The 71,242-nt window shown below is 41.4% G+C and overlaps 1 protein-coding gene across 1 annotated transcript; it reads left to right on the top strand.

Annotated features, from left to right (window-relative positions):
• Nucleotides 1-10,758: 10,758 nt before the first annotated feature.
• On the top strand, nucleotides 10,759-57,984 carry LOC126204114 (odorant receptor 43a-like). The gene is made up of 5 exons (XM_049938529.1): nucleotides 10,759-11,543; nucleotides 19,066-19,165; nucleotides 39,060-39,197; nucleotides 55,899-56,054; nucleotides 57,928-57,984. Exons 1-5 carry the CDS (start codon nucleotides 10,759-10,761, stop codon nucleotides 57,982-57,984), a joined length of 1,236 nt encoding a protein of 411 aa, XP_049794486.1.
• Nucleotides 57,985-71,242: the final 13,258 nt, after the last annotated feature.

Raw genomic sequence — 71,242 nt, 5'->3', positions numbered from 1 at the left:
GGAACCACGGAACCGCTACGGTCGCAAGTTCGAATCCTGCCTCGGGCATGGATGTGTGTGATGTCCTTAGGTTAGTTAGGTTTAAGTAGTTCTAAGTTGAAGGGGACTGATGACCTCAGATGTTAAGTCACATAGTTATCAGAGCCAGTTTTTAACATGGACACACATTTAAACATCTCTTTTAAATCAACTTCCCGTGTATTATGTACAGCGCGTGGTATAACTGAAAGCCCTTTATTATTTAGAGCCTGCATTTTTCTGTAACTTCATACATGTCTTAAGGCATTACTGCGTGATACCTTTATTATTACACGCAGCACAGAAACGTAAAGACTGTTAGTACTAATTGCAATCATCAGTAAACCTACGTTGGATGTTCGTCTTAAGGAAGAATCTTGTCTGGGGGGGAGAGGGTGAGGTTCAGAGTGGTCGTAGTGTTGAGCGTTGTTCATTTGACACAACAGTGCAATGTATGCGTAAAATGATTTCACATCCTGTAAAAACAGAGAAATTTGAGACAATGACACATAAAATAACGGTTTACAAGTAAGTATACTTCCACATTTTCTGATTTATTTCACGTTCAGCATATTGTGTTGTAATCGTGATGATCGCTTTCAATAGGTCCCGAGATTCTACACATTCTCCACTTTCTCTGGTCTCTTTTTATCTCGATTAAAGCTTAACATGTACTCTATTTAAATTGCATGTGTTACCTAAGCCTCAACCCTCTTTGTGCAGTTTTCACAGAGGATTATGGACGCCATAAATGATAAATGGGTCTTCTAGAAATTACTGATGTCTATTGTCAACAAGATACTCATACTAAACAGTCCTAGAGAATAAACTGAAGTATACCGTTTCCGCTGCAGTATGTAGAATTATCACACAGGAATTTTGGCCTTACCGGCCGCTGTGGCCAAGTAGTTCTAGGCGCTTCAGTCTGGAACCGCGCGACCGCTACGGTCGCAGGTTCGAATCCTGTCTCGGGCATGGATGTGTGTGATGTCCTTAGGTTAGCTAGGTTTAAGTAGTTCTAAGTTCTAGGGGACTGATGACCTCAGATGTTAAGTCCCATAGTGCTCAGAGCCATTTGAACCATTTTTGGCCGTATCGAGCACACAGTGTATCTGATATACGTGCAGCTATTAGTCATTTACGCAAATAGTGTTTATTTTTACTGTGAATAACTATCCACAATTTTGAAATGCATAGCCAAATCCTTAAGCGCATGACCAGTTTTCTTTGCCATAAACAGTTATCGTTTACGTGGTTTACCTTTATGATTTTTCGTCCAAGTAATGCGGCACGCCTCAGATAGTAAATAAATTCTATTCAAAAGCGTAATTAATATTGAGTAGAACATGAGAGGGAGCTGGCAGCTGAGAAAGGAGTCCTGTGTCTGTGCAATGGGCAAGCAGTAGAGGAAAGCAAAGAAAAATTTGGAAAACTAATTAAAGTTCTGTAACGAACTTTCCCTTAGTCTTCTGGCCCAGGAAACAGCAGTAGGTTTGTGGCCTCGCCATGTAGCCTCCTCCACAGATGCTGTCCTTGGCATCTTCTTCCGTTGCTCCAGGTATCTGCCGGCCGAAGTGGCCATGCGGTTAAAGGCGCTGCAGTCTGGAACCGCAAGACCGCTACGGTCGCAGGTTCGAATCCTGCCTCGGGCATGGATGTTTGTGATGTCCCTAGGTTAGTTAGGTTTAACTAGTTCTAAGTTCTAGGGGACTAATGACCTCAGCAGTTGAGTCCCATAGTGCTCAGAGCCATTTGAAATCCAGGTATCTGAGGAAGTTCGTCCAACTTGTCTTTCCATCTTATTTTCAGTCTGCCTAAATTTGCCTTCACCCTTCGGGTTTCTTCGCAACACTCCTCTCAGTCTTAACCCCTCCTCACTTCTATAGACGGGCCCGGCAAATCTCAGCCTCCTTGACTTGCCTTACGCAACGTCATCTAGTTCATTTCGCGTCTCTCTGAGCTCGCTGTTTTTTCTTCCTCTCCATTCTCCTCCATCAAAAATTGGTCCAAATATCTTCAACAGGATTTTATTGTCGAAAACCTTCATCTTCCTCCCTGAATACGTCTCCATTCTCCACGTTGCTGCCCTCGTAGTAATACTGGTCTGATTATAGTTTCATTCATGCTTACTTTGGATCCCCTTGATAAACTTTCGGATGAAAGAAATATGTTGGGTGAATATAATGTTCTGGATGTCGCTTTCTCTCTCGATATATTTTTTGTTCCTCATCATTTCTAAAAATGGTTCAAATGGCTCTGAGTACTATGGAACTCAACATCTGTGGTCATCAGTCCCCTAGAACTTAGAACTACTTAAACCTAACTAACCTAAGGACATCACACACATCCATGCCAGAGGCAGGGTTCGAACCTGCGACCGTAGCGGTCACGCGGTTCCAGACTGACGCGCCTAGAACCGCACGGTCACACCAGCCGGCTCATCATTACCTAAATCCTGCTTCCTCCTCTTTCTGAAATAACTCTCTTGCCATTAGTTTTAGGGCATCTAGATGTTCATCGAATAATGCTTCATCATTTGCAGAGGCCAGTAGATTCATTTTTATTTCTGGGCTAATTCCCTATTCCGCTTCAGTTGTTGCATCTAGTGCTTCCTATATTGCTCCACTGAAAAAGAGTGGTGATGTTTCATCTCCTTGCCTGACTCTTGTTTTTAGGTCAAAAGCCATGGTATAATCACTATCGATTTTGTCTATCCTTTTTGGGCCATCAAGAGCAGATTCTACCAGCTCTGTAATCTTCTTTAGGTTTTCCAAACATCCATATTTACTACTAGAGATTTCACTGTCTATGCTGTTGTAGGCTATATTAAAATCAACAAATACTATTGCCACTGTGTTATTGTATTTCCAATATTTCGATATGGCTTCTTTTATTACAAACATCTGATCCGTGATGGTTCGGTTCTTCATAAACCCCGTTTAATTCTTGCCTATTATCTTTTTTAAATATGATTCCTCTCTTCTATGGATAACCTTGGAAAATTTATAGACCGTGACAATTAATGCGATGCCTCTATAATTTCTGCATTCTTCTTTATCGCTCTTTTTGTGGATTGGTGCTATGACCGCTTCTTTCAGTACAGATGGCATTCTTTGTTAATTCTAAATGTTGGTCACGATTTTGTGTACTTGTTTCGCAACTTTATCGCCCTTCTTAAGTATTTTATCTGTTCCTCCAACTCTCCCTGGAGAGAGTTCAGTAAGAACAAACAAACCGGATTATTGTTTCCCAAGGACACTGCAGCTCTTTCACAACTGTCAGAAAACTTGGTAGCTCAACTTAACGGAATGGATAACTACTTGAAAAGAGTTCGTGAAGTTAACATAAAAAAAGGTAAAATAAGTGTGATGAAGTGCAGCCCTGAGCCTGTTAGATTAGGAAACGAAATATAGATGAGTTTAGCAATTTGGGTAACAAACTAAATGATGTTGGTCGGAGTGGAGGTTATGAAATGACTAAAGGCAATACCAAGGAAAATGTTTCTGGAAAACATCGAAAGTAAATTTAAATGTCAAGGAACCTCTTCTGAAGGTGTTTGCCTGGAATTTAGTTTTAAAAGAAAGTGAAGCATGAATGACGAACAGTTGAGACAAGAAGACAATAATAGATTTTGAAATGTGGTTCAGAAAAAGAATGCTGATGAATTGATGGGCAGACCAAATAACCAACGAGGATGTACTAACAGTGTGAATAATAAATTTATGGCACAGCTTGACAAAAAAAGAGGATTCCGTTTATAGGACACTTCCTCATGAATTAAGGAATACGCAATGCTGTAATGGATGAATTTGATGGGAGAAAAAATTGTAGACGTAGTACAAGGCTTGACTATTATAATCTTGTACATGTGTGTGTAGGTTGTCGTAGTTATTCAGCGATGAATAACCTGGCCTAGGACATAGTACCGATGAGAACTGCTCCAGACCACCCTTCATGGTGAAGACCACGAAAACATCAGTACCATAGACTTGTGATAACTGCATATATTTCTTTAAATGTACATGCTCCCGTCTCTATAGCTAGTGCGCCATTCCCACAAACTACCTTAAAGGACAACACTTTCCCCAAAGGTTAATGTTAAAGTAACGCAAAGCATAATACATTTAAAAAAAGATAATGGCACCCTTCAGGTTACTGTACTCCTGGACAACACTTTCCCCAAAGGTTAATGTCAAAGTAACACAAAACATAATAGATAAAAAAAAAAGATAATGGTACCCTTCAGGTTACTGTGCTCCTGGACGTACCGCTATTAAATAATAGCAGATTTTTTTAAGTTTATTTACTGTTAATACAGATATATGTCTACTATCTCAAGTAACAGCAGACTCTAAACATTTATTAATTAACAGCGAATATTATTTTCTCTATATCAAACATAATTCTGTACACATAATTACGGTCAGCAAAATACTCATTTTCTACATAATTCCATAGTAGCTGATCGTATTTAAAGATTAGAGCTGCATTACATTTCTACTACAGTTTATAGTCTCCTGCATTAACTTAAAGTGTCAGGTATCCGGAAGGCCTAGAGCAATGTAAACATCCCAATACTTCTCAGTCCATTTCCTCCTCTTTCCTTTCTCAGTCCATCTCATCCTCTCCCATCTCTATCTATTGTCTCCTCTTCCCTCTCTCTCTGTCCATCACCTCCCCCACTCAATCTCCAACTCCACATCCCCCTGTCTCTGTCCATATCCTCTTTCCCCCTCTCTGTCTGTACTTCTCCTCCTCCTCCTCCTCCTCCTCCTCCCTCTTCTCTCTCTATGCTCTCTCCTCCACTGCAAAAGGAGTTTTCTGTTTCTTATCTCGATAGAAAGTTTGCCTGAAAATGATCTGGTTGTACACGAGGAGCTTTTTATCCACATACAAAATTTGATCACAAGTATCCGGACACCCCCAAAGACATACGCTTTTCATATTAGGTGAATTGTGCTTCCACTTGCTGCCAGCTACTCCATATGAGCGACCTCAGTAGTCATTACACATCGTGAGAGAGCAGAATGGGGCGCTCCGCAGAACTCACGGACTTCGAACGTGGCCAGTTGATGGGTTTCACTTGTGTCATACATCAGTACGCGAGATTTCCACACTCCTAAACATTCCTAGCCCCACTGGTTCCGATGTGATAGTGAAGTGGAAGTATGAAGGGACAGGTACAGCAGAAAAGCGTACCGGCGGACCTTGTCTGTTGATTGACAATGACCGCGGACAGTTGAAGAGGGTCGTAAAGTGTAATAGGCAGACGTCTATCCGCACCATCACACAGGAATTACAATCTGAATCAGGATCCACTGAAAATACTATGACAGTCAGGCTGGAGGCGTGAAAACTTAGATTTCATGGTCGAGCGGGTGCTCATAAGCCACTCATCAAGCCGGTAAATGCCAAACGATGCCTCGCTTGCTGTAAGGAGGATAAAGGTTGGACGATTGAAAAGTGGAAAAACATTGTGTGGAGTGACGAGTCACGGTAGAGAATATGGCGGTCTGATGGCAGGGTGTGGGTATGGCGAATGCCCATTGAACGTCATCTGCCAACGTGTGTAATGCCAACAGTAAAATTCGGAGTCGGTGGTGTTACGGTATGGTCGTGTTTTTCATAGAGGGGCTTGTCCCCCTTGTTGTTGTGCGTGGTACTATCACGGCACAGGCCTACAATGATGTATTAAGTACCCTCTTGCTTCCCATTGTTAAAGAGCAATTCGGGGATCGTGACTGCAGCTTTCAACACGATCGAGCATCTGTTCATAATGCACGGCCTGTTGCAAAGTTGTTACAGGAGAATAACATCCCTGTGATGGACTTGCCTGCCCTGAGTCCTCGCCTAAATTCTACAGGACGTCTTTGGGATGTTTTAGAACCCCGACTTCGTGCCGGGCCTCACTGACCGACATCCGTATCTTTCCCCAGCGCAACACTCCGTGAAGAATGGGCTGCCATTCCCCAAGAAACCTTCCAGCACCGGACTAAACGTATGCCTGCGAGATGGAAGCTGTGATCAAGGCTATTTGTGGATTTCAGCAGTAACGATGGAGGGCGCAACGAACTTGTATGTCATTTTCAACCAAGTGTCCGGATACTTTTGATCACATACGTTATTTACCCATGTGCCCACACGTCATATACATTTGATATATTTCTCAAATATTTTAACTCGTTCCACCTATACCTCTTGCGAATCTCTTAGCAACTTCGTTTCAACGTAGCTCATTGTGTATACATCATGTCTCATGAATCTATGTAACGTACAACGATAAAATTTTACATAGACATTCAGTGGCTTATGTGTATGTTCTATGCCGAATATGTTGCTAATACAGTTGTTAGTAAAGAAGTAATAAATTAAAAGGTCATGCCTGATGTGGCAGTTTTACTGCAAGTATAGCGAGAATGTAGTAAGCAATAAACTTCATTACTTTCATCTTTGTCTGCCGTATCAGCGAGAAAAGTCTCGTAAATATTTTAAATTACTTGAAAACTTGATTGTAAGTCACGAAGAGTGCTCATTCTAAAATATTGCCCGTCCCCGCCAGCTGAGAGGTCAGAGCGATAGAATGTCAAACTTAAGGGCCCGGGTTCGATTCCCGGCTGGGTAGGAGATTTTCTCCGATCAAGGACTGGGTGTTGTGGTGTCGTCATCATCATCATTTCATCCCCATCGACGGGCAAGTCGCCGAAGTAGCGTCAAATCGAAAGACTTGCACTCGGCGAACGGTCTACCCGACGAGAGGCCCTAGTCACACGACATTTACATTTATTCTAAAATACTGGATTAATATAGTCTGGCTATTTCCTCCACGTGCCAAACGCTTCTCTTCTCACCTCACTCATCTGAGAGGTAGGTGCGTCTTATTTACCCCCCCCCCCCCCCAAACGCCCACCCTCCATTCCCCCTTCTTTCCAGACGGTAAGTGATAAGTGTACCAAGTTTGGCTGAAATCTATCCTGTAGTTGAGGCGGAGATGTGGACCATATACACACGCTTAAATCTGAACAGCGTATTATTCACACAGGGGGATATGTCAGATAATAATAAAAAAAATTAACAAACATTTGATCAATGGGTGGCGCTGGAAGAGTCAGCGTATGCACACAAACAGACGTGCGACACACAGCTGTTCAAGAATTCACCTTAGAGACGCAGGATCGTGCCCTGATGGTTACATGAAAGGTGACTGTGCTCACGTACCCCTGGAGAAGTTCCGGACACTCAGAGCTATGAAAAAGATATTTTACTAAAGACTTAGAATCAAAACATCGACAAACATGCGGGTGTTTTTCATTTACCTCTCTGCTACACGTAGAATTGTTATTAATCTCATTAGATGCACCTGCAGACGCCATGAGATTATAAATAAACGGCCTTCACTGATTCCATGTCCCCAGTCATACAATAATACGGCCTCTCTCTTTTCTCGATTTTTGTTACATTTCTCTGAGACTTTCTGCGTGGTATTACTATTATTTAATACGCAGTCTCACAGGTCGTATCAGACAGAGACTTTCTCTCTTTCTCACCACATTTCGGTGACTGTCTTCACTGACAGACATACGTAATCTTCGAGTCTCACTTAAAAATTTATCCAGTCGATCATACAGCTTCGTTTATTGAACTTTTAGAAGCACTCGTAGAAAAATGTACAAATGCACAAATGTGTGTGATATCTTATGGGACCTAACTGCTAAGGTCATCAGTCCCTAAGCGTACACACTAATTAACCTAAATTATCCTAAGGACAAACACACACATCCATGCCCGAGGGAAGACTCGAACCTCCGCCGGGACCAGCCGCACAATCTATGACTGCAGCGTCTTAGACCGCTCGGCTAATCCTGCGCGGCTCACTCGTAGAAAAAACTGCCATTCAGTATCCTGCAACATACTGTTTCTTAATTCGTTGGCGTTTTTCCTTACATCGGCCACATTATTACCCTTATCGTATAGGTTGTGAGCGTTGTCAATCTGTGAAACGATTTTATTTATATATACTTTTTAGTTATAAATAATTCGTGTGTGTGTGTGTGTGTGTGAGAGAGAGAGAGAGAGAGAGAGAGAGAGAGAGAGAGAGAGAGAGAGAGTGAGGGGAAATGTCGTATACGTTACAGAGGAGAAGGGACTTGCGCGTTGTGGTCTTAACACAGACGCGCACACACACACACACACACACACACACACACACACACACACACACAAGAGCCCATGCTCTCACACATGAATTATATATGATTTAAAATATAAGTAAAAGAATTATTTCACCCGTAGGCAGCGCTTACAATCTACATGAAAAATAGACAAACATAAAGAATGTAATACTGTGCTGAGTGAGAACACACAAAACTACAGTTCTATTTCCAGATTTGAGTTATAGTGTAAGTAATACTCATCCAACGTAAGAGAAAATCAAACAGGAAGAAAACAGCAAATAATTGTTTTTTTTCTTTATTTATTTTCAACATCGTACATTACAGTATCTGTAATATTAAATGTATGTATTATATGTGTGTTTGTGGTGTCTAGTGTAATATTTGGGTTTTATGATGTTGAGAGAAGGAAGAGGGTGAAACCTGGCGCCGACTCATAGCTTACTCCTCGCGAACAGGACCAAGGGGGCAGTCAAGCTCAACGCCCCCTTCTCACGGACAGATCTCTATCAACAGTGTAATATGCCCTCAGATTAATCTGCCAGTAAGTTTGATATCAGTGCAAACTCCACTGCAGAGTGAAATTTTCATGCTGGAAACATCCCCCAGGTTTGGGCAAAGCCATATAACCGCAATATCCTTTCTTCCAGAATTGCTAGTTCTGAAAGTTTCGCATGAGAGCTTGTGTGAAGTCTGGAAGCCAGGAGATGAGGTACTGGCGGAAGTAAAGCTGTGTGGAAGTTTCAGATTACATGCCCAGAAAAACTGAGTAAATCGCTCGTAATATTAAAATTTCAGAATGGAGAAATATATCCAGCTGAATCTCAAGAGGTCAGGGAAGAGAATTAAAGTGGTATCTCAACAAACGAATGCCGTGAAGCGAGATAAACGTACTCCTACATCATTACTAATCTTATTCCTGTGCTCCATTCTTATTTGCATCTCCACCATTATGACTAATTTTCATGGTTATCATAATAAATGCTAAAATTTCTGATAGGATCCCTTATCTTAGCAAGACATAGTATATCAAATGTGTCCCAGGTGTTGCATGGGGAGCTGTCACGAGAACATAAGTAGTGTTGAGATTTTTATGGGTCATAAACGAAATAAATTTATTGTAGGGAGTGATATATGACGTTAAAGCACAGACTACTATTTTGCAATAGAAAAGTGATGTCGCTCAAATTAATGGTCCTCTTCCAACGAACCGATCGGCAAGAAAGTTGTAATGTGTTTCGTATGATGAGACACATGAGATATACGATTTAACCCAGGACACTGCCGATTAATCTGGTGATCTTTAATTCCTCAGTATCGTCTGTATTCCTTTTCCATATTCTCTCGATGAAACTTTCAATCGCCGGCCGTAGTGGCCGTGCGGTTCTAGGCGCTACAGTCTGGAGCCGGGCGACAGCTACGGTCGCAAGGGTCGCATCCTGCTTCGGGCATGGATGTGCGTGATGTCCTTAGGTTAGTTAGGTTTAATTAGTTCTAAGTTCTAGGCGACTGATGACCTCAGTAGTTAAGTTGCATAGTGCTCAGAGCCATTTGAACCATTCGAAACTTTCAATCCCCTCACGAATGCGAACAGCATGTTGTAGCGCTCTCGGTTTCACAACCGCAACACAGTGTTAAGTCAACTTTCCAATTAGCTGAAGATTTTTTGGCTACTTAATCGAATGTTAAGGATCGTTGGTTACACCCCTTTCTTGGATAATGTTGGGAAATTTATCTGAATGGTTCCAGGGTGTTTCGACTTCAGCTGTTCATTATGCTGATTCCACATGTAGGAACGCACACAAAATTCGCCCCTGCGCTGTTTCGAATGCTACAGAAGAAGTAGTTCAGGAAAAATAACAAAATTTCCTAAATAGAAAGCAAAATTACAAACTATACGTATAGTTTCTACAATATTTCCGAGAATTTTAGTGTGACAGACGATCATTTTGAAGTAGTTAGCTAATTTTTTTGATGAAACGGAGATTTCGAGACAACATGCATACGAGAAACTATTATGTATCACACGCACTGCTGAAATACTTTTTACTTCAAAATAAACGCACGAATCAAGAAAGACGACTTACAGCTTACTTCCAGATATCTTTTGCTAAATGCACAGGAATATGCATTATGCAGAAGAGCATATTTTAAAATATTATATTATTTAACTCCGGCTTCGATTAGCGTGTTCAGCGCAGTAATTTGGTAGTAAGGGCATTCGATTATTAATTGCGATTGACAAGTTACCTTAATCTATCTTGTATTGCTGACTTGCGAGTGAATTAATATATGAGTATCTACTAAGAAAGGCGACTGCAAAATGCAATAGCACTTCATTGTTAATTGAGTATGTATCTCGACCCCTCATATTTCGCCGTTTTTTATATATAGGTTACGCAGTAACCGATTGGCTCATGATAGTAGCAGGAATTATCGCTTGTGCAACATTCTTCGTCGGCCAGATCGCAGGGAATCTGCCAGATTGCAGAGAGAGTACTGGTATAGTGTCTCCCTGACATCCGACATCGCCAGTGGTCAAATCAGCGGTAAAGGGTGTAGGTACCTGGAGATGGCCTTCTCCTGGTCAACTAGTGGCCATTCCGTCCTCAAGCTGAACATCCGTCAACTGTGTCTGTTCGGGATGTGGCCACTGTGTGATTCACCGCTGTATAACTTCTACAGCGCCCTCGTATTGACGCTGGGCTTTTGGAACTGCATGGAAGGCGCTCTGGCCATCGGCTACAGCGGAGCTGATCTTGAAGAAACGACGTTGGTCTTGGCCAACTCGTTCACGACCTGCAGCGGACTCGTCAAGGGCATACTGTTTTTGTGGGACAGGCCACAATATTACGCCATGGCGCAGCGTCTGAACGCGCTGGTGTGGGCACAGAGTGAGGCCTGCAGCACGGACACCACCCTGGCAAACATCTTCCAGAATTCGCGCAGACGTGCTGCCCGCATTTCGCTGGCCATGTTCCTGTTCCTCTTTCTCCAGGCAGTCGTGTGGTTCCCAATGCCGTTGATCGCACACCCGGGCGAACGTCGCCTTCCGCTCGTCCAGCACTACTGGGCCGGCAACAATACCTACTACGCGCTGTCGTACATCGTGCAGTGTTGCTCAGCAAACTACCTGGCCAACGTGAGCTTCGGCATGGACTGTCTTCTAGTAACTATAATGATTTTGGTGGCCGCGCAGCTAAAGGTCCTCACTATCCGTGTAGCAGCCCTGAGAATGGAACAGGCCGACACGGAACTGGGAGTCAAACAGCGTTTGGAGGGTCCACCTGCTGTGTATCAGGACAAGCTGTACAAAGATTTGTGCCTCTGTATTGAAAACCATCAGCAAATTCTTCGGTACGTAATATATCATTGTATGGGCATTTAATAGACGAAATGTGGACAACTTACACTAAGAAGCGACAAGCAGTGAGGAATAACTTTTTTTAAGACTCCACAACGCTCGACTGGATCATCTGTTTCCTAAACCTATCATTCATTCTATTGTACAAATGTTCTCCTTGATATTTTCACATACTGTCCTAAGTTTTCAATCTCTTCATGTCCATTTTCCCATTATCCTCCATATTGGTGCTTCGCCGCCCCTTTCCCCGACCCCGCCTTGTGATTTTCCCAGTAGCGAGCACAAAACTTCTGTGCGTTCTAGGAGACGTCATGCTGAACATGGTGAACTGTATTCTTACGATAAAGGTTACGAAATAATTGTGTTCCTTGTGTTCATTACTGTACCCCGTAATGAAGACAAACTTTATGGGATGTGGGACTTGAACAGAGAAATTCAAATATTTTTCAGCTCTACTTACGATATTGCTACTACGTTTACTACACGTTGTAATATTCGAAAGGATTTTCGTAAGTGCAGCTGGTAATTCTTCCTTAAAGGGCAGCTAGTTCTGGCATGATTATGACAAGTACTACGATACTCAAGTACAAGTACTTCACCTGAAAGCTTTTGCGACTTTGATTTGTAAGAATGTTGCGAATATGGACAACAGTCGGCTGTGTAGTAGAACGACGAATGAAAGTTTGTGCCGGACCGCGACTCGAACGCGGATTTGCCGCTTATCGAGAGCAGTCGCGTTACCGTTAGACAATCCATGAACGCTTCACGGCCAACTCGAACTTCCATGCGTCATGAAACCTACACTCGTACATCCAATATGTATATTGCTGTATAGGGGAGACACTTTAATTGAATGTCGCTTGCCGGCGTCGGTGGGTAAATACGATACCGCAGTGCATGTTTTCAGCAGTAGGACGCGATGTATCTGGGATTTTTTCCATAAATTGAACTAAAGCTCAATACTTCTTCACTTCAGTGCTAATCGAAAACAGCTGCTGCTCCTTTTTTCCCCTCTTCTTCTTCTTAGGTATGTTAGTGTGATCATTGTGTTCAGCCAAATACGTAGTTCCTACAAAATCCTATTCTTTGATGTTCATGTGATTTGCATAATTAATAAACTTTGAAAACGGGTGGTCGATTGTCATTTATGTACGTAACCGTGGTGTCCGATCATTCAAATTGTTGCCTTGTTTTGGGAACAAAGGACCGCAGGTTTTGAGACTTTACCGGAGAGTCATTATCTATCGCGTATTCCACGGTCGGTGTGCCTCCATCCCGATACCCTGGTGGGAAAACGCTTTACTGAGGGCGACCTCAGTTCGTTACACTTTGCACACCTTAGTTCTGGTAACTTAAGGTACCAATAGCATCTGCGTTTCTAGACATGCTTACGAGACAGCTGGCGCAATACAGCGTAATAAATACTGGTACTGATAGCATCTAGGCCACTAGGGATAAAGCTATTATCACACAAATAGTATTCAGAAAAAATTCAAATCAAGCCCCTGGCATAAAGTCATATGTTTTCCCTGTTTTATCTGAAGTACAAGAGCTGAACGGCAGAATACCTCCTTTAAAATAATTACGTCAGACCTCGTCGGTAATGATAAGTTAAATCCTAATGGTCCTCATTTCAGTAACATAGAGAAGATAGTATCGACGCATTTATTAAAGACTATGTTATTTGTCCATAGATTGTTTTGGGTTAATTTCTAAATTTAAATGTGAAAAGGAAGGAAGTTTAGTCAACATATAACTAATAGCTGTGTACATGTAATTACACGCCAACATATTACCTCTACGCTATATGGTGTCGATACAGTGATTTTCTTCCGCGATATAACATAGCAACACAGGAACAGCAACTAACAGCCGTTGCAACACTATTTAGTTTTCCCATTAAAGTACCTAAAACTCTGTAAAATACTAACGATAGTTATCGCGATCGAAATGAGAAGATTACAAACTACAGGTCTCTTCACCGTGTTTGCTGTAGTACTAAAGCATAAACTGACACAGGGTACCTTTCTTTCTTTTGAAGTCGTCAGTCTTCTGACAGTTTTGATGCAGCTAGCCAAGGTTTCATCTCCTCTCTTAAATTTTTCATCTCAGAGTAACAATTTGCAAGTTACGCGTTCAATTATTTCCTGCTTGAATTCCAACTCTCACTCTTCCTCTACAATTTGTAACCTCTACAGCACCCTGTAATACAATGAAAATCATTACCTGGCCTGTTAACGAATTTTTCCTCTTCCAGCCAGTGTTTTCCATGTATTAGTTTTCCTTGACTATTCTGTGGAGAACCTACTCATTTCTTAACTTACAAAACCAACCAATTTTCAACATTCTTCTGTAGCCTTGCATTTCAGTTGCTTCGAATCTCTCCTGTTCCGGTTTTCCCATAGCCCACGTTTCACTACCATACATCGCTGTGCTCCAAACGTACATTCTCAGAAATTTCTTTCTCAAATTAAGACCTATGTTTGTTGGACTTCTCTTGTCCACGAATACTTTTTTTGAGCGCTAGTCTGCTTTCTATGTCACTTGATTCGTCCGTCCGAGGCTATTTTTCTGCCTAGGTACCAGAATTCCATAAATTCATCCACTTCGTGATAACCAATATTGATATTAAGTTTCTCGCTCCTCTCATTCCCTCTACTTCTCATTACTCCCGGTTTCCTTCGATTTACTGTCAGGCTTCTGACAGCTCTGATGCGGGTAGCCACGGATTCCTCTCCTCTGGTGCCTTTACCTTTCCTGAAGTCAAACTGATCATCTAACATATCCTCATCTTTCTTTTCCATTCTTATGCATATTATTCTCGTCAGTAAGTTGCATGCATGAGCAGTATAGCTGATTGCGTGGTAATTGTCGCACTTGTCGGCTCTTATAATCGTCGGCATTGTTTTCCCGGAATGTTTTCCCGAAAGTCTGATTGCATGCCGCCAGTCCATACATTCTACACACCAACGTGAATAGTCGTTTTGTTGCCACTTTCTCCGATGATTTTAGAAATACCTATATTGTGTTATCCATCCCTTGTGGCCTATTTGATCTTGACTGGCTCAAAGTGCTTTTCAATTCAGGCTATAGTCCTGCATCCCCTATCTCTTCCGTATCGACTCCTGTTTATTCTTCTGCCGCTAGACAAGCCCCCTCTTTACCCCCCCCCCCCCCACCCCCACCCAAATAGAGGTCATCAATGTATTCTTTCCACCTATCTGCTCTCTCCTCTGCACTTAACATTGGAATTCACGTTGCACTCTTTATATTACCAGCCTTGCCTTTAATTTCACAGTAGATTTTTTTGAGTCTTCGATATGCTGAATCAGTTATTTCGACAAATCATGTAATTTTCTATTTCTTCATTTTCTTCATGCAGCAATTTCGCCTTAGCTTCCCTGCACTGCCTATTTATTTCATTCGTCAGCGCATTGTATTTCTGTATTCCTTAATTTATCTGAACATTCTTGTACTTCCTTCTTTCATCGATCAACTGAAGTAGTTCTTTTGTTACCCAGGGTTTCTTTGCAGTTAGCTTCTTTGTACCTATATTTTTCTTCCAAATTCAGTGACTGTCTTTCCTAGAGATCATCATTCCTCTTCTACTATAATGCCTCCTGAGCTATTCCTTATTTCTGTATCTATACCTTTAGAGAATTTCATGTGTATCTCGTTGTTCCTTGGTACTTCTGTATCTATACTTCAGGCCACACTTCATCCCTACTAAATAGAGATCTGCACTATTTATTTCATTCCTAAGTGACCTGTATAACGTATTGCAGCATTACCTTGGTAATTTTTGTACTTCCTTCTTTCGTTCGATTAACTGGAGCGTTTATTCTGTTACCCATCGTTTCTTCACAAATTACTTACCTTACATTTGACCGTCCATATTCTATCATTGCCGTTTTTAGAGTTATCCATTCCTCTTCAACTGAACTGCGTACTGCGATATTCATTGTCACAGTGACTATTGCTTCAAGTGCATCCCCTCGTTCCTTAGTATTTCCGTATACCACTTCTATGGACACTGATTATTCCTGAGTAGTCTCTTAAACTCAGCTTTCTCTTCATCATTACCTAATTGTGATCCGGGTCTGTATCTACTCCTGCTCCTGCAGCTATCAATCCAATGCATGATTTCTAAATCTCTGCCTGACCATGTTTTATCTGACTGGAATATTCCCGCACCTCCCAGACCTTTCAAGTATACCTCCTCCTCTTGTGATACTTGAACAAATTATTCGCTATTAGTATGGGAAGTATATAGGTGGAGCACAGACGATGAAGAATCATTTCAGGAATGACACGGGCCAGAAAAGAGGATATCCACTGACGTAAGCGACTTGGCAAAAGGAATATTGTTGTGAACTGGCACGTAAAAACGTGTCACCTAGTCAGATGCATGGCTTTTCTTCTTACACCAAGTTGATTGCTGTGTCCGGAGACGCCCTCATCCGACCGAACAACTGGTATCAATGTAAGCCTCACCACATACACAGGCAGTTGGGGACAGAGTGCATTCCCCTAAGCCTTCATGGTAACTGTGGCAGCAGTAGCAAAGACCATGACAGCGTTGAACTACTTAAACAATGGCATCTTCCTCGAGAATAACTCTCTGTGTCCCAGAGTCACAACCGTGCTACACTGATTGAATGTGTATAGCGACGAACACATGTTGATGGCTTGGCAACAGAATTCGCCTCATGCGAAACTGATGAAATACATCAGGGATGCTATCAGGTACCACCTGCAAACCGATAAACCACCGACCCACAATTTAACGGAATTTCTTCACCTATGAGTTGAAAACTGGTGCCACACACCTCAAGAAAGCTATCAAGAGCTTGCTGAACCAATGACACACAGAATCGCTGCTGTAATGATTTCAAGAGGTAAACCAAGCCGCTGTTAAGAAATGATTGTACATTTTGGCACATTAGTGTATGTAAATACGGTTGACAGAAGGAAAATGTGACCTAACATCAAATGCATATGCATTGGCATACCACAAAGGTAGCTATTGCTTGAGAAACTCACACTTGCCCAAACGTGAAACTTAAACATATGAATTAAACAGTACTCTAGGCAGAATATGCCATTCACATTCCAAGAAGCTAAACTTCATTTTTGCGTTGCTTGTGGTCATCAAAACGAAAAAGTGTCCTCCTCCCCCTCCCACACCATACACAGGAAATGCTTATGACATGAATTTATAGGTTAAACAGCACTTGTGAATGGTCGACCTCTGTACCACAACTGATGTTACACACAATGGATCCCCAATTTAAATATTTCACCTAGCTTATTGAGATGCACATTCTTCACTCAGCATAAAGAAGGTGACAATCTCTCTTTGATCTGGACATTTTCCAGAAGTTTTATACATCAGAGTTATTTGGGTAACTTTGAGCATGCTATGGCCATTACATTTTTACAACATTCAAAGCTTGATGCATTTGATGATCCTGAAACTTCAGGAAATTCTTTTCACTTTCTCTTCGCATCTCATCTACAACAGAACTATATATGCTAAACATACATCACTATGTTAAAGCAAAACTTGAAACATCTTACTCCACTTTTCGGTATGTTATAGCAAAAATTGTAAAAAATTACCACATACTTCGAAATGTTACAGAACATTTGTAATAGATTACTCTGCATAACAGCAGTATCACACAAAACTGTAACAGATGCTTCCTGTTACAGCAAAATTGTAATAAATTACCACATGCTTAGCTATGTGATGGGAAAATTGCTCCCACACATCACCATGGTTAGACTAACATATATGTGTCAGACTAAGGAAGTTTATACTTCGTTTGGCAAGCTGCGACTTCTTCCACGAGACAAAATTCTTAGAGTCCTGATGCCACATACACAGTCAGTACCCTACCCATGATGTTAAAGCAATGACCACCATTACTGTGACATCATCATGACATCTCAGACATGTCATTGACCAAGACCATATGCTGTCACAATCCAAGATGACGAGTATTATGACATCACACTGGCATTCACTTCAATGGTTGCTAATATACTGCACTATTATTGGCTGTTTCGTTTCCATGACTGGTGCAATGACCATCAAAATAGCAGGAAGGTCTGTGCTTAGAGAGTTCACATCTATGTTAGAGGTGCCAGTTTTGATGGAAATGTGTGTGTGTAAATAACATTGTGACAGCTCACAAGAATCATGTTTTTCACAAAAAGTTTGGACACGGAAATACTTAATTTGTCAGCTGCGTCTTACACCAAGTGTGGTACAGACATGAAACTGTGGACATACCCAAGTGTTGCTTAATCTTTAAGTTCATAACATAATCATTTTGGTTGGGCGCTTTTGTGTGTGTGTGTGTGTGTGTGTGTGTGTGTGAGAGAGAGAGAGAGAGAGAGAGAGAGAGAGAGAGAGAGAGAGAGAGAGAGAGAGAAAGAGAGAGTGAGTGAGTGAATGAGTGAATGAGTGAGTAAGAGAGAGAGAGAGAACGCTGCCGACAAAGCTTATTTATTTTAGATGGGGAAAGAATCGAAGTTACATTTTTGATCAACACCTTTGAACAAAGACCACAAAATTTTGTTGTTACAAATACTTTTCAACATGGCCAAGAAGACATCTTTGTGACTATCTGTTTCATATTAATGGCTGGTACAGTAGTAAGATGTTACTAATTCTTTCATTTTTAAGAAACACGTGTGGTGTATTGTTTTTTGAGTCACAGCTAAAGGAGGCATGGATTGCAACATCAGCGGTAGGGCAATGATCTGGTCACGTGATGTCACAAATGTAAACAAAATACTTTGGTAAATTGGTACTTATATTACTTACATATCATGTAAACGGACACAGTCAACACAATTTTAATCATACCAGCTAACAAAGGAACCCAGTTCAGTGGCGTTAGTACCGTTGCTGTGATGTGATTAAACTGCAGACAATGTGATCAAGTTCTCCTGATATCCTGAATAAAGTCACTGAGAAACACCGTTCAAAGAGGATGATCCTTCTGTAGCAGTAAGGCAGATTAGTATTCTACCTCTAGAGACATAGTCACTTTACTCTGACCCATGTGAGAAGCGATCAGGACAAAACTTCGTCATAAAGCACTGTCCATCAGGCACTGCACCGCAGACGACTGATTACAAACTTAGAATCTCCCTGTAACTACTAATACATCTAAATGAGAGCAAAAGAAGCAGTATACTTTCAGATGAACAGTCCTGAAACTAACCTTAAATTATTTATGGAAATAATGTGGGACTTAAATCAGGATGACAAGAAAATGGTTTCATATGAATTCCTTAGCACGCTGTCTACTGCGATATCACTACGCTACTTCACATTGTGAAATTTAAAATCAGCAACTCCATCATTGAAAGACTCAGCCTGAAATCTCAGAAGGTCTCTTCCCCTAGAACATAATTCTTGCACAAGGAACGGTTTGCTTAGCGTAATTGATTCATTGAAATGTGTGTGTTTTTCTCAAACAATATTTTTTTCTATTCCAGGTTCGTCAAAGACCTGCAACGTGTAATGAATACCATTGCAATGACCCAGTTCATCTTCAGTGTCCTCGTTGCGTGTGTGGCCCTATTTCAGGCAACATACGTAAGAACATTTATTGTGTTAGAATATTAACAATCTTATCAGGTATGTGGTTCTGTATACATACTCGGTTGTATAACAAATCCTGTGATACAGAGTTTCTTAATGGACGATATCAGGGAACTTATAAATGAACTTTTGTAAGACGTGCGTGCTGTCTAATATTTCAGTTTCCTTACTTTTAGGAAAATAAAAGTAACGACCCATCCAGATACTCACGCTCGATAGCACACTGCTTTCGGGATTCGGGAGAATGCACTGCCCCCAGATGGAAATTACCCACCGGATTAACGACGAGGATCGGTATGACAGTCAGCCTGCATGTGGACTGTAGGTGGTGCCCCACATCTGACTATGTGAAATTCGGTGACAGGATTCGTGAGGCACCTCGCCTCACCGTTATGACGAACTGCACTGTTTTACTGTCTGTTAACACAATGTAGCACGCAGAGAGATGAAATGCTACCAATTTATTGTCTACAGGATGAAACAGAAAAACCAGCAGAGAGAATGTTCATCATCATAATTTATTGCAGATACAGAGGCCATTTAGGCCCCTGGCAGAAGACAAAAATATACAAATACAAGACATACATAGAGTATAATGAAATGATTAACTCATCGAGTCCACGAGTCATGACAAAACAATTGTAACACCACAGAAATTTATTACAAATGTTTGCCCATTTACTTCTGTCTCGTGCTTCTCCAGTGCTGGCTGTTGGATCCGCTTCTTCCAGGGTCACTAAGGACCTGCCCCTCCACCTTTTCAAAATTGTCTGTACGGATGGTGTTCATTGTCGACGAGAGACTACCGTATACTTTTTTTTTCCTTATCATTGGTCAGTAACTCTGTTTTGCTCGCTTCTAGCATAAATCGAGAAGTAACTGTTGTCACCTCATTCAGAGTTTCGCCGACAATCACATCATCTCCAAACGCAAAGATCGTATCACTTCCAATCATCTCAATCACCCTATTACGGCCAAGCGCACGTCTCATCTTTTCCACCGCTATGTTGAACAGAAGTGGTGAGATAGAATCGCCCTGTCTCAGCTCGTTCTTAACTGTGAAAGGTGTCGACAGTTGATTTGCAAATCGTACTTGGCAACTTGATCCGTCGTAACTAGCTACAATCAGCCTAATGCACTCCTCGGAATGCTGCACCTCTACATTATCTTGCAGAGGGCGGTCATATACCTGCTGGAAATCAATGAACGTAAGGTGAAGGAATCAGATTCATAAAACTTCTCCACCATTTTTCTCAATGTGAAGATGTGGTTGGAGATTGAACGTAAAGCGGTAAATCCACACCGATACACTGCCTACAATCCCTTCGATTATTAGTTATAAACGACTTGGCATTAGAATGCCAGCGAGATCCCTCGATAAATACGTCCTTTTGTGACAGTTACTTTTTTAAAAATCGGGCATCCGATTGCCTTTTCCCAATCCTCGGGGATCTCCTCTCCTGACCGTATTTCGGCCAAAAGCTGTCTGAGACTTTCAATTACCGCTTCCCCTCCGTACCGAAACAATTGCACACTTATCCCACTGCCGCATGTGGAGCCTTATTGTTTCTGAGGTCCTCAAGGATGGTTCTTATCTCATTCGATGTTGGCTCAGAAAATTCTTATTTTTTCCATTTTATTTTCTCCAGTTCTTTTGGTTCTACCTGATCTTCATGATTAAGTACAATGTCAAAAAGTCTTCAGCAGGCATCTGCTTGCTCCACTGAAGAAACCACTCTTTCCACATCATCCGTTAAAATTGAAGTTTGCGGTCTATAAATACCTCTCGCAAATCTTGTTGGCAGAAAGAAGGAACGGTTTGCTTTCCTTGGCTCGTCAATTTGCCTCAGTAGTGTTTTACCATATTCTCAGTTTTTCTGCCTTATTATTCTTTCAGTCTTCTTTCCATCGTGAATCCTAACTTTGTGTTATCAGTGGGACTCTTCAGCCATTCTAATATTCTTGCCGTCTAGTCTTCATCGTCTCCTTATACTCGTCATCAAACCACAGCTTTTTCATTTGTGTTGGTAGTTGTACTTGCACTTCGAATGATAGGCGGGTCATAATGTTTTCTTAATAACAACGTCTCACTAGTTAATTTGCAAGCATGTCTTTGTCATCACGAGCCACCGCTTCATTTCACTTTCGCCATTTGGTGGACAGTTTCACTCGCAGTTTCAGGATCACTAGAAGATGGTTGGAATTCGTAACAGGCCCGCGAAATGTCCTTACCTGTCCAACACACCCACGGTGATTCCCACCCACCAATATCTGATCAATCTGATTTTTAGTCATCTGGTGATATCCATGTGATTTTATACATCGCTTTGCGAGGGAAACACCTGCTGCTAATATTCATTCTTCTGTAGGCATCAAACTTAATCAGTGGGATATCATTTTCATTGTTTTCCTCATGTAGACTTTCTGGCCTGATAACAGGCTCATTTACCTCCTCCTTCCCAGTTTGTGCATTAAAGTCTTCCAAGACTAGGGCGGACTGTATGTTTTGGTAATATATCCACGACTTCCTCCAACACTACATAAAAGTTGTTTTTCACCTCATCTTCTACGTTCTCTGATGGTACATGGCAACTGACCACGCATAATGTTACTGGTGATCAGTTAATCTCTTTTGTTTATCTGCTGCTTTCAATAAACTATCGAGAACACGCTATTTAATATACACTGTAGTAATAAATATAATTTACCACTCATTATGATAACATTACGATAAAGCCTTTTTTGATAAAACAAACTGCCAATTGTAACGAATTAACAGGGTAATACGCACTTATGGTTTCGAAATGATCTGTGTCTGTGTTCCGTCCACAGTGACACTCAAGAAGCGTTACAGGACTACCATGAAAGTTTGCAATTGCAGTAGTACAAATATGTAACGAAATACAGATAATGAACCATTCAATACCACAATTAAATCAGTACGACTGACTGAAACAGAAAAAGCAGACCCTATCAAGTATGCTGTTCAGAAGGTCTACAGAGCACAGAACCAATGTAGTGACAAAACATATGGGGGATAAGTTGTCTTAGGATTTATTTACTGATAGTCGATCTGCCTGCATGTGGCTCTTTCATAGAAGACGTAAAAATCTTGTCTGCATCGAGATTAGATCCGAAAACTGACGCAGTCTTCCGCTTGAAGGGCGAACTTTACCCCTAAACTAGCTTATAATTGCGTTACACAGCGCTCCGTTGTTGTCCCAATGATGGCTAAGACGAGGAGAATTCGCATTGTAAATGACGAAGTAAGCTGCAGTTAGTGTCCGAACGGGTTTCCTCGACCCAAAAACAGAAATATCTACTTTAGTGTCATCCCGTAACGGAGAGTAATTCTGAATATATAATATAAATGACAAGAAAGTATCGAGTGAATATACCAGGATAATCTCAAGAAGCCAGAAAGTAAATCGACAGTCACCCAGTAGTCAGACGTATTTACAGCGTTGTAACTTTCCATTAGACTAGCGACAGAACAGACATCACACCCTTGTTTTGATACAGCTACTGTAAGTATCATCTTTCAAGGGAGAGACGGACTCTAGCCGCACTCGGACATCGAAACAACTCCGAACCGCGCAGAATTAGCCCAGCGGCCTTAGGCGCTGCAGTCATGGACTTTGCGGCTGGTCCTGGCGGAGGTTCGAGTCCTCCCTCGGGCATGGGCGCGTGTGTTTGTCCTTAGAATAATTTAGGTTAACTAGTGTGGAAACTTAGGGACTGGCGACCTTAGCAGTTAAGTCCTATAAGATTTGACACACATTTTTTGAAACAACTCCGCGGTGAAAATTGAAAATTTGTGCCAGACCGGGAATATTTTATTCGAGTTTCTGTAACTATCATTGCCCCTAAAGCGTGGTTACGAATAATATTCAGATGCCCCAACTATAATTCAGACATTACAAACACAGAGCAAGGGAAATTATTTATTTTTATCTAGGCGGTTCTCCTCCTCAGTAGCTTTTGTGTGTATTTTTGTTGTACTGCGTTTAGCGAACTGCTAACAAAAATCTCATACACCGGAAGTGATTTCCTGGTTTACCATCACGAGATGCTGTTAACTTTTATGAGTAAATAACATTCATTTTAATATTATACAGGGTGTAACAAGAATGTATGGCACAAATTGCAGGACACTTTCCTCACAAGTAGTTGAAGAAATTATGTTATATGACCATGGATCTGGAAATGCTTTGTTTGAATGTTGCGTCTCATTTTCTCCAACTCATTAATCACGGGAAACACACAAGAACAGAACGTTAGGATCATGGGGAATATGTACTCTTAGTGACGTCTGGTTACGTGTCCCTCTTGCCATGCAACGTACGTCATTGCTTGTTCACTGGTAACATCAACTATTCCCGCGACCAGTGCGACCGATGCAAGCACAGGGGTTACTACGCAGAATTTATCACAGACTTGCCTCCCGTAATGGAAGTGTACAAAAATGCAGAAATGGCAGGTGCCCATTTGATGTATGGATTAGTAGACGGCAACGGCGGTCGCGCTCAACGTTAGACCGGGAGAGATTTCCAGGACGAAGGTGCACTGAAACCACCGATCGTCGCGTAAGTGAACATGGGGCATAAAATCCTGATACTCGCGACCAGGGAAGGCCAAAGAGGGCGAGCGTACCGCAACAAGTGACGGCAGTTTTTCATGCGATTGACGATCCTATTGTTAGTGCAAGTCATGTAGCTGCAACACTGAATGTTTACCACATGACTATCTGGCGAGTGCTATACGAGGACCCGCTGTATCCATACCACTTACAGTGTGTGCAGGCACTGCATACAGCTGATTTTCCTGCACCGGTACTCTTCTGCAAATCCATTATTCTTCAAAGTGTCAATCCTGATTTAGTGCACTGGTGCTGTTTACAGACGAGGTGTCATTTAACGAGATCCGATTGTATATTCTGACAGTCGACATGTTTGGGCAGGCATTAATCCTCACGCAACTGTTGAAGCAAGTTATCAACAAAGATTTTCTGCCAGTGTACGGGTCATCATCCTTGGTGACTGGTAGGGACTCACTTTCTTCCAACCAGGCTCAACGGAGAAAGGTATCATAATTTAGTAGAGAATTTTCTACGTGATCTGTTAGCAGATGTGCCTTTAGCTGTGCGACAAAAACTTGTGCTTCACCCACGATCGATCAGCGTCTCACTTTAGTGTTAGTGTACGTCATCTTGTAAATACCAGATTCGGTGCCGGCCGCTGTGGCCGAGCGGTTCTAGGGGCTTCAGTCGAGAACCGCGCTGCTGCTACGGTCGCAGGTTCGAATCCTGCCTCGGGCATGAATGTACGTGTTGTGCTTAGTTTAGTTAGGTTTAAGTAGTTCTAAGTCAAGGGGACTGATGACCTCAGATGTTAAGTCCATAGTGCTGAGAGCCATTTGAACCATTTGAACCAGATTCGGTGACAGATGGATAGGTAGCGGTCGACCAGTAGCCTGGCTTCCATGCTCTCAGGGCCTAAATCCACTGGACTTTTATTTGTGCGGCCATTTGAAACCTCTTTTGTATGGGACCCCAGTACAAGGTGTTCAGAGTCTCCATGCCCGTACTGTGAAGGCTGCGAAACCATACGCAGTACTCCAGGGGTACTTCAGTGCATCCGAGATTCACTACGAAAGCGGTTTGATGCATGTATCAACGCCAACGGACTGAATATTGAATATCTCCTGTGAGAAAGAGTTGCATGTAATATGCTGGTGCTTTCTGTTCGTGTGTGCTTCCCATGATTCATGAGCTGGAGGAAATGAGTTGTAACACTGAAACAAGCAGTTTCGAGACCCAAGTTTATATAACATAATTTCTTTGTCTACGTGTGAGGAACGTGTCGTGCAATTTGTGCCTTGCATTTTTGTTATACACTGTATACATGGAAAAAAATTTCCCTTATGTAATTTATCTGACGTCCAAACGGGCAAGATCATTTGCTTTTGGGGCAAAACTGCAAGCATTTATTTTCGAATTTCCTAAGTTTGTGAACAGTTCAAGTGCCACCGTGGTTAAAGTATACCGTCCATGGAAACATGGCGTTATGCCAAACCGTCGCCGAGGTAACTGTTGCGCACCACGGGCCATAGGTGACTAACGACGGCTGCGGAGACGTGTAAATGCGAATAGACGTGCAGCTGCTGAACACCTGACAGCCCAGATCAACTAAGAGGATACCAACAGTGCCTCCTCAACCACCGAAAGCTAATTTTGCCGCGTATTGACATCCGCCGCAGGCGCCTCGTTCATGCACCCTTGCCGACTGCCGTTCATCGGTGATGAAGGTTTAAATTTCACGTCAGTACCACAAGCGGACACCCACTGAGTGGTAACTATCTATAGCCTATGCCTTGTACTGCGTGAAACATATGAAAGCGAAGGGTCGGGGCAGGACGACAGAGCGTTGTGGTCCTGGGAATGTTTCCGTACCATTCCCGGGGAGACCTAGTCATTCAGAAAGGCACAAAAGTATCAACACTGTTACGTATTCATTAATGGGTACCTATACACCCCTACATACCATTTATTTTTCGTTGGCACGATGGAGTCCACCAGCAGGACAATTCGATGTGGCTCACAGCTCAGTGTGTACGTGCATGGTTCGAAGAGCACCAGGATGAGGTTACTGCAGTCCTCTGGCCACGGAACTCGATGGATTTAATCCCAATCGAGAATCTGTGGAACCAAGTGGACTAGGCTGTTCGTGCCATGGATCCTCAACCGGGAAACCTTGCGCAGCTGGCCACAGCACTGGAGTCTGTATGGCAACACACCCCTGTCCGCACCTTCTAGAACCTCACCAACTCTCTTCGACACATCTCGTAGCAGTCCGCGCTGCAAAATGTTGTTGGCCATGTGGTCACACTTATGTGACTGGACACCATAATACAGGGTGTATCATAATTAATAGCGTAAACGCATTCAGCTGAAAGTACACGATACTAGAAGCAAAAAAAGTCTCAGTAAATATAGGGTCGAAAACGCATACCTTAAGAGCTACTAGCAATTTTTCATCTTTGATACTGTGAAGCAAATCTCTTCTACTGCAAACTCTTTGCTTTCCGCAGTTTGGGAATCAGTAGTATGGACCAAAACAAGAAAAAATCTCCAGTAAACGTTTGCTCTAAAATTCACTCCCCTTAAAAGTTATGAGCAATTGTTCATTAGAAGAGTTTTGTTTCCAAGTAGCGAAGAAGAGCACGTGCTCATATCTCTTAAGGTGTGCGTTTTAGACCACATGTTTACTCGACATTTTTTTCTTGGTTTGGTCCACACTACCATTCCCAAAATATGGAAAGCAAAGAGCTTGCAGTACATTTGCTTCGCAGTATCGAAGATGAAAAATTGCTTGTAGCGATTAAGGTATGCATTTTCTACCCTATGTTCACTGAGACTTTTTTGCTTGTAGTATTCCCGTGTACTTTCAACTGTATGCGTTTACGCCATTAATTATGATACACCCTGTATACTACCGCAATTAATCCTGGATGCCTCAGAAATACTACGGTGGCATTAGGTTTCATACACTAAGATTACGTCATACTTACTCGTATTCCGTGGAATCTGACTTTGTGGACTTTTTTATTCTCTCTATTAGTCTTTCTTCCTGAAATTATACCCTTGCTGATGTTTGCGCTGACAATGTAGTTTTTTAATTGGGGATTGTAACGCACCAAGTCTGGGATGATGGCAGTACTGGTGGCGGACACTTCCCCCTGCGACCTCGAGTTACCAAAGCTTTTGAAATGACGACACTTACCTGAGTAGGGACGATTTTAAAACGGAAATACAGACGTGTTGATCGAGTTTTCTAAATGAAATATATAGTTCATTTCATCAACCTATTTTCATCTAAAGTTACTGCGTTACCAATGCTTAAATTTTTCAGGTTATTCTTCGGCGTTGTAAAGAGTAGGGTGTCTAAATTTCTTTAGCTAACCAAGAACCGATGAGCAGCTTTATCAGGAGACGAGTTTATGTGTGCTGGATCTATTTTAAAAGTGTTATTAAGTCTTTCCAACAGTCTCCAGGATGGAATGAAAAGAATTAAATTTGTCTACTAAGTCAACCTGAGTCAAATCCGGCCACAAGTGCCGCAATATTTAAAATAGCAGTCTGTTTTCATAATTAAACCTCGATAATCCTCATAGAAATGTTGTGATGACGTAGAGGGGTCGTTAGCGTCAAACCACCTGGAAGGAAACTAAGAGCGTGATGCGCCAACTGTGACATACTGCACAGAAATTCGCGCCCACGCACACCTAGGCTAACCTCTTCTTGTTACTCTGATTCCTCTCTGAATGACGTTACATCCACTTGGAAAGCTCAGCCTTCGAGCGCATTTCCAGTTTTTGACGAAGCATTTATATTGTAGACGAATCATTAAGGGCAGACAATACTTTTCATCCCTTTGGTTTTTATAGAATGAATGACAATTTTGTTTAAGGATCACATAAACACATCACTGTCAGCACTGTTCCTTGTTTCTCATTCTTACCACAACTGCTTCATCTTTCACGTTATCAGGAGCTTGCACTACTGTGATTCACTTGTGTAACTGTTTTGGCTGCCTTGATTTCTGTTCAAATGTTCAAATGTGTGAGAAATCTCATGGGACTTAACTGCTAAGTTCATCAGTCCCTAAGCTTACACACTACTTAACCTAAATTATTCTAAGGACAAACACATACACCCATGCCCGAGGGAGGACTCGAACCTCCGCCGGGACCAGCCGCACAGTCCATGACTGCAGCGCCCTAGACCGCTCGGCTAATCCCGCGTGGCTTGATTTCTGTTCTTCGATCAATGGGAAAGATTGTCTTGCACAGTTTGCTTTTATGATCTGAAACTATAGGTTTTTCTTTGATCTTACGAAATCTGATTATAAAATGCGAACATACACAAACAGTGTTAGGTTGTCTCTTCATTTGTGTTAGTATGTATTAGAGGTGGTGCCAATGCAGGCGGTCATAAGGAAAACTGTATGCAAGAACATAAGATTAATATGAATGTTATTCATTAAAAAATGTTAATAGCTCCTTCCACTGAATGATTTGGTTTTAATTTGAGGTTCTTATAAGCAGAAAAAGAAAAATACCTACGGTAGCTACTGAGGAGGAGAACCACCATAAGAATTTCCCCAGCTCTTTGGTTATGATGTTTGAGTTGGAGTCGGTGGACATTATTCGTAACTAGACTTTAGTCACAAAACATAGCCACAAATATGTAGGTACAAATCATTCGCCTGTGCTAGATATTTTTGTTCCCAGTTGATTCTGCGGCAGCCGGCACCGGCACATATTCGAAGCGTGATCTTCCCCAGCGCCAGCCAGTAGAAGAAACGCGTCAACTGAGCAAATGTACAGGATGTGCATAAAGTCCACGAACACTTTCAATTATTTATTGCACAAGAACTAAACATTGTACAGATGTCATACATATTGCATTTTGAAGAGAAACACTGAAAGCTTTTTTTACAAACATTTGAACATTCGATATTCGAACCATGGGTGTGACCTGGCAGACGTCAATAAGTTAATCGACTTCTTGCCATACCCGTCACAGCATGGCATCGCTATCATTGAGCTTCTGCGATAGCTCCAATTTAAATGGTTTCATAGACAGCTTGTGTCGCAGGAATTTCCACACTGTCATTGGAGCCATTTCGAGTTCACAGGACGCACGAAGTACCGATGTCTTTGGACTCCTTATGACTGTCTCACGTACGCGTTCCACATTCACTTCACTCACACCTGAACATGGGGGACTGATGACCTTCGCTGTTTAGTCCCCCTTAAACATCCCAACAACCACCACCACCACACCTGAACATCTGCTTCTCTTTGCCAGGCACCATCAACCCGTCGTAACGAATTTGTTGTGCCAGTGGTAAATGGCCTTCCTTGTTGGTGGCTTCTTACCATACTTGGGTCTAAACATCCGATGAACAGCTGTAGCATACTTTTTTTTATCGAACCCCAACACACAGAAAGCTCGCTCCGCACCTGAACTCGCCATGTTTGCGACTAGCGCTGATTAGCGGCAAATGACCAAACTACGCTGTGGCGGTATACATGAAAAAAACTTTCTGGGTTTATCTTCAAAATGATAAATCTATGGTATCTTTCCAATGTCTGATTCTTTTCCAATAAGTAATTGAAAGTGTTCCCGGACTTTATGAACACCATGTATTCTGCCTGAAGTGAGCCTGATGGAGAATTGGCCACATTGTCGAGTATGTTTGGGAACTACGTGATCGTCGAACTGCTTCCTGGACTGTCTCAGGTTATCCTGGAGAATTCACTCTTCTCACTTAAGAGATGAGATACAGGTGGCAAGCCGGCCGAAGTCGCCGTGCGGTTAAAGGTGCTGCAGTCTGGAACCGCAAGACCGCTACAGTCGCAGGTTCGAATCCTGCCTCGGGCATGGATGTTTGTGATGTCCTTAGGTAAGTTCTAAGTTCTAGGGGACTAATGACCTCAGCAGTTGAGTCCCATAGTGCTCAGAGCCATACAGGTGGTAAAGTTGCGTTTTTGAGTCGAAGAAACTCATTCCAGCAGAAATTGCAGCTAACTTCTTCATTTACGTTGCGACTTCTTGCCGTTAGCCGTCACTGTGACAACAAGGAAGCACAGTTTGACGCAGTGTATGTTGCTTAGTTGTAACGTATTCACTCTTCCAGTAGAAGGCTGCGTTAGTTTTCGGTTATAGTGTCATTGGGGACTAGATTTGACATCTTCTGTGAAAGAGCAACTTGCAGACAGATCGATAATCAGTAAAGACATCCTAAGACAACTACTGCCTCATAAGTTTTATCGTTAATTTTGTTCTGTAACTTGCAGATCTAGAGGTGCAAAATTTGCTGAATTGCACACTGAATAGTGCTACTGAACGGTTTGGTATCTGGATTCCGTTATTTACTAATGCTCTACAGACTTTCGCTGTAGTCCTGTAACCCTTCTTCAGTATGACTGTGGACGGAACCAAGACAAATGTCGTGGGCGCTGATGACCACGCTGTTTAGCGCCCGAAAACCTCAAACCACACACACACACTCGAAGCAGAAAATGCTTATTATGTTACTAATCCGTGAATATTTGGGATATTTTATTTTATTATAGAAAGAAATTTTGCGTAACGGTGTTGTAATTCATTAGTATTAGTGCAGTATACGCTAAACAGCGATTCTTCGTTAATTTATTAAACACGACAGATAAATGTAAGAGATAAATTAACCGTCAGCGATATATTCTGCCACAATAACTAAGACATCTTGAAAACGCACGGATAGTTTTTCGACTTCGCGCCTGTAATTTATACACTCCTGGAAATGGAAAAAAGAACACATTGACACCGGTGTGTCAGACCCACCATACTTGCTCCGGACACTGCGAGAGGGCTGTACAAGCAATGATCACACGCACGGCACAGCGGACACACCAGGAACCGCGGTGTTGGCCGTCGAATGGCGCTAGCTGCGCAGCATTTGTGCACCGCCGCCGTCAGTGTCAGCCAGTTTGCCGTGGCATACGGAGCTCCATCGCAGTCTTTAACACTGGTAGCATGCCGCGACAGCGTGGACGTGAACCGTATGTGCAGTTGACGGACTTTGATCGAGGGCTTATAGTGGGCATGCGGGAGGCCGGGTAGACGTACCGCCGAATTGCTCAACACGTGGGGCGTGAGGTCTCCACAGTACATCGATGTTGTCGCCAGTGGTCGGCGGAAGGTGCACGTGCCCGTCGACCTGGGACCGGACCGCAGCGACGCACGGATGCACGCCAAGACCGTAGGATCCTACGCAGTGCCGTAGGGGACCGCACCGCCACTTCCCAGCAAATTAGGGACACTGTTGCTCCTGGGGTATCGGCGAGGACCATTCACAACCGTCTCCATGAAGCTGGGCTACGGTCCCGCACACCGTTAGGCCGTCTTCCGCTCACGCCCCAACATCGTGCAGCCCGCCTCCAGTGGTGTCGCGACAGGCGTGAATGGAGGGACGAATGGAGACGTGTCGTCTTCAGCGATGAGAGTCGCTTCTGCCTTGGTGCCAATGATGGTCGTATGCGTGTTTGGCGCCGTGCAGGTGAGCGCCACAATCAGGACTGCATACGACCGAGGCACACAGGGCCAACACCCGGCATCATGGTGTGGGGAGCGATCACCTACACTGGCCGTACACCACTGGTGATCGTCGAGGGGACACTGAATAGTGCACGGTACATCCAAACCGTCATCGAACCCATCGTTCTACCATTCCTAGACCGGCAAGGGAACTTGCTGTTCCAACAGGACAATGCACGTCCGCATGTATCCCGTGCCACCCAACGTGCTCTAGAAGGTGTAAGTCAACTACCCTGGCCAGCAAGATCTCCGGATCTGTCCCCCATTGAGCATGTTTGGGACTGGATGAAGCGTCGTCTCACGCGGTCTGCACGTCCAGCACGAACGCTGGTCCAACTGAGGCGCCAGGTGGAAATGGCATGGCAAGCCGTTCCACAGGACTACATCCAGCATCTCTACGATCGTCTCCATGGGAGAATAGCAGCCTGCATTGCTGCGAAAGGTGGATATACACTGTACTAGTGCCGACATTGTGCATGCGCTGTTGCCTGTGTCTATGTGCCTGTGGTTCTGTCAGTGTGATCATGTGATGTATCTGACCCCAGGAATGTGTCAATAAAGTTTCCCCTTCCTGGGACAATGAATTCACTGTGTTCTTATTTCAATTTCCAGGAGTGTATGTCGGTAGTAGTTGGTCGTCGATGTGTTAGCAGACAGTAAAGCTATGCAGTTCGCAGTTCCACATAACAGTAAGTAGAGACGTCTCGCCAGTTCTGCTATCGAATGTACACACGCCCCACTAATATTGCATGCATGCATGCCCGAAGGACCATTGCATCGTAATTCGCAATAATATAGGCACTGCAGTATCTTTATCCCTGAAAAATTCCTGTGCAATCTTCTCGTATTGTGGTTGCGGAAATTTTTCTCTGTAGTGCCCAGTTGCTCCGTCATATACTTTATCTTGGTTTGCCTAGTGTGTTTTACTGCCTGTTTTCTGGAGTCATTAAAACGATATAGGTTATCCGGGGATTTTTTGCTGTTATATTCAGGGAAGGCTTCTTCGCGTCTCTCCAGTGCATTTTTACAATCTGGGTCCTACCACGGGTGTTTCTTCCATGGTATCAGTTCTTTTGTTTTTTGCTCGATCTTTCTATCTAATTATTCCCATCTTTTGCTTGTTGTCCTTCCAATTCCTGCTTTATGTTGGATTCTATGACCTTTATGGTGTCAAATTTCTCTACGCGTGTTCTTTTTTAACGGATTTTCTTCGGTGTTAACTTAGATTTGATTTGAGTTAGCTTCTTGTCTGAATCAAAATTCACGCACCATGTTGCCCAGAATTTCCCTTTCGCTTTGGGGTCTTTATTGTTATTTCCACTTCCCCATTCATGGAAGAGTCTACATTGGTCATGGCACATTATTTGCTTGCTCACTGTAGGTGCATTGTCATTAGCCTGTTGCTTAACCGGCCGGAGTGGCCGTGCGGTTCTAGGCGTTACAGTCTGGAACCGCGTGACCGATGCAGTCGCAGGTTCGAATCCTGCCTCGGGCATGGATGTGTGTGATGCCCTTAGGTTAGTTAGGTTTAAGTAGTTCTACGTTCTAGGGGACTGATGACCACAGCAGTTAAGTCCCATAGTGCTCAGAGCCATTTTGAACCTGTTGCTTATAAGGTTGAATTCTCTGGTTGAATTGGTTATTTTCTTGTATACCATGAAGGCCATGCCCATTAGTGCAGCACCACTGGCTCTTCGTCTTTCTGTCTTCCGCTTGAAAAATACGGTAGTTTGCATTATCGATTGTGTATTCATTTGTTATGGGTGTGTCCTGCAAGGCAAATGTCCTTATCAGACTGTTACCAGAGAAGCTGTAGAAGTAGTGGTTCCTGCTTCTACTGCAACAAACGAGCTTGTTAGTTACCGTCAATCGCAAAGAGAGACTGGTATCAGCCAAAGAGACATTTCGCGTATTCCTCTTACACATACATATATTACGCGTTTCAATTTTTTCTACTTCGAGAGCCACATGGTAGTGATTTTGGACATTGTTTTCAATATCATCAATGCGGACTCCTGCAAGACAATAATTCTGCGGAGAAAGTGATATTTACTGATGAGGCCACGCTGGCCGGAGTGACTGAGCGGTTCTAGGCTCCTCAGTCTGGAACCGCGCGACCGCTAAGGTCGCAGTTTCGAATCCTCCCTCGGGTATGGATGTGTGTGATGTCCTTAGGTTAGTTAGGTTTAAGTAGTTCTAAGTTCGAGGGGACTGATGACCTTAGAAGTTAAGTCCCATAGTGCTCAGAGCCATTTGAACCATGTATTTAGTTAATCGATGACGAAGCGCGCACGAAAGTGTACTGAAGCAAAATGTTGTTCTTTTGAACATTCTTCTAAAACAATTAGCGTCAGGAATGTGACAGCGTATAATAATGTCTTCAATCTCTGCTTCGCAACGATTGGTTTCATTTACTTCATTTACTATTTTCATTTACGATTATTTACTGGGATGCAAATGACACATACATATTATAAAGCAACCAGAACAAGTAATTTAATTTTTATTCGGAAAATTTTAATGTTTTTATGACTAAGGAACTATACAATGCTAGCGTCAGATGTTCTAATGGATATCTAACCGTTTATTAAACATTATGGAAGGTAGAAAGGGAGATAGACAATGTGATGAAAAGTATCCGGACACCTGGCTGAAAATGACTTACAAGTTCGTGGCGTCCTCCAACGGTAACGTTGGAATTCAGTATGGTACTGGTCCACCTGTACAAAGGAGGCATTTGGCTTGAAAATGGCTTGCCCGGCGTTGGCCGATAAATTCAATATTGCAGTGCCGGATTCCACTCTCGCAGGCATACGTTCAGTCAGGTGCTGAAAGGTTTCTTGGGGAATGGCAGCCCATTCTCCACGGAATGCTGCACTGAGGAAAGGTACCGATGTCGGTCGTTGAGGCACGGCACGACGTTCCAAAACGTCCCAAAGGTGTTCTATAAGCTTCAGGTTAGGACTCTGTGCAGGCCAGTCCATTACAGGGATGTTATTGTCGTGTAACGACACCGCCACAGGCAGTGTATTGTGAACAGGTTTTCGATCGTCTTGAAAGATGCAATCGCCATCCCCAGTGGGAAGCAAGAAGGTGCTAAAAACATCAATGTAGGCCACTCCTGTGATAATGCCACGTAAAACAACAAGGGGTACAAGCCCCCTCCATGAAAAACACGACCACACCATTGCACCACCGCCTCCGAATTTTACTATTGGCACTACACACGCTGGCAGATGACGTTCACCGAGCATTCGCTATACCCACATCCTGCCGTCGGGTCGCCACATTGTGCACTGTGATTCGTCACTCCACACAACTTTTTTTCCACTATTCAATCGTCTAATGTTTACGCTCCTTACACTAAGCGAGTCGCCGTTCGGCATTTACAGGCGTGATGTGTGGCTTATGAGCAGCCGCTCGACCTTGAAATGCACGTTTTCTCACCTTCCGCCTAACTGTCACAGCATTTACAGTGGATCCTGATTCAGTTTGGAATTCCTGTGTGATGGTCTGGATAGATGTCTGCCTATTACACATCACGACCCTCTTCAACTGTCGGAGGTCTCTATCAGTCAACAGACGAGGTCGGCCTGTACGCTTTTGTGCTGTACGTGACCCTTCACGTTGTCACCTGACCAACACATCGGAAATAGTGGACCTAGGAATGTTTAGGAGTGTGGACTTTTCTCGTACAGACATATGACATAAATGACACCCAATAACTTGTCCATGTTCGAAGTATGTGAGTTCCGCGGAGCGACCCATTCTGCTCTCTCACGACGTCTAATGACTACTGAGGTCGCTGATATGGAATACCTCGAAGTAGGTGGCAGCACAATGCAGCTAAAATGTTTTTGGGGGTGTCCGGATACTTTTGATCACATAGTGTAACTGTTTCCTCTTAGTGCTGTTCGCAGAGCCAGAGAAGATAAAAAGAAGAGCAGCGCATTTTGTGACGGGTTCATTGTGTAAACGAGATGGTCTTACGGAGATGCGCATCAAATGCCAGTGGTAGACGTTATAACAGAGGTGGTGTACTTCAAAGACACGTTCACTGTTACATTCCAGAGAATGTATGTTCTCAGGAGAGTGTGGAAACATACTGCTTCCTGCCACACGCATCACACCAAAATCACTTACGAGTGCTCACACGAACGCTCATCTGCATTCATTGTATCCACGCACCATTTGTATATGGAACAGGACGCGGGGGAAAATAATTTTGGTAAAATGTACCCTCCAGCACACGCGGTAAGGTGACTTGCAGTGTACTAATGTACATGTAGATATATAAAATTTCGTTGCAAGCCACATTACATGAAACTAATTTTCAGACATTACCGAATTCCGGAATAGCGTCTTACCTTTAAGTGTTATTAGGGAAAATAACAAACATCTTAATCGATATGTGACAGATTTCACAATTTTCCAGCGATACATTTATAGTCCTCGAATAAAATTGTATCACATCGGAATTACAAATACATCACAGATCGGCTATGATGACTGCCATATAATGAGAATTCCAATTCTCTCTTCGTAAATAACATGTGATAATAGGTGGTTAGGTCCAAAACGACGTAAGTGAACAAAAATCCCAGTTGATTATGTATGATGAAAATAAGAAAATTGTTATTAAGGTAACTGTCGAGATTTACTTGAACCGGTGAACTGTGGTGAAATATTTGTCCTGATTTAAAACTGACCTTGAACGAACATCTGTAAGTTTTGAGGTGAACGTAAACTGGAGATACTTCCTGCGTAAAACAGTTTAAAGTTCCTAGTAAGACAGGAAAGGGAGTATAACCCCCAATAACACCTTGCTTACTGAATCACTGTAGTGTTCAAACCATCATATAGAGTGAAGACAGCTTCGTTTACGCTGCCAGTTGTGATATTCTTGCTCACCTCCCAAATTGACCGAAGGTTTTTGCTTTGTTACTTCTCTACTGCCTTACTACGCAAGTGGTAAACAAGCGAGGAGCAAGGATAACGGGATCCTCACGTGCCGCTGAGACACAATACGGTTTCGAGTTTCGGTCCTACACGTCATTTTAGAATATAGCAAATTTTCAAATACAAACCGCTGTCATTTCAGGTTTTCATTTGCGCCTAAGGTCACGTTACAGCGACAGGCGACTTAGCCCAATAAGTTGTCCCTTGAACAGGAGTAAGCCGGGGCGAATTCATTCCAACATTTCAGCCATTATCGTGAGACGATCGGAAAAAGAAAGTCCACAAAATTCTGTTTATGTACAGTTACGACAAACTGAATATTTTCGATTTTAAACATCCGGCAGGCGATGCTCTTCTGCAACTGGTTAATTTTTTTCCTTCCCTCAGCGGTTATCGTTTGTATTAGATATATTAGGTGCGGCCCAAAGCTATTTGTCTGCTTCCAATGTGACCCAGGTAATAGAAAAAAGCTTGGACACCCCTGCTCTAAAACACCAGCTGCTCATCTCTACATATAAAGTGGGTTCAAATTATTAAGTCTGTGATTTTTTTCGAACTTCATGGAGATAGAACCATGCTGTTTGATTTGAAATGCGCGTGAACTCGTTGTGAATCACTGACATGAATGGCAGCACTTAACGGCACACATAATTCCAGCGGCAGCGACGAGCGTGAGGTTTGTTTGTGATGCCTTAGCGTGAAATGTCAAAAAATGGTTAATATGGCTCTAAGCACTATGGGACTTAACATCTGAGGTCATTAGTCCCCTATACTTAGAACTACGTAAACCTAACTAGCCTAAGGACATCACACATATCCATGCCCGAGGCAGGATTCGATCCTGTGACCGTAGCAGCCGCGTGGTTCCGGACTGAAGCGCATAGAACCGCTTGACCACAGCGGCAGGCCGTGGAATGTCGCCAGATAATGATGACACGTGATGATGGCATGAATGGGACTTTCTATTCATCGACTTTGACAATAAATAACGCATGGATGCCGTTTATCAGTATTAAAACGAAGCGACAGTCAACTCAGTGCATGCACATCTGCTCACTGCGATTATGGAATCACTGCATCGACGATGTGGAAAAATGCGGCTGCAGGGAGATTACGTCGAAAATATTTTGTGTGATTAGTTTGCGGGAAAAATTGAAAGTCTTATAATTTGAAAGCGCTTCGAACAAACTATTCCTCTCAGGTACCCCAAAAAGAATAAAACATAACCGCCCGCTGTCTTTTGGGAGCATCTTGGAAGGTAGTGTCGGCCAAGACAGTAAGCTAGGCTCCACTTAGCTTCTATTACCATATACAGCAGAATCTCACAATCACCTATCTGTGTGAAGGAGGTGAACAAGAGAATGACTGGAAATAAGATTTGATCGTTGGGCATTGGGGTCTCTTCGCCGACGAGTTCAAAGCTGACTGAAGCCCTTTGATCGTTGTGAATTAGTACAGAGAAAGCCAAATACCAATATACGTCTGAAGTATGCAGAACTACGAGTTTAGTAAGTAGTTATGTCAGTCAGGTTCAAAGACGTATCTTCTACGAATGTTGCAAACCTGTTATCAGTATCGAAGATAATTTGAGGCGGTACAGTACTGTGACGGGATCTTTAAAGAACTTTTACAACCATTCCGTCTACATTTCGGGGTTGGTCTTTTAAGAGGATGATACACGAACATAGAGCGCTCACTTGACGAACACCTAGGTCAAGGAGTCTGTAATCCACCCTCCCGACTATTTGTTGTTGTCACTTAACTCTTTTAATAAGTTTTCCGGTGAGTAAGATTTACAATAAACTTATCATCTTTTCTCGTAGTTGGCTTCAGTTCTTCACGTCTAGGGGCTGATTCTTGAAGCTGAAATTTTTGACATTGTAGGTTCTCGTCGTTCCATTTGACATAATTAACTTTGAAGTAAACCTGCGCTGTATTTTTTGTTTTCACAAATATTTTATTCTCTCACATTTTTCTACATCAGACGATATTTTGAATTTTCACGTTAACAAAGCCGATATTTATATTGTTTTTTCCAGACATAAAAACACGTCCGATCACATCAGAGGCATGCCCACTACTGCTTCACTCTGCGGTAACAACAATATTCCAAAGGGTTTTCAAGCATTCTTGACAAATGAATTTGTATTAATTTATACTATTATTTTTAAATGAATCTAGAAATATACATAATTAACAGTATCGGACTGCGTAATTAATAATAGTAATTTTAAGTGTGCCAAATATTTGTAAATTCCTAATTTTTCCAAAAAAATTCTTTTTATTGTACATACAGAGCTAGTACATGTCGATTGTAACAACTAAAACAATGTAATTTCTTTTTACAGGTTTTAGCCTGAAATATAACATATCGTGCACAAAATCGTATGATTTTTTTAGAAACTTTCCCTGTTCAAAATTGGAAGATATTAGTGGTATCGATTACTTCTGTTGAGGAAAAGTAATATTAGAGAAGGGTGTCCCTTACAAGGTACAAGTTAACCCCTGGAATGGCCAGTGTTACCTACTGACATCATTTACGGATACAGACAGATAGCAAACTTTATTTTGATCTATTTATGTGTTAAATGCCACGATGTAACTGAAGTCTCACAGGGTCTGTAACGGTAACTTAATTTCGATATTCCGTACAGAATGAAATGGAGTAAAGTATTCACCTGACACCACAGTGACCTATTACCGACAGGTTCAGATACTTTTGATAATCTTAGAGCTAGACTTTCTTTTATTTTTATTTCTGTGCTTCGCCGCCTCTGCATGCAGTTCACACCAGTTGACTCGTCGTTCTGTGTTCCTCAGAGTACGGATTTCGCCGCAGTTTTCCAGTGCGTGGCCTTCCTTCCGGTGCCTGGAGGCCAGGTATTCCTGTACTGCTGGGCAGCGCAGAACGTGGCCGACGAGGTTAGTCCGCGCCACATAGCTACCATCAAAATGAAGCACCAGCTAGATTTCTACTATCTCGATTTTTTGATTACTGTTCAACCGGAAAGCCCACTATATATTTCTTAATGGAATTTACGAAATATAGCAAACGGAGGATCAAATCACTGAACTAGGAATTCATAATTGTTGATTACCTCTCATTCTGATTGGTTATAATTTCATTTAACAATGAAGTATCTATACGTACTTAACGGTTCTCTAGGTTTCACTAAGCGATTCCTTAGTGACGGGTAGTTTTCTACTTGTTATCTTTTTTCCTTCAATTTGATTAAGTTACGGTATTAACTTTACTGTGAATGACACATAACTAAGATATTAATTCAAACAAATTCAGCAAATTGATATCCTATATATGACGGAATTGCTATCTAGTCCTGTCTCGTGTCTTCTGAATCTTGTATTTGGTTTTGTAGCTCATTTCATCTTGTTTTTGAAAATATAAATAAAGGTTTTATAAAATCACAATGTTTAGCGTAAAAGAATGAACTTATTTCTAACTCTGAACTTATCTGTCTTAATATACGTTTCTGTTCCTCAACACCTTTCTAAAAGATGAACGAGTACCGGAAAAATTAGTGTTTCATATTTATTCTATCGTTCTATGGCTTGATTCACGACCTTCTAGTAATTCAGCCTTGAATGAATTGCTCCTGTTGTGAATTAGAATAGAACTTTTTTTATTACCGGCCAGTGATAATTATTAGTGAAAACCTATACGTACTTAACGGTTCTCTAGGTTTCACTAAGCGATTCCTTAGTGACGGGTAGTTTTCTACTTGTTATCTTTTTTCCTTCAATTTGATTAAGTTACGGTATTAACTTTACTGTGAATGACACATAACTAAGATATTAATTCAAACAAATTCAGCAAATTGATATCCTATATATGACGGAATTGCTATCTAGTCCTGTCTCGTGTCTTCTGAATCTTGTATTTGGTTTTGTAGCCCATTTCATCTTGCTTTTGAAAATATAAAAAAAGGTTTTATAAAATCACAATGTTTAGCGTAAAAGAATGAACTTATTTCTAACTCTGAACTTATCTGTCTTAATATACGTTTCTGTTCCTCAACACCTTTCTAAAAGATGAACGAGTACCGGAAAAATTAGTGTTTCATATTTATTCTATCGTTCTATGGCTTGATTCACGACCTTCTAGTAATTCAGCCTTGAATGAATTGCTCCTGTTGTGAATTAGAATAGAACTTTTTTTATTACCGGCCGGTGATAATTATTAGTGAAAACCTATACGTACTTAACAGTTCTCTAGGTTTCACTAAGCGATTCCTTAGTGACGGGTAGTTTTCTACTTGTTATCTTTTTTCCTTCAATTTGATTAAGTTACGGTATTAACTTTACTGTGAATGACACATAACTAAGATATTAATTCAAACAAATTCAGCAAATTGATATCCTATATATGACGGAATTGCTATCTAGTCCTGTCTCGTGTCTTCTGAATCTTGTATTTGGTTTTGTAGCTCATTTCATCTTGTTTTTGAAAATATAAATAAAGGTTTTATAAAATCACAATGTTTAGCGTAAAAGAATGAACTTATTTCTAACTCTGAACTTATCTGTCTTAATATACGTTTCTGTTCCTCAACACCTTTCTAAAAGATGAACGAGTACCGGAAAAATTAGTGTTTCATATTTATTCTATCGTTCTATGGCTTGATTCACGACCTTCTAGTAATTCAGCCTTGAATGAATTGTTCCTGTTGTGAATTAGAGTAGAACTTTTTTTATAACCGGCCAGTGATAATTATTAGTGAAAACCTATACGTACTTAACGGTTCTCTAGGTTTCACTAAGCGATTCCTTAGTGACGGGTAGTTTTCTACTTGTTATCTTTTTTCCTTCAATTTGATTAAGTTACGGTATTAACTTTACTGTGAATGACACATAACTAAGATATTAATTCAAACAAATTCAGCAAATTGATATCCTATATATGACGGAATTGCTATCTAGTCCTGTCTCGTGTCTTCTGAATCTTGTATTTGGTTTTGTAGCCCATTTCATCTTGCTTTTGAAAATATAAATAAAGGTTTTATAAAATCACAATGTTTAGCGTAAAAGAATGAACTTATTTCTAACTCTGAATTTATCTGTCTTAATATACGTTTCTGTTCCTCAACACCTTTCTAAAAGATGAACGAGTACCGGAAAAATTAGTGTTTCATATTTATTCTATCGTTCTATGGCTTGATTCACGACCTTCTAGTAATTCAGCCTTGAATGAATTGTTCCTGTTGTGAATTAGAATAGAACTTTTTTTATAACCGGCCAGTAATAATTATTAGTGAAAACCTATACGTACTTAACGGTTCTCTAGGTTTCACTAAGCGATTCCTTAGTGACGGGTAGTTTTCTACTTGTTATCTTTTTTCCTTCAATTTGATTAAGTTACGGTATTAACTTTACTGTGAATGACACATAACTAAGATATTAATTCAAACAAATTCAGCAAATTGATATCCTATATATGACGGAATTGCTATCTAGTCCTGTCTCGTGTCTTCTGAATCTTGTATTTGGTTTTGTAGCCCATTTCATCTTGCTTTTGAAAATATAAATAAAGGTTTTATAAAATCACAATGTTTAGCGTAAAAGAATGAACTTATTTCTAACTCTGAACTTATCTGTCTTAATATACGTTTCTGTTCCTCAACACCTTTCTAAAAGATGAACGAGTACCGGAAAAATTAGTGTTTCATATTTATTCTATCGTTCTATGGCTTGATTCACGACCTTCTAGTAATTCAGCCTTGAATGAATTGTTCCTGTTGTGAATTAGAATAGAACTTTTTTTATAACCGGCCAGTGATAATTATTAGTGAAATCCTTGCACATCCCGGAAAGAATGATGATGTTATTACAGATTTTTTTTTAAAAAAAAGATGTGTTCTACTCGCTTCGTCGCGTAGTAAAACGATTACATCTTTGTAACAGTTTCCGAGAAACACTTTCATTTCTACCGTCTGTAAACACGCTGCCTGACAAGGAATGTGAAGCACCAAGACGTGAAAGAGGAAACAAAATGAACCTTCACAATTGGAGAGTGAATATGACGTTATTTAACTGATTAAAATTAGAGTCAAATTTATAAAGGACTCGGCAGTATGGGCCCATTTATCAGTATGACGGTGCACAGCCGCTAGCCTGGATGCACGCAGCGAATGAGTTGGAAGGGGTGTCGTATAGTCGTCGTATTCTCTCCTGGAGAAAGCTGACGCACAACCGATGTAACGGCTCCTTGATGTTCTAGCTACTGGCAGTGGGAGACAGGAGACGTACGAACTGGTCCCATACGTGTTCTGTCAACGAAACCTCTGGTGATCTTATTGGTGATGGGGGTTCCGTAACATCACAGAGGCGTTAGAGACACCTCCTATGTCTTGAGGAGCATTATCCTGCTTAAAATGACTCCCAATACTGTCGCATGGAGAGTCCGCAGCCGCGATTCAAGACTGAACACCTTGAGATGACATTCATCAGCAGCCCATAATCCGCACTCACAGCACACCGTTTGTGTGATGGTGTTAGAGGCAGCTTAAGCCCGCGACGTTTATTCCCTAGTCCAGTTGCTGCTAGTCTCTGACAAATAGTACGGGATGACACAGAACGTCACGATGAATCCATAATTTGTTCTCGGCTGGTGGGCGTGGTTGTCAAGGGGTTACGACGTGCTTGGTGCACAACACGGCGACCCTCGCTTGTGGTGGAATTGACGAGGGTAATGCCTGCCCTCACTTTGCCAAGCACTCTAACATTGGGTCACTGTCATATTCCGATAACGCACAAATCTGCATACTGCACGATTCCACCTGCCGGCCAAATGAACACAAATTCTAGCAGGTGCGCATAACGCTGACTCACACAAGTACGCGGCATTGTCGTGCTCTTCACAGCGATCGCTCAACACCTAATATTTACCCTACCCTACCAGGCTTAGTAACTATACTAAACATGAACAACACTAATGCACACTAGTGACCGTTCTACCTGTCACACACAATTCAAATTCCAATCATTTACATGCAGATAAGTACATCGACATCCGGCCATGTGTCCTAGGTGCTTCAGTTTTTATTGTCAGGTAGTGTAATTTTGTCAATTCTTTAAGTCGTACTTTCTCATTTAACCTAAATTCTTTTTCAGCTTAACGTTAGTCATTATCGTCTTTAAGCTTCAGTTCAAATAATCTTATAATACAAAGGCGTTCTGTAAATCTTCGGCTAATCGTGGACCAATGTATCAAGTACCTTCCTAACCTCCCATTCGTTTCATAGTTTATCTCCTTTTCTCTTCATATTTGAAGTATGTCTCGAGTATTTAAAATAACTCATTCCTGACGGAAAAATGCATATCCGTCCCCTGGTCCACATTTAGCTATCCTGTCTTTCCTCTCTTTTACTGTACCTCTCACATACCTCGCGGATATGTACTTTATGTGTTTCTCAAATCATAATATATATTTCCTTCTCTTCGTATTCTTCATTTTATTTCTCCAAACAACATTATCTACGTATTTATCTTTCGTATTAAAGTTGGTAGATGTATTAAAGGGCAGTGACGTGATTGCTCCTCGGCTGTTGTTTAATTAACAGTTGTTTACTTTTATACATCTCACATGATTGGCCAGTTTCGGCCTTGCAGGCCAATGTCAAGTGCAATAGGTACCGACAAGATCAGAATGGTCTGTAAGACCACAATTGGCCAGTCACATGAAACGTAGTAATATGTGAGCACTCGTCAACTAAGCAACAGCTGAAACGGAATCATGACACTGTCGTTCGAAAAGTTCACGGCTGTGGTACCATATATGAAGATTATTATACTTAAATTCCTTTGCAGTCCCAAGGTCCCTTGGCCAAAAGTTCTTTTTCCATTAACATTCAGCCCTTAACATTCGCCTCATATCGTCACTTTCTGCAAATATCCCAACACATACTTCTCTGGCAAAAGAGTTTTGGAAACCATATCCACCAGAAAATTAGCCACTCAGAAGAGTTATGTGATAAAGTTATGAAGGTAATGCTAGGTGATGAGTGTTAATGCACGTACATGAGGTGCTGTTCAGGAAACTCTGAGGAGTCTGACAACGTTCTCACAAGTGGAGACCCTCAGACAGGGCCAGCCGATTTGGCTGATAGGGATAGAACGTAAAGCAATGGATTTAAATTTGTCCCACAACCAAAACTTTAACCCAAGTCTCCTGCTTAATAAGCGGATGTGCTAACCACTACACCACCATGGCACTGTGGCTACTAAACCTGTACGGACTATTCTAGCCCAATGGCCTCCATTACACAAACTTCAGTTCACACCTTCAACACATTTTCTCCTTCTTAAATCGTCACTATTGCCAAGAACTCCTCCGAGCGAGTTGGCGCAGTGGTTAGGACACAGGACTCGCAATCGCGAGGACGACGGTTCAAACCCGCGTCCGGCAATCCTAATTTACGTTTTCCGAGATTTCTCTAAATCACTTTATGCAAATGCAGGAATGGCTACTTTGAAAGGGCATGACCGACTGCCTTCCCCATCCTTCCCTAATCCGATGGGACCGATGACCTCACTGTTTGGTCCCCTCCGCCAAATCAACCAATCAACCTAAACCTCTCGACACTGGAATAGCACCCTAGCTTTGTACGTAATAGAGAAATCCTTCCTGTACCTCGGGCGTAGGTGATCAATTGATCTGATAGAATATCATTCTCCTATAAACATATGAATCTTACCTTTATCTTCGAAAAAACTCCTGGCCGTAAATCAAATTTTAATCCATTGCTTTAGCTGCTATCCTTAATGGAGATGAAGCTGAGACTCATTCGTCTCCAGGAAAATGAAATTACTTCATATTCGGTTCATATTTGGTAAGTAGCTTGCGTACACCCCAAAATGAAAGTTTAGGAAATATTGCCTCAACACATCCGGCCCTCCCACACCCTTCGGCCACCACCTGTTTTTGAAAAACTGCTCTTGAAGTTCATGAAGTGCCTTGGACTAAGAATTGGCGGAATAGATGGAAACTAAGCATTTTTCATCTCATACATAGGGTCTGTAAACGCATATTTTTCTAGAAAACGAGGAAACAAAGAAGAACCGCTTATATACCTGTACGGTAGGAGCTGCACAACGAAAGTCTCGGCAGATGTAGCGACCAATGCATTATTTGTGCTTGAACGTGCCCATTTAATTTTTCCAACCTTTTGACACTTGTTGCTACTATTATCATGCCAAGTTAAATGACTTTTAACTGCAACGGTGTGTGAAAATTCAACATATCACAGTTAATTGACAGTTAATATACGACGGTACAGAACTAAGCTGAATTGGTGGGTGAAACACGCAAAACCCAAATAAGATCTTTACTAAAAAGCAGCACTTTTGAAAAGAAACGTTGGGGAAGACTCTACGAAACTCTACTTCCAGAGACTAGGATAATTACACGTAGATGCCGACAATGTGCCACGCCATATCGTGAAAATAAAAGGCCAAGGCCAAAACAACCGCTTTGAATCGAAAACAAACGGAGGGCACTAAAATAAGAACGAGAGACAACAGCGGCATCGGGGAAGAATAAACAACTCTTTTCCATCTTCTGGCCGAATTCAAAAGAGGACGGTCCCTACAATTAAGTTCTTTCCGAAATGATGATGGAAGGCAGCTTATCCACCAGGAGGACATCACGTGACTGTTTCACGAAACTGCATGCTGCAGGTGATACGAAAACGACACAGGTGAGACACTTTTAAATAACATCGAACCGACTGTAACGAACGAAGGGAACACGGAATTTGAGACTTGGACCCGATATACGAGGGTTTGAACTTAAACAGTAGCAACTATTTATTCACAACCGATACAAAAGAGTTACATGTTTGCACCTGTTACTGTCCTTCAAAGTAGTCACCAGCGTTGTGTAGAACCCGTTTCCAGCGATGTGGAAGGCGTAATATACCGTTAGCAGAGCGAATGGAGCGGTCTACTGCCTGTCGAATCTCTGGAACAGTTATGCCACGAAGTGGCTCCTTCATCTTCGGAATCAAATAAAAGTCACAAGAACTTAAGTCTGGGGAATATGGTGGCTGGTACAGAACGTCCCAGTCCCATCAACCGAACAGAGCAGCCGCAGCTTGTGCTGTATGCGCCCGTGCATTGTCGTGCAAAATGATGGGTGCTTTGAGCAGAAATTGTCGCCACTTCTTTTCCAAAGCTGGTCCCAGGTGATGCTCCAACAACGAACAGTAATACTGTGCACTGACGGTCTGCCGTGGAGGAACGTAATGCGTTGGGATAACACCATCACAGTCGTACACGAGAATCACCATAACGTTCACCATACTGGGGCTCTGACACACTTTCGACTTCCGCGGCGACCCATAATGACGCCATTCGTAGGATTGGCGTTTCAGTTTTGGCTCTTACGATTGGCCCATGTCTCACCCAGTGCTACGATAAGGCGTAAGAAAGCGTCCCCTTCACGCTCATAGCGCTCCAAATGCGTCTGAGCAGCGTCGTAACGCCATCATTTCTGAATTTCCATCAGTTCATGCGGAGCCTATCGTGATGCAATTTTTCGCATGATCAAGCGTTTCTTCAAGATGCGAAGCACAGTCGTATGCGCTAATCCGGTTTCAGGGGCGAGCACACGAGTCGTATGGTATCGATCACTTTCCACTAACGCGGAAACAGAATGCACTTCTTCGTCAGAGACGCTAGGACGACTAGCCCGATGCATGTCTGCTATAGTTTGCCGACCTTAGTTGAAAGCTTTTACCCAACTGTTCTGAACGGCAATGCCGATATCCTGCACTCCTCTTGAAGACCTTGATTACACTGTCATGCTATACGACCGCTGGCACATTCAATCTCGATCCAACTCCGTTGCTCCTGATTCGAAAACATAGTGACACTATTACGTTAGACCTCTCGCTCACAAGTGACTTGTTTCCCTCGATTGTGCGCATGCTGTGACGTAGGACGGGCGAGTCCATTTGCTCGGAGGTAAGGCATATATGTCAACAACGTGTGCTATCAGCGGCAATAGTAGATTCCATTGCATAGTTTCTCCACAGCAATGTTGCCACTACTTAAGTTCCAGCCTACGTAATTACCAGTACAATTTTACTTAAAATAGGGGAATTTAAACGGCAGTACATTGATCGTACTGCTGGATGAAATACGACTGCTACTACCCCATACGAGCCTTTAGAAGGGCTCAAGTTGTTGATTCCTCGGGTTGCACTAAATTCTTCCAAACCATGCGTCCTATATCGCTTCTCAACGCTGATTACAGGATATCTGTTAGGGTATTGATTCAACGGTTTAACACCATTACTGATAGCCTCATCGGCTAATATCAGACGTGCGCCATTCCTAGGACATTACACTAAGCGCTGCAATAATACCGGTATATGATGGCTGTCGCTTAAAGATATAACTGTAGAGCTGTCATCATATCGTTGGAATGGAAGAAGCATTAGACAGGGTCCGTGATGTGTCATGTCGGAGCCCGCATCTCGTGGTCGTGCGGTAGCGTTCTCGCTTCCCACGCCCGGGTTCGATTCCCGGCGGGGTCAGGGATTTTCTCTGCCTCGTGATGGCTGGGTGTTGTGTGCTGTCCTTAGGATAGTTAGGTTTAAGTAGTTCTAAGTTCTAGGGGACTTATGACCACAGCAGTTGCGTCCCATAGTGCTCAGAGCCATTTTGAACCATTTTTTTGTCATGTCGGAAATTGAAATGAGGCCCGTTTTTGTAAATATTGTCAAGAATTCTTGTAAATGGACAGTGCACAACCAGAATACCACTCCTAACGTCGGTACTACAAGAATGTTTCCTCTCGATTCTGCAGTTCTTCATATCGATCTAGCCTCTTCTGTAGTCACTATTTGACAAGGTCCCTGGTATTGAAATTCGAGGCAACAAATTCATATGCAGAAGCTACCCGACCTTGCACATGACTGTCCCAGCTGATGTTATGAAAATATAGAGTATTATGTGATTCGAACATATAGTTGCTGGTCTGGAGCTAAAATCAACGTAGGTAAATCTAGCACTTGGTAGTTAGGGAAAGCGGTAGCATTCATTGAAACTGGCCCAGTTGAACAAGCGATAACATCAGTTTTGGTTCAAATGGCTCTGAGCACTATGGGACTTAACATCCATGGTCATCAGTTCCCTAGAACTCATAACTACTTAAACCTAACTAACCTAAGGACATCACACAACACCCAGTCATCACGCATCAGTTTTCTGATGACACGTTATAGCAAATGTTCGTCCATAATAGCAACCTGGAATTGGAAAATGAAACTCAAAAGCCTCCGAGCGGCACTGAGAGAGTATTACATTAGTTCCCTAGATATAATAATTAAAGTCATTCTGGTAAGCCTTGTTGTACTCCCTAAGGCGTTCTTCCTCACAAGTACTTTTCCCTTGCCTGAAACATCTGCACCACGCATAGAATCTGCTCTTGCGTGGCTCGTATGGGGAGCGTGTGCACTTAGGGTTACATAACAGTCCAAGATCATAACTGAATCAAAACGAGCTTTAGAGCTCGTCAACGTTAGAGACAAATGTAAAGCGCTATCTGTTCTTGAGTATTTCTCGAGTGTTTGGGTTCCGCACAGTGTCTGATTGAAGGAGGACATCGAAGCAGTTCATAGGCGGGATTCTAGATTTGTTAGCGCCAGGCTCGATCAGTATGCAAGTATTGCGGATGTGCTTCGGGAGCTCAAGTGGCTATCCCTGGAGGGAAGAAGACATTCATGTCGAATAACACTACTGAGAATGTTTAGCCAGCCGGAGTGGCCGTGCGGTTCTAGGTGCTACAGTCTGGAACCGCGTGACCGCTACGGTCGCAGGTTCGAATCCTGCCTCGGGCATGGATGTGTGTAATGTTCTTAGGTTAGTTAGGTTTAAGTAGTTCTAAGTTCTAGGGGACTGATGACATCAGTAGTTAAGTCCCATAGTGTTCAGAGCCATTTGAACCATTTGAGAATGTTCAGAGAACATGCATTTGAAGCTGACTGCAGAACGATCTCACTGCCGCCAGCATATATTTCACGTAGGGACCATGAAGATAAGATACGAGTAACTAAGACTCATACAGAGGCCCATCTACCCTCGCTCTATCCAGGTGTGGAACAGGATAGAAAACGACTATTTGTGATACAGGGTACCCTCCGCCACGGACCGTACAGTGCCTTGCGGAGTATGTACATAGAAGTAGACATCTAGTACGTCAGAGGAGCTAGCAACAGGAGACCGAACTGTCAAAAAAAAATAGAAATAAATGTACAAATGTGTGTAAAATCTTATGGGACTTAACTGCTAAGGTCATCGGTCCCTAAGCTTACACACTACTTAACCTAAATTATCCTAAGGACAAACACATACACCCATGCCCGAGGGAGGACTCGAATCTCCGCCGGGACCAGCCGCACAGTCACAGTCCATGACTGCAGCGCCTGAGACCGCTCGGCTAATCTCGCGTGGCACGGAAATCTCAGAGCACAGCGTAATCGCACTGACTCCAGTAGAGAACAAGATGTCAGTTATGGTTAGGCATAGAGACTTTAAGTTGCCACATACTGAATCATAATCACTGAAAAAAATGACATCAAATAAGGAGTGAGGAAGTACGCAAGCAAGGAATTCTATAAAGTGCAGACGGAAGATAAGTCTACAAATCAAGTAAAGAAGGATTTTACCAAAGTCACTTGGCGTAAGGTTTAGCAAAATGTTCATGTGGAAGCCTTACAATCAAATGTAAAAGCTGTGTCATATCGTGCTTTATACATCAGTGTAAGTACAAGTGATCGTCTCTTCACAAACAGTTTGTCAAATACTGGCAAATGCTTGGATTGTCAACAGACTGACACTTTACTTCACTGTTTCACTTGCAGCTCAGAGAACGAGATGTGGCAGTGCACAAGTCGCAAGGTTGCCATCGTGATCCGTAGATCTGAAAACAATTTAACAAATTTCAGTTCCCTTGAAACAGGAATTCTTGTAAACATTCCTGTTTAACAGTTGTAGTGCCACTTGAGAACAAATCGAGAAACGTTCCAGGAGTAAACAGGAAACCAAATCTTCGAAAAGACGATGTTGTCACTAAGCTGCCTTTGTTCCTGTAGAGGGAAGTTCATCCATTAAAAAAAAAAAAAATAAATAAAATTAAAAAATAAAAATTTTAGATTATAAAAAATTAAATAAATTTAAATTGATTAAACCTGGAAATAATAAAGAAAGGACTACCACATCAAGCTGGCAGGCAGATGACGTGACTTTAATTCCCTGTTGCATCCGGCAGTTTGTTTTGTCATTTATATTTTCTTCCACATCGAAACTGGTAGGTACAGGAGGGCTAATAACGTAAATTAACCAATAAGGAATAATAACAAAATAGGCAAATAAAACTCTCAAACGATTTAGATTAGTAAGGAATTAAAATTTTAAGCCTCCTTATGTGAAAACAATTCCGAGATCATTGCTGCGAAGACGAGCTTCAGCCGCACGTTATCGCATAAGGAAGTAAAACTAACCTTTGTCGCAGTTGGTACCGCACATGAAATGAAGCATTCATACACAGCACAATATTCCATCACAGCGTCTGGGAAATTGTTGTCTAAAATTTTCCCGTGCTTATAAAAAAACTAATGATTAACTTATTTCTCGGGCTATAGGAGAGGTCAATCGCTTAACCGACTCTTTAAATGTTTATTTCACATGCTCAGCATCGAGGAAACAGATTAATTCAGTTCATAAAACATATCTTGAGAACGTTTTAAAACCATGCGTTGCTAATAACCAGTTTTGTCTAATACTGGATTGCTGATATGGAAAAGTTAACACGGTCACTTGTAATAGCATGTTTATATGAGACGGGGGTCAGACGACTTGTGCCGATCGCTGTGACCGAGCGATTCTAGGCTGCAGCTACGGTCGCAGGTTCGAATCCTGCCTCGGGAATGGATGTGAGTGGTGTCCTTAGGTTAGTTAGGTTTAAGTAGGTCTACGTCTAAGGGACTGATGGCCTCAGATGTTAAGTCCCAGAGTGCTTAGAGCCATTTGAACAGTCAGACGATTTGTACGGTAGAAGTAATGCTGTAAAACTGCGCACCTGTGTGTTAGCCATGTGATGCTTATTTTTACTGGCAAGTTACAAACTTAATTTCGACGCTTCATAATTGTAGGAGCCTTCTGGAAACACTGCGGGAATCGCGCAACCATTCGACGGAATACTGACTCACAGAACAATGCATTATCAACATCCAGTACCCATTTTCCAGACAATGTTATTGTATGCGTCATATGAATTAAAATTATTTCCTGAAAAATAAATATGTTTAAACGTAAACCAAGTTAGTTTCCATCCGAATCTTGGGAAGGAACGATGTAGTTGCACGTAGATTCCATTCGTTAGATGTTCTTGGTGCCGCGCGTTTTTCTACTTAGAATGTTTACATGACAAATACCATCCATTTAGTTTCTCGAAGAAACCTGAAGACATGCCACATAAAACATGAAAGAGACACTGTAAAACCATCAGGATAAAATTTTTAATTCTTGGTTTATCCAAGTCGTTCAGAAATTTATTTGCCTATCTTTTTACTATTCATTATCGACTTACTAATCTTATTAGCCCTTTTGTACCTGCCAACTTAGAAACGGAAGAACTGCACGGTCGGAAAAAAAATCGCAGTACCAAAAAATTTTACGTAGAGTAATGAAATTTCTGGAGCTCATTTGTCTAGGTAGCATATTTGAGGGATTAACATTACAAGATTGCAGATTAATGTGCTCGTTAGAAAGTTCATAAGCTTTCCACCATAACCACTACCTTAGAAAGTTCATTTCAAATGCGAAAGGCTGGTACATCTACATCTACATCTACATCTACATGGTTACTCTGAAATTCACACTTAAGTGACTGGCAGAGTGTTCATCGAACCATTTTCGTACTAATTCTCTACCATTCCACTCTCGAATGGCGCATGGGAAAAAGGAACACTTAAATCTTTCCGTTCGAGCTCTGATTTCTCTTATTTTATTATGATGATCATTTCTCCCTACGTAGGTGGGTGTCAACAAAATATTTTCGCATTCGGAAGAGAAAGTTGGTGATTGAAATTTCGTAAATAGATCTTCCCGCAAAGAAGACCGCCTTTGTTTCAGTGACTGCCACCCCAGCTCGTGTATCATATCAGTGACACTCTCACCCCCATTGCGCGATAACACGAAACGAGCTGCCTTCTTTGCACTTTTTCGATGTCCTCCGTCAATCCTACCTGGTAAAGATCCCACACCGCGCAGCAATATTCCAGCAGAGGATGGACAAGTATAATGTAGGCTGTCTTTTTGGTGGGTTTGTCGCATCTTCTAAGTGTTTTGCCTACAAAGCGCAGTCATTATTTCGCCTTCCCCACAATATTATCTATGTGGTCTTTCCTATTTAAGTTGCTCGTAATTGTAATTCCTACGTATTTAGTCGAATTGACAGCCCTTAGATTTGTGCAAATTATCGTATACCCAAAATTTTTCGTATTTCTTTTAGTACCCATGTGGACGACCTCGCTCTTTTCTATGTTTAGTGCCAATTGTCACTTTTCGCACCATACACAAATTCTCTCTAGATGATTTTGGAATTGGAATTGATCGTCTGATGATTTTACTAGGCGGTAAATTACAGCGTCATCTGCAAACAATATAAGGGGGCTGCTCAGATTATCACCTAGATCATTTACGTAAATCAGAAAAAGCAGAGGACCTATGACACTACGTTGCGGAACGCTAGATATAATTTCTGTTCTACTCGATGATTTACCGTCTAGCCGTTCGAAGTGGCCGTGCGGTTCTAGGCGCTGCTGTCTGGAACCACGTGACCGCTACGGTCGCAGGTTCGAATCCTGCCTCGGGCATGGATGTGTGTGATGTCTCTAGGTTAGTTAGGTTTAAATAGTTCTAAGTTCTAGGGGACTAATGGCCTCACAAGTTGAGTCCCATAGTGCTCAGAGCCATTTGAACCATTTACCGTCTATCACTACGAACTGTGACCTCTCTGAGAGGAAATCAAGAATACAGTCACACAACTGAGACGATACTCCATATGCATGCAATTTGATTAATAGTTGCTTGTGAGGAAGGGTATCAAAAGCCTTCTGGAATATGGAATCGATCTGAGATCACTTGTCGACAGCACACATTTCTTCATGGGAATAGTGAGCTAGCTGCGTTGCAAAAGAACGATATTTTCTGAATCCGTGTTGGTTATGTATCAATGTCGTTTTCTTCAAAGTGATTCATAAAGTTCATGTACAGTATATGCTCCAAAATCATACTGCAATGAGGTCAGTGATATAGGTCTGTAATGTAATAGGTTACTCCTATTTCCTTTCTTGAATACTAGTGTGACCTGTGTTACTTTCCAGTCATTAGGAACAGATATTTCGTCAAGTGAGCGGTTGTATATGATTGCTAATAAAGGCGCTATTGTGTCTGCATACATTAATAAAATGGTGTAACCGTCAGAATGTTTGACTTAAGCATGCAGACGTACATGCATCGTATTGTACAGCTGCCAGATGTCAGCTCTTAGATTGTTCCATGACAGTAGCACTTGACGGGTGAGTAGAGGGAAGGTTGACGCTGTTTGTTGATAACGCTCCAGTTGTCGTCCGATGATGTCTCATACGTGTTCGATTGGAGACTGGTCTGGTGATAGAGCAGGTCAAGGCAAAATGTCGACACTCTATAGAGCACGTTGGCTTACAACAGCGGTATATCGGCGAGCGTTATTCTGTTGGAAAACACTCCCTGGGAAGTTGCAAACGAATGGCACCACAACAGGCCGAATCAGCAGACTGACGTACAGATCTAGATTCAGGGTGCGTAGGATAATCACGAGAGTGCTCCTACTGTCTCACGAAATCGCACCCCAAACGATAATTCCAAATGTAGGTCCACTGTGTAGGTCCATTGTGTCTAGCACGGACGCAGGTAGACTGCAGCCCGTCAACTAGGCTTCGTCTAACCGAAACACGGACATCATCATTGCCACCAAGTCAGAACGAGCATTCATCACAAAGCACAACAGACATCCACCCTGCACTGCAGTGAGCTGTCTCTTGACACCACTAAAGTCGGCAATGGTGGTGGTTTGGGGTCACTGGAATGCACGCTACAGGGCGCCTGGCTCGGAGCAGTCATCGGAGTGACCGATTTGTATGTTGTGTCATTGTTGCGCCAACTGCTGCTCAAATGGCTGGTGCAGGTGCAGTACGATGCGCCAGAGCCATACGCCGAACACTGGGGCTTCCCTCTCGGTAGTGTCACGTGTCCGTCCGGAGTCCGGTCTTCTTGCGGCCGTACATTCTGGTAACAAAAGCTACCAACAGTAACGTATAGTGGCTACTCTCATGACGAATCTTTCTGGAGTATCGCAGAAGGAGCAGCAGCTCTCTCGCAGCATTATTACACGATCTACTTTAAAGGCAGTGACGTGTCGACACTAGCTTCCTTATCGCTTTAAAGGCATTATTGACAAACATCAACTCAAGACGTCCAATGTCAAGTATAACTAACGCTCACGACCGTTACAGTGTGTATTTAAACCTGATTTTCAAAAACATGGTTCAAATGGCTCTGAGCACGACCTCGAGCTGCGGACACCTGATTTTCATTCTGATAATGGCGTTATCAACGAGACCCTTATGCGACTGCCGCGAAATTTGGAAAAATGGCATCTTTTATGTGTAAAAACACGGCTACAAACATTGGTTTATGTCGCACCACTCCTTCTTGATGTTTCGACTTTTATACGCCATATCAAAGAAAAGAAGACCTAAAGAATGTAGCTGGAAATCGGATACAGTTTCTTCACTCCTCAGTCAGCGGCGATTGCGTTGAACAGCTCTTACCTTTTGGGTATCGAAGCAGCAGTCGAAGAAGTTTGTTTCCCCAATTTCTAGGAAAATTTGCGGACCCCACTTTCGTTCACGAGAAAAGCTCAATTTTCGGTTATCTATCGATCCCCTGTACTCTGATTCCATAGCGCGTAGCTTAGCTTCCTCATAAACTGGGCTTGTTGGACCAAAATGTCTTAAGAGTCATGCCAAAAATGAGCCATGTTTGCTGTCCGTATCTGCCCTTACGTCTTCCGTCAGAGCGTGAGCATCAGTCGCAAATAGTTCTATAGTGATTCCACAGTCGACGTAAATGGTCGCTCCGTCGCCTTATGTTCTTTATGTTCCACGCTACATTTAGCATGATTTACGCGCTTCTGTTCAGTAGATGTTCATTGTCTCATCGTGCTCAGTTAGTTTACTAATGTACCTTCGCCAGTGTTACCAGACGGTACAATATCCTCCACAGACAGCAACTAGACCGAATAAATTTGGTCTTTAAATCCAAGGTGAACGTCTACTAACGGCTGAGTCTTGATCCCGAAGTGACTTTGACGGGTATCACTTAATGCAGATATAACACGTAGTCGTGTATGTCTCCTGTATCATGTGGTTCACTAGCTTTTCCAGGGTTTACAATCAGTCCAGTATGAATGTGATTGCTAATCTGTCCCTCTTTCTAAGTTAATCGACGCAGAACAATCCACAGTGGTAGTGAGACGTCACATTCGGCTGTTAAAAGGCACAAGCGGTGTCGACGGCGGCGTACAGCTGCTCCTGGGTGGAGTCGAGCGCGGCCTTCAAGCGCGCCCTCCGCCTGCTGCTGTGCCGCGCCCAGAAGCGCCTCGTCCTCACTGCCGGCTACTGCTACCCCATCGACAGGGCCGCGTTTCTCTCGGTCAGTAACACCTTAGCTGGTCCTTAACCTGTGCGCTCTACTATATATGTTGTGAAGAACTGCAGGGATCTTCACGTGTCAACCAAAGTTGCTCACAATACGTTCCTTGCCTGACTGCATCATGGCTGCCAAAAAGAGTGACTGCAAAACAAAGGAAAATCCCCTATGATTCTCCGACCATGTGAGTCCCTTAGTTTGTATTTTCCAGATTTCCAGAGAAGAACCAAATGAATTACGTCAAAAGTACTCAAAAAATCCAAAGGAGTTCAGTTGTATCATCAATGGGGACAAGGACAAACGCAAGTGAAAATAAATCAAAACATAAGATCGCATTATCTTTTGATTACCTTTGTACATATCCTCACAAAAGATTTTCAAAAAGTCCACCTTCAGCATCAATGCATTTTGCTGCTCTTGCTGACAGCTGCTGTGTTGCTGATCTGAGCTCATTCCTACGGTCCTTCACTTCAGCTTACACATATAAAATACAGGTCAGCCCTTTGGGTCCATTTTACTCATATAGATTTATAAACTTCGCTCTTAAGTCAACGCCACAAACAGTATTCTGATGGAGTAAGATCAGGTGATCTCAGTGGCTAAGAAACGACTCAAGGCGCCGGATCCAAAGCCCAAGATATATTCCAGTGAGGTACTGTGTCAGCTGCCGTATGGAAGGTGTAGGAACTCCACTGTGCTGAAAGTACACGAAGCGTCGTTTTGGCAAAGGAATATCTTCCAAGTAATTTGGTAACACATTCTGAAGGAAATCACGGTAGCCTGCTCCATTAAGAGGGTTATCCAAAAAAACTGGAGCAACGAGTTGGTCATCAATAATACCAGACCACAACTGAAATGTACATTGAAATGGTCAGTAAAGAGATCACTGTGTAACCTAATGTCACTTTGGTTGTATTTGCATGTGAGTGCTGGTGGAGAAGGACGTGTGACTGACGCCCATGATTTTCAAACAGTTGTATGTCGGATAAGAATTAAGGGAAGGGCATGCATACATTTGATGTTCTTGTCTAGCATCACCAACACCATAACCACTCAAAGCAGGTAATTCTCCTCCAGCCTCATCCTTTCATGTAAGAACTCAGCAGATACTGTCTGTACTACTCACTGCTACTACATATGTTATTGGTATATGTAGAGTTAATGGAAGTATGTAAAAAATCTTGGAGAAAGACATATATAATGTGAAAACTAATACATAATAATGTCCATCTCACTTCAACCAAATCTAGAACAGTGCTTCTTAGTTCAGAAGTTATTACATGCATATTCTATTTGCTGATTAGAAAAATCTCATTATCTTCTTGTTACATCACACGTCATTCTTTGTTGGGCGAATATTTCCATTGTGTTTATGGTGAGCAATCGTCTGTCACTACCAAATGGATATCAAAGAAAGAATATTTCTGGCTCATAAACCTGTATTGTGTAACGCACTTTTGTAATAACTTGTTGTAATGAGTATTTATTTGATATCCAACACACTGTGTAAGCACTGCTAATGTATTTGACACATTATTTTGCCAATGATAAAATTTCTTTCGTCGTTTCATTACTGTTTCCAAATATATTGTTCTGTTTTGTTACAAAGCTTTCAGGTAGCTTAACTAGGATACAAGGTAGCAATGAGGAAGCGACAGCCATTTCATAGCTGTTTTGGAGTGTTAAAAACGTGGAAAACTTGATAAATTCAGAAATTTCAGCAAGAATTTGTGTTTACAAAAATAACGTTATTACATTACAGATTCTTAGTGGTGAATACTTGCCACTAATGATAAGTCAAGATGGAAAGCGAAATAAAAAGAAATTAGGTTTTATTATAATCCTTTTATATTGATATTGTTCCATCTGTTTTCAGTTGGTTAATGCATCATACTCCTACTACGCTCTGCTGGGCCAAATGAACAGACATTAGGACCTGTACTGCTCACTGCCCGCAGTCTCAAGCAAAGTCCAACACCTCTTTCAACGTCTGTGCTTTTCAGTTTAATTCTCCGAGTGCACTTTGTTGTAGTTGTAAATCATTCTTTTTCTGGCAAAGGACTATTACAACAGTTGTTACAACTGCTTTTGGAAAACAGAAACGCTTGTAACAGCACATGGCCAATTTCAGAATCGCCAGCAACGAAGTTACATACTAGCTTTTGTAAACCTTTTTAATTAATTCCATCTAGTTGCTATACAATGGTGTGACAAAAGAGAGATTTACAAAATTTTATGTTACTTCATCACATTTTCCTTTCTGTTTCTGATTAAAAGAGGTTGCTGTCTATAGCAATAGTAAAGTTATCATTTGTACAGACATTTTCAATCTAGTAACATAATTTGTTACATTCTAAACCTTCCTTGAATAAAAAATTCCTTCAGAATTTGATGTTAAAATGTAAAATGTGAATAAATTCCTATTTTCAACAATGTTGTCTTAATTAATTTCATCCAAATTACATTCTTCAAAGATAATTCCATTTTTCAATGTTTTGCAACAAATATCATAAGACTCATGTCGAATATGAAATTTATCTCAATAAAGGATCTAAAGCAACACTGAAAATTGTTTTGTAGATTGGAGAGAGGAAAAAAGACTATAATACATACACTGTCAGAAAGAAACAATGGTGCTCCTGTTTATATTACATTAAAATATTACCAATTATTTATTATTGCCTTTTTGAATAAAACTGTAGTCCTAGAAAAGTATCATCATACAACAGTTTACCATATGAATGTTTGGTTGAGAAACCACTATTCATTATTCTGTTGTTACAAAACACACAGTACTGGTTACTGCCAGTAAAATGTTTTCATTGTTGAAATAAAGATTACAGCTTTCCATAAAAATCTTGTGTAATTCTGATAATATCTTCATTCAAGCACATCCAGAATACATATTGTAATACATCTCAAACATTGCTTTCCTTTGTATATGAACAAACTTCTATTTCTACATGTTTATTTACCTTCTATGAAGGTATAAGAAAACATAAAGGTGTTACAAACATATTGTTATTTTCTTGGTACACTATCTATTACATTTAAACAAATGATTGCCTTTTTCATCCCTAAGGGAATGTTCAATTATGATGCATTTGATTTGTTTTCATAAAATGCCCAAATTGAAAAGTTTTTAAAATTTTCTTTGCAGTGAAAGATATGAAGACACACGTTGCTCACTGGCTAAATTTGTGGCATTTCAGCAGAGCTACATTTTTTCCTAATGCTATGCCATTGAATTTTACTATGCTTATTGGTCAATGTAACATTACTAAAAATGTTACATTTTGTAATATAAACAACAAATATGAGGAGATAGACTACTACATTTATATCTCTAGTTCCCACTGCAAGAATTTAATTCACTAAGTGTAAACTCAAATAGGTAAGTAAGATAATTTGCTGCTTCTCTTTTCATATGAAAGGAATTTATAATTGACTTCAATGCACTTATACTTCTTTATTTTCATATATTTTATTGATGAAATTTCTGAAGATTAGCAAACCTGCTGCCTTAGTGTACCTTCAAATAATAATCACTGCCATCCAGTGGTTTGGTCTCTCTGTAATATGTCTGACAATTTGCAACCAGCCAACTATTTTAAAAGATGCTTATAACTTGGTTGTTTGATGAATGACTTAGATTTCATATATTAATATGGCTTCCAAACATGTTATCTCTTAATTCTTCATAAATCAGTAATACCATTGAAATATATACTTGCTTTTATCCAACACTGGCATCAATTTTATTTAGCACACATTACAGTGCACCAGGACAAACCAACTCTCTTGTAACCTCTGATTAAATTAACAGAATTATTTATTGATCCCCTTCAAATATATTATACACTATTATACAGAGTCACTTTTAAATTAATTTCTATTATGTGACATTGGATGATAAAATAGATGACTGTCTTCAATAATTATTATCTCTCAACTCTTGAGACTAATATTATTAATTTTTTAATTCATTTATGTGTTATGTTTGTCTGTAGAATGAGAAAAAAGTTATATTTCTAGCGAACATTAAATGACATTGCAGTTTTTGCAGAGATGTCGTGTTAACATCAAGACATAACTACAGTGTAAAGAAAACAGGATGAGGATAACACAGCACAAACCTCCACTACTAAAACTAACATAAAAATCTCTTTGCAGACAAAGTAAGCTCTAAATACAGGAAACAAAGGCGAAACTAATAGTAAACCAGAACAAGTAGACAACAAACGTCCTTAGGAACTATATCTAGACATAGCATATATAATAAACAATCATTTATACAGTAACACAAAACACAAAGAATCAAGAAGCAACATTTCATAATGTGAAATGATAACACTGCCCCTCATGTGGACTGGAAGTAATTTGGAAATAGAATACAATGAACAAGTACGAATTCTTTAATTCAAACTTTGTACAGTTTTCAACAAAGTCACAGTTCACTCAGCTAAAACAAAGGGAAAATGAAGACCATAAGGATGAAGAAGTACTTGGAAAATTTTGTGCCTTTGCTAGAGAATTATTTTATCGAAAGAGTCCATGGACCTAAAGGAAAAGCCATAAACGATCACATAAAAATATGCATTCATGTAATAACATTAAATGGGAATAAAAGAGTAACAATGTAGCAAGAGCCATAACAAGCTGTTTCATGTTTTGACTGTCCTTCCTAACTGCCAATAACTACACTAATTTTCCCAAATTAAAAAGAAATACTTATATTCAGATGAGGATGTCCAGATTTGTGTGTGAAAACACACACACACACACACACACACACACACACACACACACACACACACACACATACAAGCATGCGTGCACACATGCATGATCACAACAAGTACATTTTCATGCACTCCCAATCTGTTCTTTTGGGAATGTTTCAAAAAAATGACTATTAACTAATATAATTAAAACATGATATTATCTTTAATTCAACTTGCCCACAAAACAAGATTTCCGCAAAGCCTCAATCAGCAGGACATAAAAAGGAATAAATCATTTCTCAGTCACAAACTTCAGCAAAAATTTAGAAACATTATTTTTGAGCTGATTGCAGTGTGTATCATTTACTACGCCTCAAGAGCTAATTCGAAAATACCTCTGACAGAAAATTGCTTTACAAAATCCATTGTAATCACCAATACAATCACAGTCAAATAACCATAAAAAACCAATGGCTTCCCATAGTAACACAGACTGAGTAATATAAGAAGACAGGACAAAATTTCATTACTATTTAATAATGGCTGATACAATACCTTGCCGGCCGAAGTGGCCGTGCGGTTAAAGGCACTGCAGTCTGGAAACGCAAGACCACTACGGTCGCAGGTTCGAATCCTGCCTCGGGCATGGATGTTTGTGATGTCCTTAGGTTAGTTAGGTTTAACTAGTTCTAAGTTCTAGGGGACTAATGACCTCAGCAGTTGAGTCCCATAGTGCTCAGAGCCATTTGAACCATTTTGATACAATACCTTAATACTGTTAGCATATACAGCAGTCAAAGCAGTGTTGGTTTAACTTCTAGCATTTTATACATATCCGAGAAAGGTTTCTACTATATTTTTGTTATTTGGCAAAAGTGAAGTAAGCTCTTTTTTTCATTTGATGCGTCATAGTGTTTGTTGGATATTTATCAAACAGGGTTATGCGGTAGTTTATATGTTTGACGCCACTGCGGTTCTGAGTAGAAGCAATGTGATCTGTGGTTTTCAGTAGTACTGTTGCTGCAGTAGGCGTTGTAAGAGAATCTGGTGAGAGAGTCATGTGTTGCCTATATTACTGAGCAAATGGAAATAGCTTGGAGAACACAGGGAGAATACTGCAGATGATGATGAATTGTGAAATACGATTTTGTAAAGATTAACTGAACAAGTGAAGATTGTTTTGAGTCCAAGCGTTGCTACATTGCCTGGTTACGCATATTCGTGGTCTGTTTAGAAAACAAAACCTTTTAGTTTCATTTTTTTTCTTTTTAAAATTTTCTACTTTTCTGGAGCACCGAACCTAGGATGTAATCTTCTTGTAGGAATTAGAAACAGCCATTGAGTAGCAAAATTAAATGTTTATTTAAAATCCCTTTTCTATGGTTTCAACATCTATAAAAAGGTCTTCTTCAAAGGTAAAAGTGACATTTGGCTACATGTTGACGCAGAGGTACATTAAAATACAGTCTAAAGGCGTCAGTCCCATTTAAAATTTCACCTCTATAACAGTTAAAACATGCATAACGTGGTTGTTGTCAACTGGTATTACCTCACCAATGGAAAGCTCGTGCGCTAGATATATTTTAAAGTAACTCTGACACAACATGTAACCCACTTGTCACTATTTCCTTCCGAAGAAGACATTTTTATAAACGTTGAAACCATGGTGAAGAGGTTTAAAGAAACATTTCATTTTGAAACTTTTTGGCTGTATATTATTTGTACAAGAATTTTTTTCCTTCTTGGTTTGGGTTATATGATTTCATTGTTCAGAGGAAAATAAGAAATCTTTTCTGTTTACATATTGCAGTCCTTTACCAATTCAGTATTTATCATTTGGCAAAGTCAAATATGTTATAAAAGGTAAATGTTCTAAAGAATATAATAACACTCAGAGTGTGAGTTTAATTTTTGCAGTGTAGTTTTGTAAGGGTCAACTGTCTTTCACTCATTTAGCAAGTTCAGAATCCGCTACCATCTCTCATGAAGAAGAATATTAAAACTCAGACATGATATACTTAGAATAGTAGCAAGTCCTTGCACTGCACTTGCGCTAGGCTTTTCTATTATGTTTAAGCTTGCTTGATGCTACGCTGCTTATTTTATGTTCATCACTTCGAGCAGCACCCAGTTTCTGTTGTCACAGGTAAGCCACACAAATTTGTTGGGCCCAATTATAGTACAGATGGAACGTAATAGGAGCATTGAGATGTAGGTGCTGATTTTCTAAATTCATTATCATGCAAGTCTAAGAAATTTCAGTCCAGATTTAATTTCTATTGCAGACAGTTTTGTTTTCACAGTGCAGTGTTACAGATGCTTGCACATTATTCTGTATTTGGAATTTTGTTCAGCTTGACTGTATACATAAATTTACAGAGTATTTTTATAGAAACATTCCGGTGATTTATTATTTAAAAATTTTATTAGTACTATTATGTAGCATTTTCTTTCTGTTAGCTTGTGTGTTGGAACTGAAAGCCGCATATTGTGATGTCACACAGTGTGGTACTGTATTGTTGTTGTTGTTGTTGTTCTTGTCTTCAGCCCAAAGACTGATTTGATACAACTTTCCATGCTACTCTATCCTGTACGAGCTTCTTCATCTCCTAGTAACTACAGCAGTCTACATCGTCCTTGATGACTCACACGTGTCCTACCAACGGATCAAGTTGAGTCACAAATTCCTCTTCTGCCTAATTCTGTTCAGTACCTCCTCTTTTGTTATGTGATCTACCCATCTAATCTTCAGCATTCTTCTTCTCTTATTGTCTAAACTGTTTATCATACATGTTTCACTTCCATACATCGCTACACTCTTTACACATACTTTCAAATAAGGCTTACTCACACTTAAATCTATATTCGATGTTAGCAAATATCTCTTCTCCAGAAACGCTTTTCTTGCCATCGCCAGTCTACATTTTATATCCCCTCTAGTTCGACCGTCATAAGTTATTTTGCTGCCCAAATAGCAGAACTCATCTACTACTTTTCGTGTCTCGTTTCCTAATCTGATTCCCTCAGCATCGCCTGATTTAGTCCGACTACATTCCATTATCATTGTTTTGCTTTTGCTGATGTTCATCGCAGAGCCTTCTTTTAAGACACTGCCCATTCCGTTCAACTGCTCTTCCAAGTCTCTGAAAGAATTACAGTACAAAGGTTTTTATTTCTTCTTCCTGGATTTTAATTCCTACTCCTAATTTTTCTTTTGTTTTCTTTATTGCTTGCTCAATATACAGGCTGAATAACATCAGGAATACTCTATGAGCCTGCTTCCCTTTCATGCCCCTCGACTCTTCTAACTGCCATCTGGTTTCTGTACCAATTGTAAACAGTCTTTCGTTCCCTGTATTTTATCCCTGCCATCTTCGGAATTTGAAAGAGGGTTTTCCAGTCAACATTGTGGAAAGACTTTCTCTAAGTCTAAGAATGCTGGAAACATATGTCTGCCTTATCTTCACCTACCAAGATAAGACGTAGGGTCAGTGTTGCTACGCGTTATCTACATTTCTACGGAATCCAGACTGATCTTTTCCGAGGTCAGCTTCTAACAGTTTTGCCACTCGTCTTTAAGGAATTCTTGTTATTATTTTGCAACCGTGGCGTATTAAACTGACAGTTCGATAATTTTCACTCCTGTCAACATTTGCTTACTTTTCGATTGGAATTCTTATTGAAGTCTCTGGGTATTTCGCCTGCCTCATACATCTTGCTCACCAAATGGAAGAGTTTGGTCATGGCTGGTTCTCCCAAGGCTCTCAGTAGTTCTAACGGGGCTTTGTTACGACTTTGGTCTTTCAGTGTTGTATAAAATTCTTCATCCAGTATCATAACTCCCATTCAAATTACACCTACATCTTCTTCCATTTCCATAATATTGCCCTCACGTGCATCGGCCTTGTATAGACACTTTATATACTCCTTCCACCTTTCTGCTTTCCCATCTTTGCTGAAGACTGGTTTTCCGTGTGAGCTGTTGATATCCATGCTGGTGGTTCTCTTTTCACCAAAAGCCTCTTTAATTTTCCTGTCGGCGGTATTCTATTTCGCCCAATGAAATATACAACTAAATCCTTTGATTTGTCCTCTAGCCATTCGTGCTTGGTCATTTTGCACTTCCTGTCAATCTCGTTCTGGAGATGTTTGTTTTCCTTTTCGAATGCTTCAGTTACTGCATTTTTATATTTTCTCCTTCCATCAATTAAATTTAGTATCTTTTGTGTCAGCCAAGCATTTCTACTATCCCTCGTCATTTTTACACACTTGATCCTCTGCTGCCGTCACTATTTTATCTCTCAAAGGTACCCATTCTTCTTCTACTCTATTCCTTTCGCCGTTATTGTCAATCGTTCCTTAATGCTCCCTTTGAAACTCTCTACACCTTGTGGTTCTTTCAGTTTATCCAGGTCCCATCACCTTAAATTTCTACTTTTTTGCAGTTTCTTCAAATTTAATCTACAGCTCATTATCAATGAATTTTAGTCAGGGTCCATGTCTGTCCCTGGAAACGTCTTACAATTTAAAACCTGGTTCCTGAATCTATGTTTACCGTTGTATAATCAGCCTGAAACCTTTCGCTGTCACCAGGTCTCTTCCACGTGTACAACCTTCTTTCATCATTCTTAAAACAAATGTTAGCAATGATTGAGTTATACTCTTTGCCAAATCCCTCTTTCATTCCTTACTCCTAGTCCATATGCACCTACTGCTTTTCTTCTCTTCCTTTCCCTACTGTCGAACCGCAGTTCCCCATGACTATCAAATTTTCGTCTCCTGTAACTATCTGAATAATTTCTTTCATCTCATCGCACAATTCTTCAATCTCTGAAATATCTACGGAGCTAGTTAGCATATACTCTTGTATACTGTAGTCTATCTTGCCTACAATAATGCGTTTACTGTGCTGTAGGTAGTAGCTTATCTGCATTCCAATTTTTTATTCGTTATTAAACCTAGCGCTGAATTACTCATATTTGATTTGGTATTTATAATCCTGTATTCACCTGACCTGGTGATGTGTTCCTCTTGTCATCGAACTTCACTAATTATCACTGTATCTCAGTTTAACTTATCCACTTCCCTTTTCAGATTTTCTAAGCTACCTGCCACATTAAGGGCTCTGACATTCCACACTCCAATCTGTGGAACGCCTGTTTTGTTTCTCTTGATAATGACGTGAGTAGTCTCCGCCTGGAAATCCGAGTGGGGGACTGTATTACCTTCGCAATATTTACCCAAGAGGACGCAATTTTCATTTAACCATACACTAAAGCTGCATGCCCTTGGGAAAAAATACGACTGTATTTTCCCCTTTCTTTCAGTTGTTCGCAGTACCAGTACAGTTGATGTTACAAGGCCATTTCAGTCAATCACCCAGACTGTTGCCCCTACAACTACTGAAAAGTCTGCTGCCCCTCTTCAGGAACCACACGTTTGTCTGGCCTCTCAACAGATACCCCTCCGTTGTGCTTTAACCTAGTGCGTTACACAATATAAAATTACAGAAGACTGCTTATTTAGTTTAGAGGTTGGCTTTTTAAAATAAGTTGTTGAAGTTAATTTGCGCACAAGTATACTGTTTCAGTTTTGGCGACTCATCTTATTAAAAGAAAGGTCAGCGTTGGCCGTAATCGGACACTGGTATCAAGTTATCAATAACCAAAACTGAGAAGCGATCACTGAAGTTATTGTGATCGTTTCTCATTTTCGGTTATTGATAACTTGATACCAGTAACTGAGTTTAATTTGTACATATCAGCACTGAAGATGATCAGTATGTGATCGGAAATCGATTCTGCCATCAATAAAACATCAATATTACGGCCAACGCTGACCTTTCTTTTAATTTAACATATATGGTCGTTGTGCACACAGCACTCCATGGAGTCGCCAATCGACTCCTTTTACGGTATAGCGTTTCTGTAAATACACCATTTGTATTGTTCAGGATGGCAGCATAGACAAACGCGAGAATACGGAACAGCAGTAAAGTCCAGTAAAGGTTCAGCGCACAAGATTAAGCACAAAAAATTCCACCTGTCACGAAGAACGCAGCGAGAGAATGCAGCTCATGTGAAGTGAGAAAAGTGTGTTAATTGTATCAGTGTAACAATCAGCACTAATATCTGGAATTTTAGTACAGGTGTTTGAACCTCACCGTTAGGCCACTTTATCTACTACTTGAGCCTTGAAACCAATACAGTGACGTTAAAAGCCTATAACGTAATACTTTCTTGTCATTTCCATTTACAGTAACAATCACTTACTTGCTATCCATGACATCTGAACGTCGTGTCTCACCCAAAACTCGTTAAATAATGAGACTCTTTACATCGAGTTTTCCGAGTACATAATAATACTTGCTCTCTCTTTATTGCACAGGAAAGCGGGAAAGATGTGTATTATTGCGTTTTCACTACAATGACAGAAATCCACTTCTTTATGAACTCCGTTTATTACACAGTTTTACAGTTGAGTTTTGAGAGAGTAGAGCTATTCACTATAACTACATAAATTGTTTAAACAACCAGCTAATATTGTTCCACTAGTCAAACACTTGGAATTATTTCATTTACAATAGAGAGTGTCATACCACATTGATGGACGCTTCCTGAGATGGAAAAATACTCCATTCTCGCGGCTTTTTAAGGCTTATATCTTGATGTGTATTCTAACGCAACTGCAGAAACGTCATCCAGCTTCAATTTGACCACACGTCGTAAAGAAATTGTACTTTATAATTTTAATTCTTACTGCACTGTCTCCACACAGCAGTACTCCACAACAAAAGACACATTACACTTTCAGTTTACGTCACATGATCTTCACACACAAAACAAAACAATACTGTTTACAACAAAAATTTCATTATTACTTTCTCGACATATTTTCTTCTCAGGGAGTGTTATATTACATCACATAAAATTATCCTCAGCAGTACTACATTATATTGCTCCAAAGCCAACCTAGAAGTATTCATGTATCCAGTTACATTCAACTGTCTTGCCAACTGAATATGAGAGTACTACCAAAAAATTCACAAAAAAAATTTCTCTTCACAAAAACTCTCTCCCTCGCGTTACACATACACTCCTGGAAATTGAAATAAGAACACCGTGAATTCATTGTCCCAGGAAGGGGAAACTTTATTGACACACTCCTGGGGTCAGATACATCACATGATCACACTGACAGAACCACAGGCACATAGACACAGGCAACAGAGCATGCACAATGTCGGCACTAGTACAGTGTATATCCACCTTTCGCAGCAATGCAGGCTGCTATTCTCCCATGGAGACGATCGTAGAGATGCTGGATGTAGTCCTGTGGAACGGCTTGCCATGCCATTTCCACCTGGCGCCTCAGGTGGACCAGCGTTCGTGCTGGACGTGCAGACCGCGTGTGACGACGCTTCATCCAGTCCCAAACATGCTCAATGGGGGACAGATCCGGAGATCTTGCTGGCCAGGGTAGTTGACTTACACCCTCTAGAGCACGTTGGGTGGCACGGGATACATGCGGACGTGCATTGTCTTGTTGGAACAGCAAGACCCCTTGCCGGTCTAGGAATGGTAGAACGATGGGTTCGATGACGGTTTGGATGTACCGTGCACTATTCAGTGTCCCCTCGACGATCACCAGTGGTGTACGGCCAGTGTAGGAGATCGCTCCCCACACCATGATGCCGGGTGTTGGCCCTGTGTGCCTCGGTCGTATGCAGTCCTGATTGTGGCGCTCACCTGCACGGCGCCAAACACGCATACGACCATCATTGGCACCAAGGCAGAAGCGACTCTCATCGCTGAAGACGACACGTCTCCATTCGTCCCTCCATTCACGCCTGTCGCGACACCACTGGAGGCGGGCTGCACGATGTTGGGGCGTGAGCGGAAGACGGCCTAACGGTGTGCGGGACCGTAGCCCAGCTTCATGGAGACGGTTGCGAATGGTCCTCGCCGATACCCCAGGAGCAACAGTGTCCCTAATTTGCTGGGAAGTGGCGGTGCGGTCCCCTACGGCACTGCGTAGGATCCTACGGTCTTGGCGTGCATCCGTGCGTCGCTGCGGTCCGGTCCCAGGTCGACGGGCACGTGCACCTTCCGCCGACCACTGGCGACAACATCGATGTACTGTGGAGACCTCACGCCCCACGTGTTGAGCAATTCGTCGGTACGTCCACCCGGCCTCCCGCATGCCCACTATACGCCCTCGCTCAAAGTCCGTCAACTGCACATACAGTTCACGTCCACGCTGTCGCGGCATGCTACCAGTGTTAAAGACTGCGATGGAGCTCCGTATGCCACGGCAAACTGGCTGACACTGACTGCGGCGGTGCACAAATGCTGCGCAGCTAGCGCCATTCGACGGCCAACACCGCGGTTCCTGGTGTGTCCGCTGTGCCGTGCGTGTGATCATTGCTTGTACAGCCCTCTCGCAGTGTCCGGAGCAAGTATGGTGGGTCTGACACACCGGTGTCAATGTGTTCTTTTTTCCATTTCCAGGAGTGTAGATTATGCCAATATTTTGAGAAAACTGTGGTTTTCCCAAATACAGATTTACAAAACACGTTATCTAATTTTTACATAATTATGTTTGGTATACACCTCTTTGGAATGGAGTGTTATTTCGTGCTGTTACTCAAGGTGCGCGCTACCTTGTAGCCGTGGGTAGAAGCAGACAAATTCTCAGCTGTATAGCTCAAGTAAGGGATGTAGCAGGCATCATGTTATTAGTACCTCTGTCACTCGCGCTCACACATACCTGAAGATTAGCCTACATTTTTTCCGGCCGCTGATGGCGCGGGCATTCTTTCACACGTCCTAACGTGATGTCATCTCTTGATACCATACACCACCATACACAAAGAACAACGGAATTAAAATGAAAACTAATAGTCTCCTAATCTGCTCCTTTGATACTCTCGTAACGACACCTCTTGTCCACAAAATTACTTATATACCTATACAACGAACTAGAACTAATAGTATTTGAATGACATATGTTTGGGTATTGAGGCAGATGCCAACACTACTGGCTTTCCTAAAAGCTTAAAATGAACGCTCAGATAACAGATAAACGTGCCATTATCTACAGTGAAACGTGCATGACTCCACAACATGAAAAAACCGCAGAAATGGATGATCGAAGTGTTTGACATGTCGTCTAACGAAAGGAAGTTGAAAATGATTTGGACTGATAAGATATGAAATGAGGTGCTTCCCACCAGAGCCGTTGAGGGAAGGGGTATATGAAAAACTCCTGGTAGAAGAAGGAACAGAATGGCACGACATGTCTCAAGATATTACGGAATGTGTTCAGTGATAAGAAAGGAAGTAGTAGAGAATAAAAAATGACGGTGAGACCGGAAACGGGAATACATCCAACAAAGAACTGAAGACGTCAAGTGTAAGTACTGCTCCGAAAGAAGAGGTTAGCACAGGAGCAGAAGTGGTGGCTGACCACCTCAAACCAGCCATTGTTAGCTGCCCCAAGTGGAAGACATGCTTTGTTGTTCTCCACATTTTTGGTATGTTTTGTGAATTTTACTGAAGCTATAGCGTTCATCTTTGGCATTGTAGTGTAAGAGGTCCCACAAAACCAGTTAAGTGAAAAATCGACGCAGTTAGCAAGTTAACTTAGTTGCATTTACGCACAAACTGTGACTTCAGGTATTCCTTTTGTGTTCGAGTAAAATCAGGTGAGTCAGCTTAATTCATCTCGTAAACTTAGGTATTATAACATAACAACAAAATGTAGATGTGATTTTCGTGTTGATTGTAGTGAAAGTCCAACATGTCTCGTGCAACAAACAGTGCAGTAAGTGGTGTAAAGAAAGGAAATTTGTACTGTAGCATCAATTGTGATCAACACAGGTGTTGCGAGGGGTAGCGACGCGGTCTGAGGCGCCTTGTCACGATTCGCACGGCTCCCCCCGTCGGCGGTTCGAATCTTTCCTTGGGCATGGGTGTGTGTGTTGTCCTTAGCGCATGTTATTTTAAGTTAGATTAAGTAGTGTGTAAGCTTAGGGACCGATGACCTCAGCAGTTTGGTCCCATAGAACTTACCACAAATTTCCAGTTTTTTCCAACATGGGTGTTTTACACAATTTTACTCGTAGTGTTCATCGTGGATCTCAGTGAAGACCAATATAAATAGACGTATATTTCTGATGATTCTTTGAAGGTAAGTTGGTGTGGACAACTTATCCCTTAGTAAATAGGCGTCTGTGATTTAATTAACTGTAGCACATGAAATTAATATATCGTGTTAAATTCAATTTTCTCTTTCAAGATGGGTGCATATTGCCTGCGTTTATCATAAACTGACCTCATTTTCGAGTTTCTTTTTGGCTATAACCTCAACCAAGTTTCAGAATATTAATAACTTTTATCCCATATTTTTGGTGGTCTTAGTAGAAATCTCTTTTTGCATACTAATTGCTTGAGTTCTTAAAGAATT

The sequence above is a fragment of the Schistocerca nitens genome, chromosome 9, assembly GCF_023898315.1.
Source record: "Schistocerca nitens isolate TAMUIC-IGC-003100 chromosome 9, iqSchNite1.1, whole genome shotgun sequence".
Lineage (NCBI taxonomy): Eukaryota > Metazoa > Arthropoda > Insecta > Orthoptera > Acrididae > Schistocerca > Schistocerca nitens.
The sequence above is the reverse complement of the archived record's forward strand: the minus strand, read 5'-3'. Positions and strand labels throughout refer to the sequence as shown.

Bases quoted from the DNA above. Each gene is read 5' to 3' on its own strand.
- LOC126204114 (XM_049938529.1), top strand. From the start codon at position 10,759: ATGGCCTTCTCCTGGTCAACTAGTGGCCATTCCGTCCTCAAGCTGAAC. The intron at 19,166-39,059 runs GTAAGAACATTT...CTCTGCATGCAG, and splicing joins CCCTATTTCAGGCAACATAC to TTCACACCAGTTGACTCGTC. The intron at 56,055-57,927 runs GTCAGTAACACC...ATCTGTTTTCAG, and splicing joins ACAGGGCCGCGTTTCTCTCG to TTGGTTAATGCATCATACTC.